The sequence below is a fragment of the Nycticebus coucang genome, chromosome 18 (assembly GCF_027406575.1).
Source record: "Nycticebus coucang isolate mNycCou1 chromosome 18, mNycCou1.pri, whole genome shotgun sequence".
NCBI classification, from domain to species: domain Eukaryota; kingdom Metazoa; phylum Chordata; class Mammalia; order Primates; family Lorisidae; genus Nycticebus; species Nycticebus coucang.
Genome location: NC_069797.1, coordinates 48,113,296 through 48,185,384, shown reverse-complemented (window position 1 = coordinate 48,185,384; position 72,089 = coordinate 48,113,296). Strand labels below are relative to the sequence as shown.

At 37.0% G+C, this 72,089-nt stretch overlaps 1 non-coding gene and 1 pseudogene across 1 annotated transcript; one reads left to right on the top strand and one right to left on the bottom strand.

The window, feature by feature from the left end:
- Nucleotides 1–10,515: 10,515 nt before the first annotated feature.
- On the bottom strand, nucleotides 10,516–10,641 carry LOC128571484 (U4atac minor spliceosomal RNA). The gene has a single exon (XR_008375890.1). It is a non-coding gene; the product is annotated as a U4atac minor spliceosomal RNA (small nuclear RNA).
- Nucleotides 10,642–16,435: 5,794 nt separating this feature from the next.
- LOC128571101 (metastasis-associated protein MTA3-like) lies at nucleotides 16,436–47,481 on the top strand (annotated as a pseudogene).
- The last annotated feature ends 24,608 nt before the right edge of the window (nucleotides 47,482–72,089 follow it).

Genomic DNA, 72,089 nt, shown 5'->3' with positions numbered 1-72,089 from the left:
GGAAAATTTGAAGCAGGACTCTGGTTTTAAAATCTTAGTAGAATTAGTTCAATGACTAGTCAACATAAGTACAGAAAACTTTGAAAAAGAAAAGACATGAAGTCTTACTAAATGTCATACAGAAAAATACAAATATACACGTGTTGCCAAATTATGTTGCTAATGATACAAAGTCTCCCTCATTCGGGGCTGGACAAAGACCCCCATTTTCCAGGTCTAAGCAGATTTTTTTCTGCAAACTGTACTCTGTGAATACAAGCAAGACAGGAGGAAAGTAGTTTTTCTAGTATGTCATGTAAGATGTGTCTCTTCAGGAGGAGACCTTCTGCTGCCTTTTCCCAGAACTGGAGGAATTGCAATCATTTGTTAATACACTCATTCACTCACTAATCAACATTGAAGTCTGTTAAGCCCTGGCCAGGTGTAAAACAGTATAAAACCAAACAGTATAAAACCCTTAGACAAAAAACTTGCCTGGGGGATTCCCACTTGGGTCTTCTGTCTTCTGTCAAAGGCTCTAATGCCTTTCTTTCCTTCTCTATTCCTTTCTATTTAATAAATTCTATCTTACCACTGATCTCTGTGGTCTGTGGGTTCATTCTTTGAATCTCTAAGACCAAGGACCTACTGCAGAAAGAAATTCCATCAACACTAGCAAAACCAAACACTGTTCAAATAAAATCACAAGAAAAGTATTACTGGTCAAGGAAGAAAAAAATGTCTAATCTGCTTGTACTAATCACAGTCAAAGCCACCTGACATTAAAGAGATGATTTTGACCAAATGAACTGCGTAACCATTTGGAATGAGGCTGGAATCTCCATGTTTTGAGTTTACTGAAGAAATACAGTGATTGGATGTCAGAGTGTAAATTTTGGTAAATGAGCAAATATATTAGTTTGCCATATAGATCCAGTGTAGGTGGTATATGTTTTTTATCTTGTTTCTCATTTTCCCTCAAATTTAGCAAACAAAATACATCTAGTTTACAAAATATTTGTTTGATGGTGATATTGGAATTTTGTTTTCACTAGGTTCTTGGTCTCGGTGATTTGAAGAATAAATCCGCATACCACAGATAAGTGGTAAGACAGGATTTATTTACAGAAAAGAATACAAAAACACCAAAGCTCCTGGAGGGAGAGAAAACCAAGTCGGGAGAGAAAAGCTCTCCCTCTCTCTGTCTCTCTCTGTCTTCCTCCCTGGGGGTATATATAGGCACATGGGTTCCTTGTATATGAGGCCCAGGAAATGAATGGGTACAGTCCCTTCCTCTGGGGCAAGGGGAATGAATGTATCAGTCAATGGACACAGTCTCTTCCGCTGGGGCAGGGGTGAACGAATGTATTAATGAATGGACACAGTCTCTTCCTCTGGGGGAAGGGGAATGAATGTATTAGTGAATGGACACATTTCCTTCTTCTGGTGCAAGGTGAATGAATGTATTAGTGAATGGACACAGTCCTTTCCATTGGGGCAAGGTGAATGAATGTACTAATGAATGGACACAGTCCCTTCCTCTGGAGCAAAGTGAATTAATGTATTAATGAAGGCACACAGTCTTCCACTAAGGCAAAGTGAATGAATGTATTAATGAAGGGACACAGTCTTCCACTAGGGCAAGGTGAATGAATGTATTAGTGAATGGACACAGTCCTTTCCATTGGGGCAAGGTGAATGAATGTATTAATGAATAGACATAGTCTTCCACTAAGGCAAGGTGAATGAATGTATTAGTGAGTGGACACAGTCCATTCATAGAATTGAGGCCTAGGAAATTTACATGAATTTGACCTAGGCATAGGAAATGGGGGTTCCATATTCAGTCATAAGTGCAAAGGGAAGGAGACACCAAGGCTCCAGTATCTCCTCAGCAGTTGCCCGGCCCCTTTGGCTATTGGAGGCTCTGGTGGGGGTGGAGGTGGGGCTGGGAATCCCACCCCTCTTGCCTACCCTCCAAGCAGCTGGTTCCTCCCCCGGCTACTGCTGCACCAACACCGCCAAGGTGGAGGCAGCAGGTCCTTCAGCTCAGCTCAGCTGAGCTGGCTGGGCCGCCCCCTGTCCTGTATCAAAGGTTCTTAGAAATCAAAAGAGAAACTGAAAGGTTAAGACTCTAATCCTTACTCAGTGCCCAACACATTCAGCCTCAGGCAAGTCATATGAGAATTCTAATTACCAAAACAGAGTTAATTGTTTTTACCACCTTTGCTAAAAATATTTAATTTTTTTCATTAAAAATTATATAAGCAATCCAGTTGTAACCTTGTTTCCTTTGATGCATAGAGTATTATTTTCATTAAAAATATTATTTACCAGGGGTTGCCTTGACTAAGATTTATATAAGAGGTTAAAGAGCTAACTCTTAGGTATATAAAATTCTTCCTTCTTTTCTAGTATGCTTTCCCCTAATGTGCAAAGGCAGAGATATTCTTAATTATTGAACAAACTTGGACTAAACACATCTAATGTGATAGGTTGTTTGCTAACTGCTGGGGAAAGTCCTTGAAAGAACTTTCAAGTTATTAGGTAAATAGTGTATAGAATAGATAAGCCTAAAAATGTATAAATTGAGGTAGTATTGACCAAATGTCACAAAAAATACACACACAAATGTAGAAAAAAGACTCTTAAGGATATTATGGACTGAAATCTTGAAAAATGAAGAGTATCTCACAGGACAGAGATATTGGTAAAGGTAGGAGGATGGAGGGAGGTTATTAAATGGTAGAAGTTATTTCTGGCAGAGGGAATAGCCTTAGGAAAGGGAATATTTTAAGTAATTTGCAAGAATTTACATAGTTACTTGAAGATGTAGGATGCAAAGAGGGTTAGTATGGGATAAAACTAAAAAAGTACAGTGAGAAGAAATCATTTGGTGGCAACAGAAACCTCTGAATTTTTAAAAATTGTGTGTTGTAAACACTACTCTAAAAAGTTGGATGCGGTTGTTAAACACACAAAGGTAGTGAGAAAGAAGGTTGGCATTTTAGTAACATGGGGGGAAATGCAAAGGATTTATTGGCATGTGCCTTTCATAGTCCCTTGATGGAGGTAACATCAGGGAAATAGGAGAGAACACCAAGGCGCGATTTAAATTTCAAACACTGACTTTGAACTTTAAAGTTTACAAATCGTAAAAGCTGGATGCCCTCCTCAACATACAAAACAGGAAAGTACCTCCCGTAATGCTATGTCTCTCTAAAATCTCTCGAAATCCTCTTGGCCTCCTTCAGCAGCAGAAAGCTTCCATTGAGGTGCTTCATGCCGAAGATGTATGATTTTTTGCATTTGTTTATCCAATTTTCCATGAGCTTCATCTGAATAGCGATCTAATTTATTCTCTGAGGAGAGAGTAAAACAGCTTGTCTCTTTTCAGAAAATATGTGGACTGAATTATTTATTTCTAACTTCTTAAGAAGCTTATAAAATGCAGGATGAAAGGTCAGGATTAATTAAGAAAAACAGTGTGAATTTCAACAGAAGAAATGTAAGTTAATTGGCAAAAAACCTGCCGCAGCTATTACCCTATTGATATTCAGCAAAACTTGACTGGGCTGAAAAAAAAAATGCCTTACTTGTAAAGAGTTGTATGTTGTGATAATGTTGATTTTAGTGTTGAAGTGTATATGCTTTTCGAATAATATTTTTCCTCAGGAGTGGCTCTCACTGACAGTTGTTTCCCTTTGCTGTCAGAGGCAATGGAAAGCCACTCAAGGTGCTGACAGAACCATTAAGACAGAAGGTCTGGGTTGTAAAGAGAAAAGCAAGATTAGGGAAGTTGTAGCCATTCCTCATAAATCCCCGTGCTCTCTAAATAATGCAACTTTAATGGTTATACCTTTTATGCTAATGAGCATTCAGTGCGGCTTCCAAGACATTTAGAAGTAAGCATCCATGCTGACGGGGACGCTCATTGGGTTAATGCACATGATAAAGACTGAGTGTAATCTGGGAAGCAGAAAATATGGGCTCTGCCTCTTAATTAGAGTCGATACTCTCTTCTCCATCTACGCTTGTCCAGAGGGCATTTTGACTTGGATGTATTATATTACAGCTTCAAACAACATATCCCGAGTGAACCTCATAATCTTCCATGCTAAGATGAATTTGCCTCTCTAGTTTCCCAACCATTCATTTTATTTTAATAAATATTTTCCAGGTATTGTCTGAGAGTTGGCGCAATAAAGACAAATATGCAAGTGAACTGTGTCCTCAGGGAGCTTGCCACCAAATAGAAAGAGGCAGGCAGGTAAATAAATGCTATTCAGTACATTTTAACCTGCTATGTGATATGATAGAAATGGTTAAGGAGGGTTTGACTCTCACAGTAACTTTATCCCCTATATCCAGTCTGTCACCTACTTTTGGTAATTCTCCCTGTATGTATTAATTTCTCCTTACTGAAATGAATACAGGCTCTAAAAACCAGGAATGGTGCTTGAACACAGTAGGTATTTCATAAATATTGAATAAACGTGTTGACTGCCTGGAATACTTGATTAGAACACTGTAGGTACTGAATAAATATTTAAGTGAATAAAAATACCCACACCCCCTTTCAGTCAGTTATGATGAAAGTAAGCTATCATTATCTTCTGCTCAGACTATTGAAGCAGTTATTCCCAGTTTCTCTGTTTTCCCACATCTGAGAACAAAATCACCAAATACATTGCCCCTATAAGGCTGGCATGTAACACAGGTGATGACACACTGTTTTTATAAAGAGCCATGTATCAATGTTATGGCCCACGTGGTCTCTTTTGCTACTCGGCACTCAACATTGTAATGTGAAAGTAGCTATAACCTACATGGAAAGGGATAAATAGCTGAGATTGTACTCTAATAAAACTATTTACTAAAACAGGCAGTGTGTCTCATTGGGATATAGTTTGCTGACTCTTCATAGCTATTCTGAAGTTCACAAAGCCCTTTCACAAGCTTTATTTTACTAGATTCGTATGACAGTGTTATAGTGCTTTTGTCCACTTGTTCAACCAATAATAGTTGCTGTTCTTATATGTGTAAGGAATTATGTACTAAGGACGTGAAAGTAATAAAGTAAAATCCCAGTTTTAGTAGAACTCATCAGCAAATCTAACCAGTTTCTAGCCTGTAAACATACATGTAGGTAAGGACCTTATTAATGGTACATATTGAATTCCAAGAGAACAGAGAGTAAATGCTAATTCTCTTTTCCTTATTTTGTGATACATAGTATTTAGGTCTTCCATAAACTCATCACTGAATTTATACAAAATCTCCATAAAAAATACTTCCAACATAAAATTCTACTTCTCCCAAGATGCTAATTATAATCTCAATTATATTTCTAGCACTAGGATAACTCTTTCAGACTGGTAGTGTGTGGAAGTAGCTGGCCTCCACTTTCTCTACTTGAACACCTATAGGATAAAACATACCCAGAACATGTTCTTTGGCAGGGAACCTATACCTTTCTCCTGAATAATCCAAGTGCAGCATCAAAAGTATGGACTTGAGAATCAGAGAATGCAAACTCAAATTCAGTCACCTGGCCAGGTGTGGCAACTCACCACTGTAATTGCAGCTCTCTAAGAGGCCAAGGTAGAGGTGAGAGGGTCTCTTGATCTCAGAAGTTCAAGACCAACCTGAGCAAATTTTTCAACTAAAAATAGAAAAATACATCTCTACTAAAAAAAAAAAAGAAAAAGAAAAAAAAGAAAGAACGAGAGAGAAGAAAAAAGGAAGGAAGGAAGGAAGGGTGGCACCTGTGGCTCAGTGAGTAGGGCACCAGCCCCATTTACGAAGGGTGGCGGGTTCGAACCCAGCCCTGGCCAACCGCAACAAAAAAATAGCCAGGCAGGTGCCTGTAGTCCCAGCTACTCAGAAGGCTCAGGCAAGAGAATTGCCTAAGCCCAAGAACTGGAGGTTGCTGTGAGCTGTGATGCCACAGCACTCTACCAAGGTTGACAAAGTGAGATTCTGTCTCAAAAAAAAAAAAATTAAAGAAGGAAGAAAGGAAAGAAAGAAGGAAGGAAGGAAGAGGAGGAAGAGAGAAAGAAAGAAAAGAAAAGTATAGGGAAGAAAAGAAAAGAAAAAAAGAAAAGATAGTTAACCAGGCTTTGTGATGAGTGCCTGTCCTCCCAGCTACTTGGGAGTCTGAGGCAGGAGGATGGCTTGAGCCTAGGAGTCTGAGGTTGCTAACCGCTAGGATGACACCATGGCACTCTAGCCAGGGGCCAAAGAAAAAGAAAAAGAAATCAGTCTCCTATCAACTACAAACATAGTGATGCCTTAAGAAACATCACTTATCCTCAGATTCTTCACCTATAAAATAAGCATGATAATATTTAATATAGAGAAATTTGTGGAAATTTAATGAAATACACTTATCAAACACCTGCCATTTTTGTGGTGCTAGCTTTCCTCACTGCTACCTATTGCATAAGCAAGTGCTTCCTTCTGATCTCATTCCAAACCCTGCTCCTGAATGCCGCTGCCTTCTGCCAACTAGCGAGCCAGGGCCTGAGCAGCTCCTGAGTGTTGCTTATATTCCAGGCATTGTGATAAATGGTCTATTCCTTAGCTCATTCAATCATCACAGTAATGGCATAAAAAGTTACTATTAATCCTAGTATTCTTTCAGATCTATAGATAAAGAATTTGAAATTATTTAAATTTAAACAGATTAAACAATTTGATTCCACCAAGTAGTGGATGCTCTAGGCAGCCACCTTGTTTCAAGGTCACCTCCCAAACAATCTGCAAGCTCATCTGCCATTCTATCATTAAAAGCCTTTACACAACTAACTTAAAATAGTACGTTCGTCATTATCCATTTCTATCTATCGATATTTTATCTATAAAATTTAATATATCTACTTATATATCCATATATAAAGGTAAGTTTTATCTTTCTATTGTAGCTATCTGTATCTGCATAGCTATCACTTATATACTATATTTTTATAAAAGAGTTTATGGAAAACTTGTTTGTTTTTTTTCTTTAATTTGTGGAATTGTCTGGTGAAATTATCTGGGCCTGGAGATGTCTTTTTTGTGAATTTTTAAATTATGAATTCAATTTCTTAATAGTTATAGGGATGTTCTAATTATCATTACTTATTGGATATGTCATGATAGTTCATTTTTGCCTTTCTTTTGTTCTTTTTCTAAGTTATTGAGGTAAGTACTTACTTGATTTGAAATGCTTCCTCTTTTCTAATTTGTATTAATTGATATAAATTTCCCTCTCAGCACTGCTTTAGACATGTCTCACCAATTCTGTTATATTTTACTATTGTTTTCATTCTGTTCTATGTTTTCATTCAGTTCCTCTTTCTTGAGCCTTTCTTCTTGCCCTGTGGATGATTTACATGCATGTTATTTAGTTTGCAAGTGTTGTGAGATTTTCAATTTAGAAATGCATTATGGTATGTTTTAATCCAGAGAAGATCTGTCTTGGTAAAAATTCCTTGGACTCTAGAGAAAGATGTCAAATCTGATGTTTCTTTCTTTTTTTTTTATTGTTGGGGATTCATTGAGGGTACAATAAGCCAGGTTACACTGATTGCATTTCTATTATATCCTGTTGATTGATGGTGCTGCTCAGTTTTATATTCTTACTGATTCTTACATAGGAGAGTTGGATAATGTTTTTTAAACTCAATTTGCTCATGTTTTTAGACATTTATTTTGAGGTCTTTGGGTTTGGGATATAAGTAATTTTTTTCTGAAATCTTTATATTTTTATATTATGTTAGTAGACTCTAGATCCTAATTACATCATCGGGTTTAGCTGACTCTCTATGACACTCTTCAGGCAGGGAAATATTCTGTGTCTGCACAAGGGTTTCACTCACAATATCCCAGTGGAGAAGATGAGGAGCATCTTCCAAGGTGAGGTAGAAGTCCAGGTTCCCATACAAGTTCTTCATCGATACTGTCTGAGTTAATGTGAATTTGTTACCATCTCACAGGGGCAAAAGTTCCTGCTCTAGGCTTGTTCCTTCTCTGACATCTTCCCAACAGTATTATTGGGCTGCCTCATCATAGTCTTACAAAGGTGAAAATGTAGGTTTCCCCTTAGCCTTTTGCTGATGGGGGTGAAGGAAGGGACACACCCACATCAGACTATGTTGGTTGGGTAGACCAGTCACTACCTAAAAGCTTACTATCTTGATAGGTTACTGTTTTCCTGATCCTTAGGCTTGAGAAAGAAGGGTTTTATTGGGGCTTTTTGTCTATGTGCCTGTTGGCATTTGCAGACTGCCATTGTCATTAGCTCTAATTCTTGGATAATGTGAAGCAACATGAAAATCCAGGGAACTTATCACTGTGCTGCTTCTTGGGTCCCAAACTCCCTAGCCTCTCTGCCTCTTGCTCATCACCTTTTAGAGACTTGTACTTTGTTTTGTATATTATATCTGGGGGGAGGGGGGTTCTATGTTCATGGAAGAGGAGGTTATAAGAAGCTTTAAAAATGTGGATCCTTCAGTCCCATCCCTAGAGATCCCACTTAATTATTCAGGGGTATGACTCAGAGATCCACGTTTTCAAATAGCCTAGGATGTTTCTTACATGCAGCCACGGTTGAGAAACACTCAGATCTGATCTTTTATCCTCTGTCTAAAATGAGGCCATGAAATTCAACTGTAGCTAATTGTTTCATAGAGGATATAAGTCCTAGAACTTCAATCTTATCCCCCTCCCCAAGAGAAGTCAGAAAATCATATTCATAAAATGCATTGAATTTTCTCGATTTTTATGTTGGCAATATATTTTTTTAAATCCCTGCTTGAGACAGTTTGTATGTTTATCAAAATCAGCCTGAGGATTGGTTGAGGCTTACTATCATCAATTTGAAGCTTCAGAGCTCACTAGCTTCATGCATTCTCATAGGCTGACAGCCTATTATTTCTCTCATGGTCCCACATCCACTGTCCAGCTTTAGAAACTTGCACCTGGTCAACATCATGCTTCTCAACTGGCAGCCACTCCTATTTTCTCTGCCTTTTTATCAGCCTGTATACTGGCTCAAGATAGTTACTTACAAAATACAACTTTTTATATAAAACAAGAAAACAGGAAAATGTCAATAGCTGCCATTTGCTTATTATACAAAGTCCAATTTCTTATTCATTGACACTAAAATTATCATTATTTAACACAATCCAACTCCTCTCAGTTCTACCTTAACCCCCCAAACAATAGTCTAATCCTGATAAAATTGGACATACCTTACATTTTTCCACTTCTTCATCATCTGTCTGGATGTTTTCTTTTTTAGCATGTCCTTACAGGAATTCCACTTTGAAGTAAAGCTTAAGTAATATCTCCTTATGGATGAATTACTTCATGAGCCCTAAAAAAAGGTTTATATCTCTGCTCAGGAATATAAAAAGGACTTTATAAAAAATTACTTGAATGGTAGTTATAATATACTATCCTATAATTAGTTCATGCTTTTCTCACTATTATCCTTTGCATTTCTTGACAGAAAAGATCATATTTCGTAATGCTAGCTGTATAATTACACATAATAGATACTTTTGCTGTTATTTAAATATACACAAATATACATATTTATGTACAATAAGTATGTTCCTTAAGGAAATGCTGAGTTTTAGACTTAATCTTCAAGTAACACACACAGATACGCACTAAGTTTATACTCGTGTGTAAATATATATACATACATATATATATATATCCATACACACACACAACATGTCCTCAGTAGAAAACTAAATCCACTTGACAAATACAAATTATAAATCTTGCAACTCTTTCAGGTGGATCTTACTTTCTAAAGTCATATTCTTATCAAGAAAAGCTGAATTGTTCCACTGAAAAGGACAAATTTGTACCTTCATATCATGGAAGAATTTATTTGCTTCAAGCTGGATGTATGCTACTTTGCTTAAGGGTTTCAAAACATAAAAAAATTTGTTTTCTTCATGGGCTAAAACTCTCATGAGGATGGTAAGCAACCTATCTCTTTTATTGATTTTATGATAAGCAGTCCCATTACTATGCTTTCTACAAATACCTCGGGTTCTCCCTTGAGGCACTGCACTTTCCAATTGTTAAGACTGCTGACCTTATTTGACACATTTCAGAGGCCCATGGGAGTTCTTAAACTATGCCATTATAATAAATAGTTAAAATAACTAACCTACTTATGCCAGAGAACAAAAAACTAGAAAAGTTGCATTGATTTTATATAAAAGCCAAGCGCATAAACTGGTATAATCTGTATGTAATAAACTAGAAGACTTCCGTAGCTACTAATTTAATTCTCAACATGTATATTTTTTCAGAGTTATCACTGATTTTAGAGATGGTAACTTAACCTGAACATAATAACATTTTCTTATTATAATAAAATTGTTCACATCAAGTTCCTCATAAAGATCAATTTCATATTTATTTTTTTGTGTGAAAGAGACCCAATAATAGAGTCCTATATTACCTAATCAGTGTTATTTGGGCTTTCTTCTTCTTTTTTTTAATCAAGAAAAAGAGATTTTTCTTTTTTCCAAAAATTGAATCAATATAAAGCAAAACGCCAGTTGATGTGAGCGTGTTATGTAGGTGTTAGCATTACTGCTCTCACTATGCATTCACTGGACAGTAGCGCAACCCCAAGAAAAGGATGGTTATTTGGTCTCTATTCTTAAATAAAACAACTTCTCTGGACATTTACTCTGATCAGTGGCTTCAGTGTCCCCTAATTGGTCAATTGACTCATTCATTGTCTTAAAACATTTTTAAGAGATTATTTTACAAAGTGGGCACTGTAAGGATGATAACACAGAAATACTTACCTCTGAAGCCTTAGAGACTACCATAAGAGATAAGACAAAGCAATATTGGAGAAAGGTGCAAAGAAAGATTTTAGAATTCTATTGACAATTAAAATCTTACCTTTGCTTTCATAAAGTATCTATTAAAATTACAGGAAAACATAAAAAAGAAACAAATGCATCCATAATCATATGTGAAAACATAAAGGGACAGGTGAATATGTGAGAAATCCCAGAAAGACATTTAAAGATTTAGGAAACTAGAAATGGAAGGGGCAATTGTACAGAGGATTGCAAGTAAGCAAGGTGGCTGGATATAAGATCAATATAGAAAATAGTTTTACTAGACAGCAGCAATAATTAAGCTTTTAAAAGGTAATAAAATAATAATATCTCTTTGCAAAACCACCACCCATCAAAACATTGAAAAAAGATCAAATATCTAGGAAGAAACACAACAAGAGATGGAAAAGAAATTTATGGAAAAAATTCTAATACTCTATTAAAGGGCAAACAAGGAGATTTGTGTAAATAGAAAATTTGCAGTGTTTGTACTTGGGGAAATTTACTATTATAAATATATTTTTCCACAAAAGTAACCAGTAAATCAATTGCAATCTCCATTCAAATCCCAGTAGAATTTTTCATAAAACGTGACAAACTGGGCGGCGCCTGTTGCTCAGTTGGTAAGGCGCCGGCCCCATATACCGAGGATGGTGGGTTCAAACCCGGCCCCGGCTGAACTGCAACCAAAAAATAGCCGGGCGTTGTGGCGGGCGCCTGTAGTCCCAGCTACTCGGGAGGCTGAGGCAAGAGAATCGCTTAAGCCCAGGAGTTGGAGGTTGCTGTGAGCTGTGTGATGCCACGGCACTCTACCGAGGGCGATAAAGTGAAACTCTGTCTCTACCAAAAAAAAAAAAAAAAAAAGTGACAAACTAGTTAAAAATTAAATGTTAAAGAATAAGCACGCAAGAAAAGTCAAAACACTTTTGTAATAAAGAACAAATAAGAGAGATTTCTCCTCTATCCTCAGTTGTCAACACATGTTTATTAGACATAGTAGCTTCAACAGTAATGATACTGATTCAGAAGCAGACATATATATCACTGGTACAAAAGAAAGGGCCCAGAAGATGTATGAACATATGCAAATTTGGCATTTGAGAAGCATAACACTTATAATCAACAGGGAAAGGAAAAATATTCCAATAATATGGAAATAATTGACTACATAAGATAACAAAATCAAGTTTGACTCACGTCTAGGCAGTTATTTCTTGAGCAATACTTTCTTCATTTCCGTCTTTCTTACTATCTTTTTAAGACTGTACAGCAGTTACCTTTTCTCAATTTCAAACTCACCTTTCTCTGTTTGGGTATTTGTTGCTATAGATGGTAACTGTAAAACATTTTTCCTCTGCCAGTTGGTCACATATTTTGCTTTGTCCGAAAGAGGTAGTAGAAGGGAGGAGGGTGGTTCCATAGAGGGAGGGTTCATGGTAGGACCACACCTATGGAGCATATTGCAAGGGTACAAGTCAAGTCTATCATGTATTGAACACAAATGTCTTAATACTGTGATTAAGTAAATGAGGTGAAAGCTATATTAATTAGTAGGATGTAAGCACTCCAATTTGTACAAATAACCAGCACATTGAATCCCACAAATGCATAAATGTATTCATGATTTGTGTATATATGACTTAATAAAAAAAAAAAAAAGAAAGAAAGAAAGTAAGAAGCACTAGAGGGAAACTCTAAAGCTGTAAGAAACAAAAGGAACCACTCCTTCTTCTTTTCCCCCTATTTCTAGAATCACCACTTAACCCTTGTTCTTCATTATGGCAGCAACAATTCTTTGCAAAACGACATTTTAATCCAGATTAAAATTTCTCTAAATCTTATAGCACTAAGTCTCCTTAGCACCTAATATAAGCAAATAAAACTCCAACTTAAAAGATTAAAATGAAGGATTTTTTTCCTGAAAGTTTGGGCATTTCCTGAAAGTTCCCAGGTGAACTAACTTCAGCTGGGACCCTCCTCCTCAGAGATCTGGGTCCGATTCAGAGGCTCGAGCATCAACTCTTCAAAACCTTCTCCTCAGTTGTCTGAGTTTCACTCTGTTGAACCTTTCCTCCTCCAAGCTGCTAAGTTTTAACACTTCCAATCATTTTCTTTTGATTCTGCAGCCCTGTGAATGGTGGCTGCTCCCTGACAATGTTGCACGGTGCTACCTCAGCATTCTCTTTTTATCTTTTTTCTTACGTAGTTAATAATTTTATACTTGCTCTAATCATTAATATGGTTTCTGTCCCCTGGTAGAACTCTGATTAATACAACAATACTTGAGATCCAATTTTTTTCTTCTGAGTCTTTTCCAAAATCCTTCCTTTCTAAACAAGGCCAAGAAAACATTTACATTATTCATTCAGCAATTCATTTATTCAACATTCATTGAGTGCCTATAATGTGTCAGGAACTGTGCAAAATGCTAGAGACACAAAAAACAATGAGACCCAACTTCTCTCTCCAAAGTGCTCACAAGGGAAAATAGGGGGAAAAAAAAAAAAAAGTATAATTGCAATCACAGGATTGCAAGTGTCATTACAAAAAATACAAAGATAGCACAAATTATGGAGTGGTAAATATTCAGGTGGCTGAGAAGTAGTTCTATCTGAGTATGAAGAATATGCAGATGTTTAACAGGCAGCTGGAAGGCATGGGGTTGCTCAAGGAAACGGAATTGTCTGGAACTCTCTGGTATCAGCACATGATATTGTTTCCCTGAAAAATAATTTGTGAAGATGGCAGTGAAAGAGGAAACAGGAAGAGGTATACTGGATCATAGAAGTCCTTGTTAGCATGCCAAAGAGCTTTAATTTTATATTTTAGACTAAACACATCTAAAAAATTATTCTTTCCCATCATTTAAAAATCGACAGACTTCATGAATTTCTGGCTTCTCTTGAAATAATCCGACCATCTGGTTACACTGGGCCCACTTTCCATACTTTGAAAATGGCTAGAACTGAGTAATTACTGTCCACTTTAGATAAAATCCATGCTTCTGGGGTGGCCAAAGTCTGCTTGACTTTAAACTATTTACCTGGATGACCTCTGTATGCATTTTCTACCCCGTTTTTGTAAATGAGGAACATTTAACTGAAGGAATTCTATAATTAAATATATAGTTTAGAAAAATCACTGGAGGTGATATAGTACTAGCAGGGGTGTCCATTTTTTTCTTCTTCTTTGCCACATATTTGAAAAAAAAAGAGTTGTCTTATGCTACATATTAAATACACAAACATCAACAAAATCTGATGAGAAAAAAAGTTTTGTGTGTACTTTTTGCAAAATCCAGCACCCCAAATAAACAAAACAGTCCTCATATAATTCATATGTGGCTTGTAGACTGCACATTGGACACCCTTGTAAAAGGGTCTAGAAAAGGAATGCGTCAGAAGGTTGGATGATAATGTTATACAATGATGCCTAATCCTTTTAAGGAAACAATACATGGGATAAAAACCAGTGGGCCAGATTTGAGAAATATAAAAAAGCAAATGAATTGACAAGATTTGGGAAAGTGCCAGGCAAAAGGATTGAGGGAGAGGTGAGGAATAACGCAGCTACTATTTCCAGAGTTTTGTTGGTATCCAGAACAAACTTGTCAAAAGTATATAAGGAATAATAGAGGAAAGGAACCGTTCTTTGGGCAAGTTTAGATTTGAGTGTGTTCAATTGGAAGTATCTGTGGAATTTCTAGGTGGAATGTCCCATGGGCAGTGGAATCTAGGCAGGAGATTTGGTCTGAGGACATGGATTTCTGAGTCATCAACTTATAGTTGGTCTTATAAACTATTACCTAGGAATAAAGTGCATTATTTCTGTTGAAGCATACTGTTCTATAATTTTTTTTCTATACTTGTTATTTTTTTATTGTTAACTCATAGCTGTGTATATTAGTGCAATCAAGGGGTACAATGTGCTGGTTTCTTATACTATCTGAAATATTCTTATCAAACTATTCAATGTAGCCTTCATGGCACGTTGCCCAAGTGCCCATCGACCCACGAATGAACTAGCAAATTGTGGTACATGTATACCATGGAATACTATGCAGCCTTAAAGAAAGATGGAGACTTTACCTCTTTCATATTTACATGGATGGAGCTGAACATACTCTTCTTAGCAAAGTATCTCAGGAATGGAAGAAAAATTATCCAATGTACTCAGCCCTACTATGAAGCTAAATTATAGCTTTCACATGAAGGCTATAACCCAACTATAACACGAGACTATGGGGAAAGGGCCAAGGAAGGGGAAGGGAGGGGGGAGGTTAGGGTGGAGGGAAGGTAATGGGTGGGGCCACACCTATGGTGCATCTTAGAATGGGTACAGGCGAAACTTACAAAAGGCAGAATACAAATGTCTGCATACTGTTCTATAATTAAGGATACTTACCTCCTCCCAAAATAAGTGGAAACAGTTGAGACAGGATACTAAGAGATGTTAGTGGTAGAGATGGAGGGCAGGAGGAAGTACAAAATAGAAGGGGAAGACAGAAAAAGAGATCCAATAGAGAAGACAAGGTTATGCCCAAACAAATTGGAGCCTATTGCTGGTGTAGTTTTTCTGATATGGAATTACCATATTTTGCCCACACACAATTCATAACCATGTTTTTGGCCCAAACTTTCAGTACAAAAATCCTTCATTTTAATTTTTTAATTTAGATTTTTATTTGCTTATATTTTGGCACTAGCTTTTTGTGCAATAAAGGAATTTTAGGATTTATTCTAAAATATGGTATACTTTTAACACATAAGCACAAATAAAAGAATGAAAAACATTTATGTAGATATGGAATTCGTATTACCTAGGTATAATGTGCATCCCTATTTTTCTCTCAAAAATTTGGGCAAAATCAGCTCATTATACACAGCAAAATATGGTAACTGCTAAAATATCCTCTTCCATAGTTTTCTAGGACATGAAATAAATGTTTTCTTTTTTTTTTTTTTTTTTTTTTTTTTTGTAGAGACAGAGTCTCACTTTATGGCCCTCGGTAGAGTGCCGTGGCCTCACACAGCTCACAGCAACCTCCAACTCCTGGGCTTAAGCGATTCTCTTGCCTCAGCCTCCCGAGTAGCTGGGACTACAGGCGCTCGCCACAACGCCCGGCTATTTTTTGGTTGCAGTTTGGCCGGGGCCGGGCCTGAACCCGCCACCCTCGGTATATGGGGCCGGCGCCCTACCGACTGAGCCACAGGTGCCACCCAATAAATGTTTTCTTAATAAACTTGAAAGTACTGAGGTCAGACAATTGATCAGAAATTGACTTCATTTTGAAACTTCTATATTTTTAAATTTGTATTCATAAATCTAATATTTCCACTAGTGCTTTTTATTAAGAGAGGATACAGACTGTGGGCCACTGTTTAATGGTCTGTGATTATCACTCTGGTCATATATGTTGTGCTATATTTATTTCCTAAAAAATCTTAGATTTAAATTTAAGGGCTTCATTAATTCTCTCATAATTACAAAGCATAGACTATTTACAGAGATAGCATTTTAGCATCTAGAGGAGTCACAGAATGTCTGTGGAACCCGGAGACCCGAGTGTACAACCTGCTTGCACAATGGGTAAGTAGCAGAATAGAACCAGAAAACATACATCATGTAAATGGTTAAGTAATAGAAATATCACTATGCCCTTTGCTGAAATTCATGGCTATATAATAAGTTGGTTTTAATTACATAATTGGCTCCTCTAATTATTATCCATTATATTTTTTACTAAATACATTTTCCTTTACAGTGTTCTGACAATAACCAATGATGATTATTTAATTGTACATGCATGTGTCTCAGTCATAAGGTTGTAAATGTTTTACATTTCTCATCCTCTTCCTGGATGTATTAATTTTTTTTTTATTATTATTTTTTTTTGTAGAGACAGAGTCTTACGGTACCGCCCTCGGGTAGAGTGCCGTGGCCTCACACGGCTCACAGCAACCTCTAACTCTTGGGCTTACGCGATTCTCTTGCCTCAGCCTCCCGAGCAGCTGGGACTACAGGTGCCCACCACAACACCCGGCTAGGATGTATTAATTTTTTTAAACATAGGTCCAAAAATTAAAAAAAAAACAAGAGTACATTTCTTCCGATGATAGCTAACCAGATACTAAGTAGTCATTAACTAGTGTAAATAAATATAAATTATGAGTGAATAGATTCTTAAAAGACTTATAAATCCCCCAAAAGATAATTCACAGTAAGTTTCTACAACGAGAGCCATAAGATCCTCTGTACAAATTTCATATAACTAGGTTGCTTGTCGTCTGTATCTTGGTGGGCTATTTATAATTTAAATTACACAAACAGCCATATTTAAGAGAAAAAAATACTAAAGTACTCAGGCAATGATTTAATGGAATAGGATAAATTTTTGAAGGCTCTAGTAAGTGTAGCATATTTAAACATCAAATTTACAGTTCAAAGCTAAAACAGAACCGAAAAAGATTGGAAAACATGAATACCCAGATGGTTTCTATGAATTAAACTAAAGAGATTAGAAGTTTTAAATTCTTAGGGACATCTAGACAAGCCTCAACGATGAATGTAATTGCCATCTAACATGTCTAGGAAAAATTATTACTAGATATTATAAAGGCCTTTTTAGATTGTGACATTAATTACAACCATTGTTATTACAACTAAGATGCAAAGTTTTGAAAAGCCTGGATAATCAAGTTGGCTACTGAACCACATTCACTGTCAGGGATTAAGAAATTACTTACATGGGTCTTCACCAAGTAGGGTTATGCTAGAAGATTATACCCACTTTGTTGCCCCGGTAGAGTGCCATGGTGTCATAGGTCACAGCAACCTCAGACCGTTGGCCTCAAGTGATTCTCTTGTCTCAGCCTCCTAAGTAGCTGGGACCACAGGTGCCTGCCACAATGCCCAGCTATTTTTAGAGATAGGGTCTCGCTCTAAAGACAGGCTGGTCTTGAACTCATGAGTTTAGGTGACCCACCCATCTTGGCCTCCCAGATGCTGAGATTACAGTTGTGAGCCACCACACGTGGCCCTAAGCAATAAATTCTTAATGCCAATACTAATTGTACTCAAGTTACCAAAACTTTTCCCTAGAGGTTTCTTCCAATTGTCTTGAAGATAATGTTTTCAATGATAGGTTGGCCAGATTCTCTCTTATTCTTCTTCTGTTCAGAAGAAGAGATTTAGTAAAGAAGGGGCACTGTAGGGTGGCGCCTGTGGCTCAGGGGTGCTGGCCCCATATGCCAGAGGTGACGGGTTCAAATCCAGCCCCGGCCAAAAACTGCAAAAAAAAAAAAAAAAAAAGAAAGTAAGTATTACTTATTACTTAATTATTCAGCAAACAAAGATTAAACATGTTTGAGCTGTGCAGTGATCCCTTTGCACTTGAGAACCTTGCTAGAAAAGAAAATGTCACAACTTTTTCTTATTAACGTACTTGTAAAACATTCAGAAGAAGGAAAAATAATGAAACACCTCAAAGCTTTCACAGGAGCCCTTAAACTCCTAGACAGGCGCAAACATGCATGTACTTGCACAAGTTTTTTTTTCACAAATCATGACTTCAGGAGATTTCCTATCATCAGGAGACTCCCCGTGCTGTTGTCTGCCAAGAACTGCCAAGCGCAGCGCATCAGGCTGTAATGATGAAGCTGTTCATTAGCTGGCAGGTGGCTAAGCTAATTGATTTGGGAGACAGTGTGGTCTAGTCAGAATGGAAGATCAAACTTTGGAGTCAGTTCTTTTATCTGTACCCAACCTAAAAGCTGAACTGTCTGTAACTTATTTTATAACTTTGGACGTCAATTTCACCAATGTCAAATGTCACTATAAAATTCACTCCTACTGGTTGGAGTTTCCTCAAGAGTTGTTTTCTGTTTTCCTTTTCTCTACTTACTGATATTCTTAAAAGGTTGGAATGAGCCCAGAAATGAATTATCTCTCTGCTCTCTCTCTCTCTCTATCTCCATCTCCATCTCTACCTCTATCTCCATAACCATGTAGCAAAGTCACTAATCAGGAAAGAAGCTAGTAGGTCATCGTTAGTTTGAGCTAGTTTGGTAAGAAAGGTTAACTAACCGTTGGCCTCACACCCAGGAAGAATTGCGTTTGATGGCAGAGCTCCTCCGGCAGACTATTCGGATGAATCTCCTAACAAGGAGCAGTGTGTTTCTGCCTCTCCTAATCCATCTGGAAAAATCCTGCATGATCACCTTAGGTATCTTCAGGATTTGGGAGTCGTGAAGTCTAAAGCAGCTGCCATGTGGATCAATGTTGGTTTTTCCTGTAATGTTGTGGTGGCAGAGCCCTGCCCTCAAAGAGGTCACCGAATCATGGAAAGATTGACGTACAGTGATTTGTTGGGTACAACATAGATTCCTCTAGAGTACCTAGAAGGGCAAGGCCCAGCTGTTGGTATCAAGGGAAGCTTCCTGTAAAGATAAGATACTTGGAAATGACAAATCAAATAAAGAATGACAAATCAAATAAAGGGAAGCTTCTCAGCAAAACCTATACTAAGAGTGAAGTTCCTCCCAAAGTATATATTCAGGCTGTCCCTTTTTCTGAAGAAAATCTCACAGCAAATTTAGGGCTGTTAACATATTTTTTAATGCTGCCCTAGGAACTGTTTTGTAATTTCTCTCTTCACCCCATCTTTCTAGAAATCTCACCACCCATCACTCCTCTCTTCCTCTTGTTATTACTCCCTCATCCTTAGATTGCAGGTTAAATGGCCAAGTACTCAAATGTCCTTCATTCACAAAGCATTCCCTGACCACCCAAGTCTAAAGTCTGGTCTCTGTGCTTTTATAGCAGCCCCTATTTTCCGCATAGCGTTTATTATAGTACATTATACCTGCCTCTTCACTCTTCTTGCCATTCTCTGTTTAAGTTCCACAGGAAATGGGGCCTCTTTTATCTTGTTTATCCTCATATTTTTATATTTATTATACATAAAATATAGTCAATAAGTATGTCAGACAACCTGATGAATAAATGCATGGATATAAAATTGCATGGATATATGTGTATACTCTGTATCTCTCTACACATGTACTTACACACATCTACCGTGAATTTCTTATTCCTTTCATTTTTAGTATCTCTTGTATTTCTGGCATGTACTTCATGTAGCATGTAGGAAACTAAAGTAGGCACAAAGGAAGAAGTGAAAACTTCAGAAAATTATTGGAGGTTTATACTAGATAGGTTCCCGGTCATGGGAACAAGTCACATGTTTAGACATTGAAACTGTAATATCACTGCTATTCTATTTTAAAGATTAAACTGCACAAAATTGGGATTGGTACATTCCTGATTGAGCTGTGCATTGGCCATGTCCAGGAAGTCATGGGATTTAAAGAACTCTATCAATTAGAGTGATGGATTTAGGCATAGGGATGCAAACACATGATATGTCTTCTTTTCTGCCCTCCCAGCACCATAGCCTTAACCAATTGAAATTATATTCACTTGAAAGTTAATTACATTTTTATTTTCTGTTTTCTATTTCATTGCTTTGATCTTGTCAGAAGATAAAGGTCTCATTCCAAGGAGCTCGAATAATTGAAATATCTGGAAAAAAGTAGCTGCCTTGATTATAGTATTGTACAAGAGGGGTGTCTTGCTTAATAAGTTTCCCTTTCTCTGGAAACTGACAGACACCTGGGTTACCAGGCAACTGCCCATTTCTCATGATCAATAAGTATCAGATTGCACATCATGAATTGAAGAGGTATCAATATGCTGCCCTCCATGAGGATAAACAAAGATTTACAAGTGATGAGTGTAAGAAATGGTTGAGAATCTCACCTTACTCAAACCGAGGGGCTGTAAACAGTATTTGGTCAACCCACTCTAGGGCTCAGCTCTTCACTCGGTGACAGTGACTGCTGCCAGTTGATGAACAACACACCATCTGAACAGCTGTAGGGAGTTTTCCTGTTAGCCTTGAAATTGTGATTGGCATCTGATGACAGTATTGCTAAGTAGCAAGGCCTTCTGCTCCTCTCTCCTAGGGGCTATAGCCTGAGGATTAAGCAAAATGGGGCAAAGGTCTTGTATCACAGCTGGTTTGTCTAGGTGCTATGTTCTATTCACTTTGTTAATTGAATAATTAAGAGGAGAAAAGCTGCCCTACCCTAATACTCATAAAGCTCTTTAACTCAGAGGTAGTTCATTTTCTCTGCCTAAAGCTCTACAAAGGATGTGTGAAACAATGTTCTATGTAGTTTTGAGTAGCCAAAGAATTGTCGAGCCTCAGGAAATAAGTCTCTGGACGTGATGGGGAGGCCCAAAGCAGACGCTGGGTAATATTTTTATATGTAGTAAGTTCTTCTCTACATTTGATTTAAAAGGGGAAGAATCCACATAAAAGCAACAGCATGACCTCGGCAAGAGCACTGAAATTTAAAGTCGGAGCCAATAGTTTGGGGTCTTGTCCTGCTCTCTTCAAAGTGAAAATCATGGCAATGAATGTAGACTCATCCACTCTGTTTCCTTGCTTGCCAGAGTCTGATAATAATGCCATAATTTAATACTTCTTTTAGCCACATCCAGAGAGTTATGTTGGATTCCTAAATTAAGAGATAGAGATAGTCCCAGCTAATTGGGAGGCTGAGGCAGGAGAATCGCTTAAGCCCAAGAGCTGGAGGATGCTGTGAGCTGTAACACCACGGCACTCTACTGAGGGTGACAAAATGATTCTCTGTCTCTAAAAAGGAAAAAAAAAAAAGAGGTAGAGAGCTAACAAGAACCTATAGTTATTCAATTATAGCTGAATAATTACAATAGTATCATTGACAATGCAAATAAAAGGTTCGTTGAGCTCTTGTTATTATCAAGCACCATAATGTGCTTTAAATATATAATTTTATTTAGTTTTCACAACTGCTCCTAAGAGGTAAGCACTAGTATATCTCCATTTTATGTATGAAGAAACTAAGGCCAAGATTTCAGACTTTCCTAAGGTCTACATATGAGTGAATGGCAGAGAGTTAAACCCAGGCATTCTGCCTTCATTTTGGAACATATTTTTTGTTTTCCAAATCCTTCATAATCCATCTTCAAACTCCATTACTTTATTAATAAACATGGGGATAAATTACATTCTTGTTATAGTTCTTCACTTTCACTTTTCTCATGGCTAACATATTGTTTTTATATGATTTTTAAATTTTTGCTTAGAAATATTCTTGGGTAGCACCTGTGGCTCAAAAGGAGTAGGGCGCTAGCCCCATGTGCCAGAGGTGGTGGCTTCAAATCCAGCCTCCGCCAAAATTGCAAAAAATAAATAAATAAATAAATAGAAATATTCTTAAGCTTGGGTGGTGCCTGTGGCTCAAAGGAGTAGGGTGCTGGCCCCATTTGCCAGAGGTGGCGAGTTCAAGCCTAGCCCCAGCCAAAAAATGCAAAAAATAAATAAAGAAAGAAAATAAAGAAATATTCTTAAGTTTACAGAAGGGTACAAAGATACTAGAATTTTTTTTTGTATTCTCTTCACTGGCTCCCTAAATATTAATGTCTTATATTACCATGGCACACTTGTCAAAACCAATAAATTAGCATAGATATGATAATTTTAAGTATTTAAAACTTTTTTTAAATATTTTTTTGATCTATTGACAGAGGAGAACTCAAGCAATTCCACTGTGCCAAAAGATGAACTTAGACCAGGTATATCTATCTGGAAACGTCTCTCTAGTGTAGAAATCCTGGTCAGTTAGGAGTTTGGATCTTCCCATTTCAACTGAGGTAATCTTCGTTGATTCATAAAATGTGGATTATTAATGATAATGAGAGGAAGTTGGCTGTATGTTTGTGGCTCCTGTAAACTTAGTTCTGGATGTGCTTTTTTGAGCATGGGTTTTAGGGCATAGTAAGCAGCTATTCCATCAAACGAGTCTCCTGAGAGTCCAATCACAAACTAGGCTGTGTATTCTCTGTATTGCCCAGTCACTTAAAAGGGATGTAGCACCTGAAAAAGGAGGGGGATTATCTTCTGGTTCTTCCCCTTCTGACCCACGATGAAGGGATCATCTACAGATGATATTGACTGGACTCCAGCTTCTGGTTGGAGTCCACCAAGGAAGAGACAAGCAAGAGAAGAGAAGGCAAGTGAGAGAGACTCAAGTATGCTCCATGTGTTCTCCAAATCCTACTCTTTTTAAAATATATATATTTTTAATTATTATGACCCCATATTAGTATATCTTTATAGGGTACATGTAATGTTTTAACAAGGACATACAATGTGAATTAAGTTAAATTTATTAAACCATATTGTAGTGCTGCTGCCTGATAATAATAAGAGCTCAATAATCTACTATTTTCATTATCAATGATGTTATCCCACTCTTCTGTGCTGTGGTTTTGGCAGGAGTTGCATCCTTAGAATGCAGCTTCTCTGTGGCAGCCACAGCTCTGAATTGGGCTCAGGTAATGTGGTTTCTTCTCTCTGAACCTGTTGTCTTGTATTTTAATGGGTGCTACCCTTTCTAGTGTCTTGAGACTTTCTCTGGTCTTGCTGGTTCCCTCACCTAACCTCTGGAGATAGTCACTTGACTGAAATCATTTTGATAAGTTCTCTGAATGTTTAATGGTTCCTTCTATGATTATGGTTAATGTGTTATATATTCAAAATACCTTTGAACTCTGTAAACTTTGCTGTGAAGAATGCATACATTTTTCATTGACTGAAAGCAAGAATCTGAAGTTCGAGCACATATCTTCTTTAGAAAGCAGATTTGGGGGTTAGTAGCATATCCAAAATTCTGGAAACCTCAAATAAAAGTGAAGCATTTGAAATCCCTGTGTTTCTTCCTCCCTGGCCAGAGCCAGGGAACCACTATGCTAGCAATGTCCTTCCTGCCTTATTTATCTAGCAGACTCTGCTTATCTTAGCCAAACTCAACTGATCTTTCTTTCACACAGCTTCATCTTTTTTAAAACCTGTTATTTGTATTATGTGATAATTTTTATACAAAACACAAGACTCTTATATTAACGGTCTTAAAACGATTTGTCCTATATTAGAGCAGGAGAGCACACATACAAAAGATGTAAAAACACTTCACCTCAGTGCAGCTTCTGTCTTTAACTTGCCCACTGTCCTCCCTCAAAGTGTACTTTTGCTTTCAATAAACACTTCCAATTTCTTGATTGACATGGTATGTCCTGAAATTCTTATCACAATGAACAGCAAGAACTTCGAAAAACCTCCCCTCAGAGGCTGGTACCACTAAGATACCCATTGCTAAGAATTTATCCCAAGATATCCATTGCTAATTATTTACCACTCAGAGGCTGCTACCACTAACATATCCATTGCTAAGAATTTATCCCAAATGAAACTCTGTACTGACATACAAGGATATTATTTCAAAACTTTAACAAAAATTAATCCAGAAAAAAATGCCTTATGAAAGGAAATGATTGACTAAAATATGGCGCATCTATATAATGAAATATTAAGTAGCCATTTACAGTGATCTTTTCAATCCACATTGATAGAGGTAAAAGACATTTTACACACACAGGGAGAAATAGAAAAATAAAGACAGAATCATACACACATGAAAATGTTCATAATAATCATCTATGTACTATTGACAGTGGTTCCTCTTTATATATAACTCTATTTTTTATATTTAACATGCGCTACTTTTAAAATAAAATCTAGAATTCAGTGCACTAACTAAAAATAAGAATGCCTCCTTTAAATATATACATTTAAAGCAGCCCACATGCTACCAGCACACATCCTGAAGATAAGTTCTAAAACCCACTCCAGTGGGTGTTGCAAAAGCAGAGTGTGAAAAAAATGTGTATTGTAGAAATTGTATAAATGAAAAGCCTGCAGGTGGGAACAATAGTAATTTGTCTGAAATTTACCCTTCTTTATTTCATGTGAACTACTCTTGAAGCTTTCTCTTGCTTTGTAATCCAGCTGTTTTTCCCAAGGTTGATGCAGTATTCAGGTCAGAAATGCATCAAGTGCTCTATGCTGTATATTTCATGTTTTATTTATGGTTATTGTTTTAGATGCTATTTCTCCTATCTTTGAGATGAATTCCTGCCAGAATGACTCTTTAAAAATAACAAAATAGTGTGAACAATAGCAATTGTAGTTAGACTATTTTCCTCTGCATAACTGACACTGCTGACAGGAAGTGAGAATTTTGGTTTGGCCTGAAGGCTTAATGTAAATAAGAATCTAAATAACTCAGCTTTTGGTTTTTTTTATTACTAACCTGTGCCTGTGATAGAATTCTTTGTCACTCTAGCCTCCATAGGAAGAAGCCCACACAAGTGCCAGCCTGTGCCAAAATATTCAATTAACTAAGTATCAAGGTGACCCTTTTGTCCAGTGGGTGCCAAGGCTGAAACAAGAAGATTCCATTATGTTTCCTTGTGAATGTACTAGACAACCTTGAGTCTGACACCAAGTCCTTTATGATTTTATAATTGATGATTTATAATTTTTGCAAGGCCCCTCACCCTGGTCTATGAATTATAGCTATAAAATACGATGATACTAAATATTTATATTTTGCTTTAGAATTCACAAAACGTAATTTTACATATCTTGCTTCTCACAATTTACAGTACTTTAAGATAAATATTATTGTCTCCATTTTACAGATAAGGAAATTGAGATCCAATTTAGTTGATGAACTCACCCAAATTTACTAAACTATTGATGAGGCTGGTATTCAAACTAGTCTGTTAGCTTTTCGGTTTACGGATTTTTTACTATCTCATGTTGTGACATAACATACCATTTGTAAATTCCTGTGGTTCACATTATTTTACAGCTGTTAACTAATGAAAATCAATAAACCACATAATTCTCTCCAATTGCTGAAAATTGAGATCCTGATTCTATTAACTTTGTAATTCCAGAACCATTTCATAACTTAGAAGAAACTCAAAGTTTCACATGTTTTCAATATCTATCACAAATGTCTATCACATTTTTCATACCATATATCACAGATGTGTTTGTGGAAAAAAACATTGTCAAAGATATGTAATTGTATGCCATTTTAGTAGGAAAATTGACTTTGGTAAGAAAATATTGCAGTAACTTTTTTTTTTATAATGGGGATATGTATAATAGTCTCCTAATACATATGTTTTGTGAGTTTAAATTTTTTTGCCACAAAGAAGAAATCTGAGCACTTATTCTTTCTAAACTTGGGAATGTGAGGGGATAAAAATTGAAAGGCACATTTTGCTGCCCAACACCTTACTGCATTTGAGCCATGCTGAAAGGCCAGCCAAGGAAGTTCATATCACAGATGAGGGCTGTGCTGGTATCATGTCAACTTGAAGAGTTTATGATACTTTATGTGAGAGAGAGCATTTTCCTCCTGTCCTTTTCCTTTTAGTTCTAATTCTCAGATCAAATGTAAAAATCTACAGCTTTTACATTCCCAATACTCTAGTCCTTTCCTGTTAGATCTATATCACAGGATGTATTACTGTATTTTTGATCACCACAACTCTCCTCCAGCCGTGGCCCACATTATCCCATCATCCCTGGTATCACGTTGTGTCCTATCCCATTCTCTTCACCTCCTACACATCACTAAGGAAACAGTGGGGATGTTTTAAATTTATAATCAAAACTCCCTTAACTTGCTAAATTCTATCTCCCCATCTACAAACTAAATGACATTATGATCTCTCCTTCTTTCTTAGTTCCATGAGGTAGTCAGCTATCTTGCTAAAACGATTTCTCAGCACTGCCATACTGTGAAGATTATCTTCTCCAGACTTGTCTGGACTCTTTCCTTAACTTCAACTATTTCTCTATCTAGACCTACTCCTATTAAATCAATGTATAATACCTCTGTCTCAATCATATCTATGTCTCTTTTTAGGAATAGCACTAACCCTACTCCTAGAGCATTGAGTTTTCATGTGGTGTCTTCAATTTCTCATGATCCATTCATACTTCAACCCAGGTATGGCTTCCCACCTCCTATGCCTAATCTTATTCCTATGAAAGTATTCTTTTTAGTAACCTTAATGATTTCAGATTTTATAAAACCAAGTGGCTATATTTTCCTATTGAAAGATAATCTTCATTTTTCTGATGAAAAAAATCAAGCAATATATGCTAATTATAGAATATTGACATATCTACTCTTTATCATTTTTAATCATATTCTCACCTCATTTCACTCCCCCCATTTTTAATTAGATTTACTGACATTGTCCTAGCAAGAATCAGATTTTTAATTATTCTACTTCTTATTTTGTTTCATTGAATAACGTCTTCTCTTGACACCTTCTTTGTTTCACTAGAATTGCTCTTTTGATTGTTAAGGTCTGAATGGAAAGCTCAATTATGTTATGATAAAAATTAAAAATATGGATATACCTTTAGGAAGAGTTAAAAGGAATCCATGTATTAGTAAGTATGATTTGATGTATTATAAATATTCTGAAACTATCTTTTTATTTGGGTTTAATAGTTATTTAGGGGGCGGCACCTGTGGCTCAGTTGGTAAGGCGCCGGCCCCATATACCGAGGGTGGCAGGTTCAAAACTCTGCCCCGGCCGAACTGCAACAACAACAACAACAAAAAAAATAGCTGGGTGCTGTGGTGGGTGCCTGTAGTCCCAGCTACTTGGGAGGCTGAGGCAAGAAAATCGCTTAAGCCCAGGAGTTGGAGATTGCTATGAGCTGTGTGATGCCATGGTACTCTACGGAGGGCCATAAAGTGAAACTCTGTCTCTACAAAAAAAAAAAAAAAATAGTTATTTAGAAGAATATTCTCTTTCTTCCGTTAATAGTTCAATGTTAATCTGTTTGCTTGATAAGACACTTCCAATTCACTCATATTAAGATATTCTAAACAGAGAATGTGAATAAAACAATGCCTTCTTTTCCAAAGCTAAGGTTTTTTTGTTGTTGTTTTTTGTTTCTTTTTAGAGTTGTTCTTATTGAATTTTATAGTTAATGTATAAACGTTAACAGAAAAGTATAATTTTTGTACTTGTAGGAAGTAATCTTTAATATCTACCTTTTATTTCATCTTTATTGATGTTACTATTCAAATCCTTTATAATCTTTTAACATTTTTATTGTCATAGGACAATAGTGGTAGGTTAAACAGTCCTATAACTATTGTTCATATTTCTGTCAAAATGTTGACAGGTCTTAATACCTATGTTGATGCTATACCATTAAATGCCTAATGATGCAGGCTATGGAGTAGATCTTATAGCAATATAAACATTTCAAATTTCAATTGACTTTATCTTACATCAATTTTACAAGCCTTTTTAAAGCATTTTTTTTGGGGGGGTCATATTATGTTTTATGGATGTCAACACCTCTTAGCCTCTGGTTGCAGTCTTTTGGGATTCAGTAATAACTATGACAAAGACCTGTGTTGCTCAGAGTAACCACCGTACGTGTTATTGATTTTGTATTGTCTGACAAGACTATATATTATCTATTATTATGGATATTGCTGTCTTAGATATGCATAGTATTTGACAACACTAATACAATATAATTGTGAACAATTTTATAGTGCAGATATAAATGTTTTGCTCTGCTTGAAAAATCAAAAGATTTGAGAAATTAGATCTATTTTTTCTTTTGTTAATAAGCTGAAACAGGATCAGAGCTATCCCTTTTAGATGGGACATGTGCTGTCAAGCTGGTGTCATGGTTGGTTATCTATCTGGTCTTATAGTCATTTTTGTCTTTAACCTTTGTTTATACATATGGTTTAGAGACACTGCTACTGCATAATCCCAATCTCTTAGTCCTGATCAGGCTTTCTTTCTGTCCTTGTCTATAAATACACATTTATAATCTTTTTCCTGTCTTTGCACAAGACAGAAGCATGGAAACCCACGTAGAACAACCTCTGCCCTTGGATCAGAAAACAAAGCCTGTTTACCGACTACTCCGCTACTAATTTGACAAATACTTGAAGTGTGGATTGGATTCTAACCTTCATGTCTCTAACATTTTGGATTTCCTAGGCTTTTAATTTAGTTTGTCTTCTTGAACTTGTGCTATTGCCTTTTCTAAATTAGCATTGACAGACTGGATTTTGGTCTCTATTCATCAACCTAGCTCTTCCTTATCTACCAACAAAGGAACTTCTTCAACCTTAAAATTGACTTATGACCAACGTGAACCCACTGTTTATTGCAAGAGTGGTATTTACCCCAACTCTGGTGTAAAACTTGACTCCCTGCCTTATCTTCTGCTTCTGAATTAGATGAGACACTGGCTCAGGAAAGGGGCGATATCTTATCTACATGAACAAAGATTAAGTATTATTATTGTTCAATAAACATGTTCTCCTTCCATTGACGTTTCTAAATAGACACCCCCCCCAAAAAAAAAAAAAAGAATTATTGTAAAAGTAAGATCCCTGAAATGTTTAGGCCATGGAAGTTTAACCATATAATAAAAATTCAAGCACAGTACTAAATTCAGTGCTGTTTCTTGAATCTCTGTCCTAGATGCTGATGTTTTGGTGGTTTATTTTATAAGGCTGCCATGTTTAAATTTATTCTGCCAAGCAATCATGTCCTCTTCCACCATACAGTTCTATATATCTAACTACATATTTCTATCTTCATCTCTTTTTTTACCTAGTCACCCTCCCACCATTTATTTATACTCCCAATATAACATATATTTTGATTGTTCCCTTTATATTTCTGTTTCTTACCTTGAGGTTGACTTATGACCTCCACATATGTGTTAAAGACTTAGGATGTCATTAAAAATAGCACCAGATGGATCTCCCAATTATCACTATCTTCTTACCCAAGCTCTTTCCATCTTGACATATCAAATTATTTTGCAGTAAAATGCACATTTCTCTTTAATGATAGTAATTTATTCCGGCTTCATTGGATTTTATAATCTGAGAGGGTAACATACTTGAAAATAAATGTGTAGATGATTAATAAATTTTGTATCTAGACATGTTTAAATGTACATAGCGCATACGTTGTATATAAGTGAATATTTCTGGGGTTTTGATTTCATATGTGCACTGTGCATTTTGAATGTGTTTCACTTGTCTTAGGGCTATTGCACCTGTCCCTTGCTGTTTCTCACTGGCTGTATGTACTATTGCTGCCTATGAACAACCTAGACCTCCTTGTTTCAAGCTCAGTAATTGCTAAATGGTGTTAATCAGAAGTGGTAATGGTTTATTAGCACCTAATTGGCACTTCTCCCAGAAGAACTAAAAGATCATAGAGAAAAGCAGAACATTGTTGAGAAACGTGAGCAGCCTTTGAGAACAAATACTTGCTGATGTAGACTGTTTATGGATTTCCATACTTCCATAAACTGACAGCATGTTAGTTACTTAGTCAACTTCCATATTCTTTAGTAAGCTAATATTTCTGGAGAAAAAAATGAACTTTAATTTGAATTGAACAGGGTGACTTTTCTTGGTGGATATAAATTTTTATTCTAGATGTTTTGAAAGCTGATTCCAGAGCTTATAAGCAGTGAAAAGATGACTTGTGTGGTGGACACTTGTTGGTTTTTAACTACTTAGTACCCTTATTCCCTTTCAAATGATACCCTTATTTTCTTTTGGAAAATTATCTTACCAAATATATCTCACCAAGTATACGGTTTTGGTGAGTGATAAATCTAGGTACTTGCCTCTCTCAATGTTTCTCACTGCCTGACATATACTGAGAGTAGGCATCTGACCTAGGATCAGTGAGGTGCTGCTTTCTGTTAGGTGTGGAATCATGAGCAAACAATATAGGAAAAGAGGCGATGGATAAGGGTCTGTCACTCTACTAGTAATATCCTTACCTAAGGATTCTTTTTTAAAATAATGTTGTAATTTCTGTATTCTAAACCTTTTAACTGAACTGCAAGGCTGCAATCTTTCCAATGTAAAGCACTGCCTCTTAGAAATGAGCACAAAGTACACATGAATATGCTAATGTAGAACTTAACGCCATCAGCATTAAAATCAGATTGAATTGATTCAGTGCTGGCTTTGCAATTAATTAAATGGTTTTTGTTATGGTGTTTGGTACCCTCAGTTTTCCAAATCTTCCCCATGAAATAAGTATAATAATGCTGTTTTCCCATGGGATAATATGCATATAAGGCACTTAGAATAGAGCCTGAAATAGTATCTATTCTCAAGACTTAACTATCATCAAATTTTTACTTAATTCTCTTGATACTCTTTCTCTGTGTCTATTACTCTCTCCCCTTCACCACTCACATGCACAATTATCTCAGCTGATCTATTTGCAGATTGCTACAGCATCCTGCTTATAATCATATAACACATATCCTTAAAATACCCAAGTTTATTCTCAGTAAAAATAGACAGTCAAGATAGTCAAGTTTCATATTCAGTGGTCAAGATAGAACCACTATTTTATAAAATATGCACATTGAATATTATTCTGTCAGAAGTTGTACTGCGGTGAATTTGGGTCTAATTTCTATTCCTCACGGGCCACATTTCAAAGACATTTCTGCTGTCCTAATTGTAAGGACACCTTATCAGGAACTTCCTCCTGACTGCATCTTAGAGATCTCACCATGAAGAAACATTGCAGTCTGTATCGCTGCTCCTCCATCCCCAAATCACTAGCTGTTGGGGATGTGTTGCTATTGTTAGATGTTTGATTGAGTTGCAAAACATTGGACTCAGAATTAAGCCACAGATACGGAAAACAATTGAAACTTTCTGAGGCTTTTATGACATTAGGTGTTTCTGTATTCAAGGTTAACTCTCACTGCTCAAGGATAAAGTCAAAAGAAAAATTGCAGTGATCTGGAAACCTATATCAACTCTTTAGAAGTCATAATACTTAAAGGGTTATTTGGCCATTCACTTTGTTTTTATTTTTTTATTACACTTTAGGTTTTAAAAAAAAACACATATCTTGAAATGCTCTGGGAGAGCAAAGAGAAAGGCCCTGAATGATAACTAGTTGGAAACAATTTGAGTAGCTGGCCAGCTCTGGTATCTGTCAGCAAATAACGCTAATAGCATGCTATTCACTCAGAGTCTATTTGTAAGATTAATGGTACTAGACAGGGTATTTTATGTCCTTCCTCTGTTTACCAGCATGATATCAGTCAGGATGAAAATGGCTTTAAAAGTATAGAAATTTCATTCTATACTTTACCAAGAATATTTTTTCAAGACATTTCTAAAATATTAATATGATTTTGACACATTTTGCTATTTTAAGAAGATTTTAATACCACAAAATAAGTAAATGGCCCCAAGGATAAAATGAAGGGTTCAGAAGGGGAGGGGACTCAAGTCACTTTCATGTAGGCTCTTTTGATCAAGATGGAATTTGCAAATTCCTTTCTTTGTCTGCAATATAGACCATGGATCCCATAGTCACTTTGCTTTACTTAGAACTAATCTCCATATAGCATAGCCAAGTTAGGGAAATAAAATATTAAAAAATGACAATCCAGTATTTTTCATGACTAAAATCAATACAAAACTGATTTTGAAAATCATAATTCTCATGTTACTGATTAAAAAATTATAATGTCGATTATAATATTTTGATGCCCAAAGAATTAGATGGATTTTTCTAACTCAATATTCTCATTTCTCATTTCTTAAAAAATATTCCAGCAGAGACCTTTTCTAAAAATTAATATTTAATAGTTTCATTAATACAAATGGCATTTCCAATAGGTCCTTTAATTATATTGTTTCAATAAAAAGGAACAATAGAGATTAATACTATACTTTAATAAATACGTTTTATGAGGCAGCTATTATAAGTAAAGGTTGAGACAATACAGGGTAAGGGACATGCTATTAAATGGCATTTTAACAAGTCTTCAATTACATTCAGAGAGATACTGAACCAAAGTTAACACATTTAGAAGTTCGTAATGCAGAGAAATCTCTTAATGAAGAGTTTGTAAGAATATAAAGATGTGCTGAGTCAAAAGTTGCAATATATGCATGTATGACAAGACTTTTTTGTCGGATTGGTACATCTGTACTCTTAATGCACTCTACACCTCCTCTTTTCATAGACCATCCTGCATTTAATTATTTTCCTCTCAATCTATTTCAAATTATGTCACCAAAATCTTTTGAATTTCTCAAGTGGTTCGCCCATCCTCACAACCAATGATGTTACAATGATATGTTTTTCCCACATCACTATAGCAGGCAGCAATGTGTGTTAGACAAGGGTTAGAATCTATGAGAATACCTCCCTGATGGGCTGGTGAAGTGAATGGAAATTATCACTCCATTAGCCACTGACATGGCTGAGCAGGGGACTCATAGGAGACAAGCACGTGTCAAGCCAATATTGGCAAGTCTAAGCTGTGCAGGGTGTATATGCAAGTGTGTGTGTGTGTTGGAGAAAATTACAGTTCAAACAGGTGAGTTAATGCTGAGAAATTTTGCAAATTTTTTTCCAACTCTGTATAGATTTTTATTGGATCTTTATAAGGCAGTAGACTCTGAAGCATTGGTAAAACAATGTGTACAGGACCGCCTATAGGAGGCAATGAGAACAGAAAAGTATACACTCAAGAACATACTTTGGAAGTACTAAAATTTGGATAAATACAAGGGACTATAGGAACACAGTGGAGAGACACTTAATACATCTCTGTGGCAGAAACAAAAGTCTTCCTGGAAGAAGTGATGCATAATCTGAGACCTAAGGAATATGTGAAAGTAAACCAGTGCGGGAGGAAGTGGGAGGGCCTGTAGTGTGACACCGGCTTTCTAAACAGAAAGAGCAAGGTATGCCAGTGTGAGTGTTGAGATCATCAAAATATTTAGAAAGCTGCATGTAGGTCAGTTAGTAGAGTGAAGATTGGGGTGCTAGAGGGTTGATGATGTGAAACTCTTCTCCATTGGAATTAGTTTGGGATCTCCAGTAGGGCAGCACTTAGACATATTCCAGGAAAGAAAGGAAAACACTGGAGAACGGACATGCAGGGTCCGAGTGACCGATGAGAAGGAAAAAGTGGCTTTTCATTGTCTCCAACCTGCTTCAACCAGTCTCTCAATTCCCTACTAGAAATTATAGCCCTTTAAGGTTGCTTCTTTGGTTCTAAGCTAATTCTAGCTGCCTTAAAACAAAAAGATATTTCATCTAAAGAATATTGGTGGCCTATAAAAGAAAAACAAAAAGCATAGCAAAGTAACATGAGGGAGTAAGCAGGAAAGGAGCCCATTCTATATTGACTTGGGGCTCAATTTCAAGTCAAGAAAAGCAAGCCTAACTACCACCTGCTATGTATTAACCAGAGCATGAGGCCGGAACTGAGGAAAGATAACTGAATAAACTAGCTACATGCCTGTTTTATTGAGCTCAGAATCCAGCCGGATTAGGGGTGCAGAGAGAGAACATGAAATAATCCCAGAATACAATTACGCAGGTAGGAAATATGGAAAGTGTGAACAGGGTGCTATGAGAGAGAGTTAACAGAATTTTAAATTACGGTATAATTTAGGGTGAAATTAGGGTGTAAAAGATTCAGCTGAGGAAGTGAATTTTAAATTTAGATGTGAAGGAAGAATTCAGGTGAGAAGTATGTGTGAATTCTCTGAGCTGTGAAGGAAGTCAGTGTACTGGAAAGTGAACAGACACAAAGTTGAAGTCAATGGGGTGGAATGTGAGGGGAAAGGAAAGTGCAGGGGGGATATTGAGGCGGGGTCATAGAGATTGAGTAGATGATCCAAAATTATGGCGTCCTATCCTAGGAGCAGTGTGAGGGGTTTCAAGCTGAAGCATATAATCAGGTTTGCATTTTTAAGATTAATCTCTATAAAGACTGAAGAATAGGGGAAAATAATGGAAGGGAAAATGTCAGCGCAGAGGTGCTCGTAGCAATCTGGACACAGATTAGATGGTCATGTTACAGATTAGATGGTCATGTTACAGTTTAGTCTGCCCACTGTGCTTTCATGTTCCTCTTCTTCTAATTCTTTTGGGGAATCTCTTCCCCCAACACCTGTCATGGATGGGGTTATTAGTATTAGTGCCCAAAGGTTGGTTGCTTAGTTTTCATTCCTCAAGCCAAAGTGTGTGGTTCACAAAGGAACGAAGACCAAAGTAGAATCGGGCAGTATGTTTGGGGGGATTCATATGCATTTTGCCAGAAAAGAGAAGCTCTTTTTAAAGGCAGTGGTTAAGCTGGTGATGTGCTGGCAGAGGGCTGTATTTTCCAAAATACAGAGAACTAGGGTGATATTACCCCAGCTCAGAGCTGGGACTATAGTGATGTGAGCAAGGCGTGAAGGTAGAATCATAGTACCGACATCTCCCATGGCCTTGGCTTTGATAAGGCTCGCGTGGCACTGCTAGTTATGCTTTATCTCTTGCATTACTTTGTTTTTTTGTTTTTTTTTTTTTTTTTTGCAGTTTTTGGCTGGGGCTGCGCTTGAACCCGCCACCTCTGGCATATGGGGCCGGCGCCCCACTCCTTTGAGCCACAGGCGCCGCCTGCGTTACTTTGTTTTGTAATGTGACATTAAAATAATACTCATCTAGATTTTGGTTGGTGCTTTCTTAACTCTTCTACCCTAGGTAAGTGCATCACTCCTTTGACACTCATGAGCATTCATCCTTTTGGATCTACCTAGCATTTGAATCTTATTTCCTGTGTTCAGGAAATACTGTACTTCATGTCTTAATGGGAGACACCTTTGATGGTGAACTTAAAAGTCACAGCTACGTCTATGGTGGACACTGTATTTTGTTTTGCTCCACACTCACTTTAAGGGGCTTATGTATTGTCTTCCTCTATTTTAGAAGCTGGAAAACTAAAAAATGAGGATCTAGTATCACTAAAACAAGTTGTCTATTTTAAATTGCACAGGAATTTTTTGGACACCCCGTACATATATTTCCCATACTTTCTTGTAAGTACTGGTCTGGGTATAACCCAGGTTCTACCTATCTTACAGTTTCACATAAGTCTGGACTACATAAGAGGTGAAGTGATCAGAAACTTGATCAAATACAAATACAAGTAGTGATCAAATACTTAATCCTGTTGGCTGAAGTATATATGTGTTTGTGTAGATATATATGTGTGTGTGTGCACGCACAAAAGTGTACATATAAACACACACACACACACTTTTACTGGATGGGCAGCTGAAACAGAGCAACTTGTTTCCAATGCTGAGCAAGAGAATGCTAAGTAGTGATACCTATCAGTGCTTCACTAGAATAATCTTGCAGTGCCAAAGTGTATTGATTTTTTTTTTTTTTTAATTTCTGGCCACCTAACATTCACTTCTGATTCATTTGGCCTTCCTCAAGATACTAAAAGTTTATATATATATATTTCAAGTGAAAAAAAATGTGTATGTATTTGCAGCAAAGGCATGGGTGCACAAATTAAACTCAGCAGATTCATTTGCTTTTCACATTGAATCAGGAGCTAGGGACACAGGATAAAAAAAAAGAAGCAATGAAGTATCTCTGTTTAAAGGAAATGTCAGTAGAAACAATATCTAGTGTAAACACAGCAGTGGCCAATACCAGGGGCGGCACTTGGGTATCTCAATCTCAGCCTCATGAGATCCTGAGCAAAGGACTTAGCCCACCCGTCTCAAGACTCCTGACCCATGGATACTGGGAGATAAGTATTTTAAGCTGTTTTAAGCCCTCTAGGTTTGTGATAATTTGTGATGTGGCAATGGAAAATTAAAACAATGCGTCGGTTTTTAATTTGAACCGTTTTTCTTTTCTTTCTTTAGTTCTTAGCAGTACATAAATCAACAAGGAGTCTCAGAATTGATAACAGGATTGACTTAAGAATATATTGTCTATAGCAATTTAAATCGTCCTTGTTTTCATCCGCAGTTCAGCTTTCAAATGCTGAATTCAGTAAATCAACTCATTGGGTTGATCCAGTTGTTGCGCAGTGAAAAAAAGAATGAAATGAGTTGAGAGCATTTGCAAGATATTGTTTATGAGAATGAACTACCTTATTTAAGAGAAGGATGAAAATAAAGGGAAAAAATAAGTGGCACTGCCACTTCCTATATATGAAATTTTAGATAAACTGTATTTTAAGTCTTTTTTTCTTCTGCAAGATAGAGCTAATTATACTACCTCCGGGCCATCATAATAAATGTAACATATTTATATGATATATTCCCATGTCCAACATACTGTAAATAACTATATTTTGCCATCAAACCCTGCTTAAGAGAATCTTTCTCTACTTTATTCCTTTAGAAATTATTTTGGAGTTTTATTCCATTCCAGCTCTCATTCACTGCTCTACAGTGTCTTAAACTTTTAAATTTTATTTATTTATTTATTTATTTATTTTAGAGCAGAGTCTCACTATGTCTCCCTTGGTAGAGTGCTGTGACATCACAGCTCACAGCAACCTCAAACTCTTGGGTTCAAGCGATCCTCTTGCCTCAGCCTCCCAAGTAGCTCTTTGTTGTAGTTGTCATTGTTCTTTGGCAGGCCCAGCCTGGGTTCAAACCCACCAGCCCCAGTGTATGTGGCTGGTGCCCTAGCCGCTGAGCTACAGGCACCGAGCCTGTCTTAAAAATTTTAAGCCGCATGGTCCAAAAATAAACAATTTCTTAATTACATTCTATAGGCTACAATAAAGTTGTAATTAAATCCACAAGATGGTAAAAAAAATGTAACTATAGTTACTCAGGACCAAGACAAATTTACAAATCTCACACATGTGCACACACACACACACACACACACCCACACACTCGCACAGAGACTACTTTATTTCATCATGTTTGTAATTATTCTTGAAATTCAAAGTATTTTACCGATAATTTCAAAGAGGCTAAAATATATCATCAGGTAATTGAACAAACCTTTATAATGTTAAATTACATTCTTTGAACGCTCACACTATGTCTGTGCTTACCTTTCAAACTACAGATTGGAAATCTTTCCTTCCTGAAGTCAAGGAGGGCATTCTTCCTCAGTATTTCAATCTTATGTCTTCCATGTCCTATAAGACTTGTAAAGAAATTCTAGTAAATCATAGCTCATGGTATGACTTGTATTGACAGGGTTAACCAATTAAAACAGCTATTTAGAGATGCACTTTGAATTAACTGGCTGAAAACTCACAGCCACTGCAAATAGAAGATCAATCTTTAATAAAGACTTAACCAATTTGTAGAAGTTAATATAAAATTTGCTTTTGTACAGAAATTCATACTATAAATCTATACACATGCATTCACATTTATATGTATATATTTATACACACAAAATTATTTTTACAGTTCTTTGCTGATTACAAGAGGCCTCTCACATTTTCTATCATCTCATTTGCTTCTCTCAATCTACATTTTTTAGAATGTCTGGTTGCAACTGACTTAATTTATAATAATCTAACTTACAATAACTTCCACATCTTTATATTGAAGGTGAGCATCATTCAATTACTTCTAAATAAGCACTGGTATGTATAACAAGAAGGAAATTCCCTATAAGAAAATTGGTATTAAAAGTACTCAATGCTCCATGTGACCTGCAAACTCAACACTTAGAATGGGCTTTAGCAAAACAACAATGCAATAATGTGTGCTACACATCAGCACTGATCTATAGTAGTTTTGAATTGTCGACTATTTAACATACTTCTGCAGGACATACACTTTTTAAAAATGTTTTTTTATGCATTTAGTTTTATACCAATTCCATCATTATCAGCCATTTCACAGACAAGAGAACTGAGAATTGTACATACAAATTATACCCAGCATAACATATTGAGAACTGAGAATTATATATATAAATTATACCCAGCATCACATATACAACTGATAGAGAGGACCAGATTCAAACTTAACGTTCCTGATTCTAACTTTAGGCCTATTTCCTTATAACATATTTTCCAGGCATGGTGAAGGCAATATAGATAAAAAATATTTTTTTCTTATTGTTTTGCCTGAGTACCAAGAAAAAAACTAACTTTATCAACTGAAAATATGCTAAGTTTCTCTACTTCTCGTGGTATTTGGGATGTTTTTCAAACTTGATTATTACTTACTTTGCTTTGCTTGTATACACAAAATACTTTTCACATGAGAAGTGAGCCTATGAATGAATAAAAATAGAAACATGCCTGCTATTATCTTCTCCAGCTTCAAAGAAATACATTACATTACACACATGTAGAGCAACAAGCCCTAATGAATCTATCTTCAAACTATTGGGTACACTATCAGGGTCAGGTCACACTATCTGGGTCAAGGATACACTTATGTGTATAACTTTGACGACATCTATACAAAAATGAAGTGTGTTAAAAAAAAAACACTCCTTAACATTCTGAAAATTATAAAAAATAATAATTAAATGAAATGAAATGATACTTAATCCCACCCTGGGAAAAATAAAACATGCCTCAAGAGTTTCGTACATCATTTGACTCTCTAGACAAGAGGCCAGGGGTAGAGAAGCTCATTCCTCTGATGAGAAGGGACAATTCTGAGCATCAAGTTTTTTCTATGATCAACACTGGACCCGTGTTTTCTTAAATTAAAAGATTGACATATAAAGCATCTTGGTTTTGGAGAAATATGGGATTTTCTTTTTCTTGGTGTAGTCCACTTATCAGAACTCCCCACCCATTTGTGGGGGAAAAAAAAAAAACTTCATCTTAACAGAACATTTCTATATATTGACCTTAGTCAACCTGCAAAATATAAGCTGTTTTAATCTTTTCTTCTCTAAATAAAGACCCTTGACAGATATAATTCTTATATATATATATAAAATATATATATGCCAACATGATATATATTACACATATAATAGATATATTCTTCCATACATGTATTTTTTTATTTTGAAACTCATTAGGAAATATCCTGGTCCCCAAAAGGCGACTTCACTTGACAACTTCTAATATCTCAACGCCCTGTCTGAAAGTATCCCTATAAACTAGATGACATTCAGCCTAGACCAAATCCAACAATTCCTCTTTTTCAAGGTATGTTTACTGGACTCTGTCCTGTGTGCTACATACTGTGCTCAATACAAGGACATGAGAATGTATGTACACGGCTTCAACAACCCACCTCTTTAGGGTCTATTAGGAAAACCAACTACAAAAATACAATATAATGTGCCTTGTGTTATGAGATAAAATGTCAGCATAAAGCAAATCATAATCAATACTGCTTGGGTGCATTTAAAAAGTGTCCATCTGGGAAGATATTACAGAGGAGGAGTAAAAATTAAGCTAAGACTACAAGGAGAAACATGCATTCATTAGGAGACAAGAGAAAAATGAAATTCTAAGCTAAGGGGATTTTATATGAAAAGATACGAGAGGTGCAGAAAGAAGCAGCTGGGGAGCTTTAAATACTTAAATTTTCTCAGCATGTCTTATAGAGGGGGGAGAAAAGTGGGAGATACATCTTGAAAGGTAAATAGGAGCTACATCCTGGAGGACCCTAGATGCCATGAATTTAAAAAAAAAATGATAAGAATGTGTATTACTTGCCAAATCCATTGAAGAGTTTTATCAAAAGGTTACATAAAATCACGTTGGTGTTATACTTTATAAATCCACTCAAGAAATACAATGGAGGGACAGAGGAAAGAACTAGGGACAAGAAAATGTGGTGGTCTTAAGATCCTGTTTCAAATACTTAGTCACTATGGACAGACACACACGTTGTCTTACAGGCACATCAAAGCTCAGTGTGTTAAAACAAACTGGAAGACAGGGAGGTTGCTCCTCAACAGTGTCTGCGGAGCCCACTCTAAGCCGAAACCCACCTCTATTTGACCTGAAAGGTTGTTCTCTTTTTATAAAAGGTCCTTTAATTAAAAGTAATAAATCTCCTTATGCTTAAGTGACACTTTCATAAAGAGGAAAAAAAAATCGACCTACTTTATAAAGAGAAAGGTTATATAGTGAGGCATCTCAAGGATTCAGGAAGCCACTTCACCAACTATTGCAATATTGTGGTAGGAAGTCATCAGAATACGAACCAAACAGAGGGATACAGAGAGTGAAATGGCTTGAGGGATGTTTGGGAGAACTGGATATGATCAGATATAAAGGTGAAAAAAAACAGGAGAAATTAGTGACGACACTTAATGTTTCTTACTTGAGTGATAGAGTATGTAGCAGAGTCCTTTTACGAAGGTTAGAAATACTGGTTATCTTTTAGAAATTTTCTGGATGGTGTGACATTTTAAGCCAAATCAACAAACATTTGATTTAATATTGCTGCTCTAAATCAGATATTTAGTGTCAGGAAAACATACTTTGTATCATAAATTGGAAAACTAGCAATTTCTACAAGTCTGCAATTGAACTACATAATAACAGACCATAGTAACACCTGGTTTAGCTATACAGCCAAAGTAACGGTTTTGGTCATTGACACTTTATAATGCAGAATTTTGCATAAATAGTTATAATTAAGCAATTAGTTCTGTTAGTCATGGCATAGAGTCAGAAGCACAGTGCTTCAAAATAAGTAATCAATACTACTACATGTAATCAGCTGAATTTAGACTGTAGATAAACACAGGGCTAAAATGAATGAAATCAACTACAAATATCCTTACGTCATTAAATAGAGCCATAGAGATGTATAAAATGTTAGAACACAAGTATTCATTGCTTCCATGATAAACTAATCTTGCCTGTAAAACACTACACATTTATCCATTTAATATGCAGTTGTTGGGCAACTATTAAGAGCAAGACACTAGTAACAGTGTCTACTACTTAGTGATGAGGATACAATGGTGAATACCATGAAGGGGGATCTGACCTTGGTAGCTTAAAGGAATGGACAATTATTCATTACTCATAACACAAAACACCTGTGAAGAGGGTTGGGCACGGTGGCTTATACCTGTAATCTCAGCATTTTGGGAGGTCAAGGCAGGAGGATTGTTTGAAGCCAGGAGTTTGAGATTAGCATGGGAAACAGCAAAATCCTGTCCCTAAAAATAAAAAAAAAAAAAAGCAGCCAGACATAAAAAATAGCCTTAGATAAAAAATTTCAGCTTATTCCTATACTGATTGAGTGAGAACACCAATTAGATAGGAAGAGGTAGGCAACACAAGAAAAAATAATCTACACTATAAATTTCTTGAGAAGGTAGAAAGTCATGAGATCCAAGGTAGAAGAACAGAAGGGTTGGTTTTAAACTGAAGAGGATGACATTTCTCTAGGTATTGCTTTTGGTTTTTCTGTTTGTTTGTTTGTTTATTTTATCCCCCTTTTCCTCATCTTCACCGCCTTAATTTTGAAATGCCTCATCTTAGCCCTAGGACCTCTTACATTTTCACTTTAGATTGTTTTCTCTTTAGTTGATCTCATTCATGGCAGTTTGGTGGGAAAGGGAACTACGAAGGGAACTGGGAGGGACAGGCTATCTAACTATGCAAGCTAAGGGCTTGGCTTTCAGGGGCCACTGGGGACAAACAAACACACACCACAAAACAAAAAACAGAGCTTTACCTCCTGAGAAGAAGGATGTTAAAGTGAACATTAAGGTCCTAATCTACCCAACACAAGCATAAAACTTTCCCTGAGAAATAAAGAATTGAATTCATTATAAGAGAAAAAATCAGGAGGCACAAGACTAATAAAATGAAAGTAAAATACAACTGAACTTAGAGCAAAGGATTAGAGTCCCTAGTTACTGAAGAATAGAATTCTCAAAGAGACTATACCAATGTGTGTATATATTGATTAAAGGATTAAGGAAACTATAAAAGATTATAGGTATAAATGGGCTAAATTAAAAGACCACACACATATAAATTCTAGAAATTATGTCTTCTCTATGCATTGACTTTAGCGAATCATTATGAAACATTACTCTCTGTCTCTGATACTATGCTTTATAGTGAAGTCCTCTTGGCGTACTAGCTTTGACATGCTTAATATTTTCATAGCATGCCTTTTCCCATCATTTACTTTCACATATCTGTCTCTCCATATGAAATGGGTATGTCCTATAAACATCATATAACTGAGTCTTGCGTTTTTATCAAGACTGACAGTACCTAGCTTTTAATTAGTGTTCAGTCGATTTATATTTAATGAAAATATTGATATGTTGAAGTTTCTGATCTTGCCATTGGTTTTCTATATGTTCCATCTGTTTTTAGGTACCTAGTTCTTCTGGTCCTGCTCTCTACCAGGTGAATTGCATTTTTAAAAAATTTTCTCAAGGTAATTAAGGTAAACATTTTGCATTTGTTCATTCATGGCAGGGCTCCTAGAGCTAAATAAATTAGTTTGGAATACAGTGAACGCCATATGCATCAATGGGGATGGAAAAGGCAGACGTGGAATGACTCGGAAAGTCACTGATCAGTTCCTAAGTCGCTCAGAAAACCGAAAGGTTTAAAAAAGTTTCAGATGGTAAACAAGGATTTTTGATGACTATCTCTGCAATCTTTCTGATGAAAATAGATTACCGCTAATAAAATATTGCTAAAAAGAAAAGAATAAGTCTGTTGGAAACATTAAGGATAGGCTCTTTAACAACTACAGACAACATTCAGGAGTAGATCCTGAAGCAAATGTGAAAACAGTTTTTTTCTCACTTTTATTTATTTATTTATTTTTTGTGAACAGCCATAACCAGAAATAGGCGGGTTAATAAGCAAGCAAAACTCAAACAAGACATGTCAGATCTTATACTCACTGAATATTTTGATGGAGCCTTACAACAAAAATAGGATAAGATTTAGAATAAATTGAAGTCCTTAAAAATAAAACCAAATGTTGTCATCCCACTTATTAAGCATTATAGAAAGAAGTCTTTTCTTGGGTGGTGCCTGTGGCTCAGTGAGTAGGGCACCGGCCCCATAGACAGAGGGTGGCATTTGAACCTGGCCCCGACCAAACTACAACAACAACGACAACAACAAAAAAGTATTTTTTTAAAGATACCAAGGCCAACCACATGCAAAAAATAAAATTGACCAACGTTAATTAAGAACTTAAATGAAAAAAATGTAGGTAATCAATAAAGGCAACCCAAGGGGAAATAAAATGCTCAATTTTCTCTTTGATTTTGAAAACTTATAAGAAAAAAATGATCTAAATATCAAAGGACAACCTTGCATATTTTTGATAGAAATGAACACTAACTGTAAAGTTTTACATGTTATTCAACTTCTGATTTAAAGACAACAAACTATTCAGGTGGATGGAAGCTATCTATTAACCCTCACTCACTCAGGCTCACATGTGTAATTGATAACATTCTTTCCTCCTTGGTGACTGCATAGCATCTAGCTTTATGGAGAGGAATATAAAACCGGAGAGCCAGACTTAATGTTCTGTCGTTCTCTTTTTCAAAATCCTCAGGACTCCTTTATTTATGATAACATCGTAGCTAATTTGGACGTTGATTTACTGATATTCTTGTGTCAACATCCACCCTAAATTGAATTTCTTTACAAACAACTGAAAGCTCTACGTGCTAAAATGTCGACAAATATTGACAGAATTATAGAGACTGAATCCATGAAGGTTCAGATAGACCCATCCGAATTTCCCCCAAAGCTTTCACAACACTCTCTAAAACTACAACTAAAGGAAAACCAAAGCAATGAAAGACACATTATACCTGTCCTGGTCTCTGTAATATTTTTTTTCTTGAAGTCAAGAAACCTGACAGACAAGGATATAGATATTTTTGAGGGTACTAGTTATTAAAATAGTTACTCTGAACTTATATATAACCTTACATAGCTGTAAATAAAATAGTTAATTCACCACGGTACCAAAACCAAATAATTTTACATTTGTGCCCCATGAAGATATATGATTTATAATTCTAGATTTGTGTTTTACATTTGTACCCCAGGAGGCTATATGATGCATAATTCCAGATTTGTGTTCTACTTTTTTTATTGTCCCTTCAGATTAGCAAAGTTCATACTTCTCTGCCATCTCCTGGCAAGGTGAACAAGATATCTGAGCAGCCATACTTGACAATTTACTAAGGCATCTCCTTCTCACAAGTGCTTTCCGGGAGCTTTAACAACTTTACAGGTACTTTGGTTCTATTGCTATTCCATACCTGAGTGACTTTTGTCCACATACTGAAGAATGATCTGAATTAAAAGATCTGTTCCTTCCATTTATGTGCAGATTTGCTCAAAAATAATGTAATTATTTTCTAAAATAAGTTTTAATTTGATCATCAAATGTGCATTAACTAAGACGTGATCTATGTATGACGAGAGGTAATAAATAAATAAAAATATCAAGAATAAGTAACTCTTGATAGACTAAAAAACATATGATGCTTTCAGAAGCCTGTCACCAGGAGAAAATTAAGAGAATTCCCAAGTCTCATTGGCAACTTGGGACTGGGTTTCTAACTTTCTGAAATTGCCACACTTCTTTATGACTTAGCAAGGACTCAGCAAACCAACCTTCTTTCTTGGGAATAAATATCACTGCCCATTTTTTTTTTTTTTAAATAGAGACAGTCTTACTTTATTGCCCTCAGTAGAGTGCCGTGGTGTCACACAGCTAACAGCAACCTAGGCTTACGTGATTCTCTTGCCTCAGCCTCCCAAGTAGCTGGGACTACAGGCACCCACCACAACACCTGGATATTTTTTGTTGCCGTTTTGCCAGGGCAGGGTTTGAACCCGCCACCCTCGGTATATGGGGCTGGTGTCCTACTCACTGAGCCACAAGCACTGCCCATATCACTGCACATTTTATGATTTAAAATTAGCTTTATATCATTTTCACTCAAAGATATGGAGAGCGGTAGAGAATGTTGTTTTTCATAGTTAACTCAGGAAAACATACAAACAACTGGACAAACAAGCTCATAATTTTTCCTAAACTCATCAGAGAGCTGAAGGAGTAGATGGATAAAGTAGACAATTGAAAAAAAGACAGGTGCTTGAAGGAAAGATGACTCATGAGTTAATTCATCAAGATACAGGAACAACTGGAAGAAGAGTTCAATAAGGGGGATTGGTATATTACTGGAGTCTGAGTGAACACTAGCAAGGCAAAGAGACACCTCCAGTAGCCACAAATCTAGGAGGATCTTGCACTCCTCCAGGCTTTTCTCCATTAAGCCAACTCAATAAAAGAATTAGAAAAGTTCAAAGAAAGTTTTGTTAATGGTGCAGGCCTCGCGGAGGGGAAGAGTGGCCAATGGGGGAAAACTTGAAATGCTCCTTCTTTGACTCTTCTCTGAATCACCTACAAAACAAAAGTTGTAATATGTGACGGGAGAAGAAACAAACATAGTAAGGGTTATGGCAATGGTGAAGACATTGCATCCAGGAGAAGGGAACAAGGGCAAGAAAAAACATCCTTTACTCTGGCAGAGGGTCAGGAATCTTGTGTTGGTATTAGAAATAAATTAATATACGTAAAATCCTTGTAATAGTGTTTGGAATGTATTATATGGGCAAGAAATTGGATAAGGGTTGGATAACTGAGAAGGCTAACACCCTTGAGAACCTAAGACATGATACCAAAGACTGAGGCTTAATCAAAATCACAAGGAACACTCTCTACTTCAAGCAACTAACAATCATACCAACCAGTTAATGGTAAGAGATAGACTCTCGTCTGAGACACAGCGCAAAGTGCTGCTCTTCTGAATGAGACAGAATCAGTATTATCCTATCTTGATAAAGAGGATACCTTTTTCTACTCCTTGGTCTATGACCCCTCATTGAAAACACTGTTAGCTGACAAAGATGAAATCAGAGTAGGACCTAGATATCAAGCAGACATTCCAGAAATGCTCGTAGAACGAGAATGATGAGAGGGAACAGTCAAAATTAGAAGTGAAAGTTTGGGACTCAAATAGCCCACTTATGGACCGACAGATTGACCAGTTTTAATTGTAGCATATGCTGTTGGAACATTCGCTAGAGCCCTTGACTGCAGCAGTTCTAGTTTGCATATGAGTGCCGCTGCCACTTCCTGGGACATCACTTTGTTTCATGCTATGATGCATTGTATAGACACAGCCATGATTTGAGCAGTGCCATCAGTGTCTTAGTACCACTTGGAGAACCTGTTTTATGCAGAGATGAAATGGAAGAATGGTCAGCTTCTGAAGATAGTTTATTTGAAAAGGCACTGGAAAAATATGGCAAAGACTTCAATGACGTACGTCAAGACTTTCTCCCTTGGAAATCACTGACTAGCATCATTGAATATTATTACATCTGGAAAACTACTGACAGATATGTGCAGCAGAAACGTCTAAAAGCAGCAGAAGCTGAGAGTAAACTGAAACAAGTATATATCCCAACTTATAGCAAACCAAATCCCAACCAAATATCCACCAGCAACAGCAAGCCTGGTGCTTTGAATGGAGCCGTGGGGGCCGCGTTCCAGCCTCAGAATCCCCTTTGAGGGCGAGCCTGTGAGAGCTGCTATGCTACACAGTTGCACCAGTGGCATTCTTGGGGCCCATCTAATATGCAGTGTGGATTATGTGCAATTTGTTGGCTTTAATGGAAAAAATATGGAGGTCTGAAAATGCCCAGTCAGAAGAAGAGAAGTTGTCTCCCAGCCCAACTACAGAGGTAGATTACTGCCTCTCCCCGCCTCCCTTCTCCCCCCTGGTTGATATCCACTGAGTTTGACTTCCCTCTGTGCACCTGCCTGCTCATCGGATCCCCGAGTTAGAAGTCATGTGTCCCACCAGGCTAGGAACTATTTTATAGTAACTATTTTATAAAAGTAAGCATAAAACATGCTTGGAAGGAAGAACATCAATGTTTATGTTAGGGTTACAGAGGGGAGGGGGGAAGAAGGTAGGTGAAAAGGAATGTGGGGTTGATAAGTGGGAGGGCCATATTTATGTCAATACATTATTAGAAATAAAGGAGGCCAGGCATGGTGGCTCACAATGGTAAATCCTGGCACTCTGGGAGGTTGAGGCAGGTGGGTTGCCTGAGCTCAGGAGCTGGAGACCAGCCCGATCAAGAGTGAGAACCCATTTCTACTAAAAATAGAAAAACTAGCCATGCATGGTAACACATACCTCTATCTCAGTGGTTCTCAACCTTCCTAATGCCCTGACCCTTTAATACAATTCCTCATGTTGTGGTGACCCCAACCATAAAATTATTTTCGTTGCTACTTCATAACTGTAATTTTGCTACTGTTATGGATCGTAATATAAATATCTGATGTGCAGGAGACCCCCCACAGGTGTTGCCACCCACAGGTTGAGAACTGCTGCTCTATCCCATCTACTCAGGAGGCTGAGGTGAGAGGATTTCTTAGCCCAGGAGTTTGAAGTTGCTGTGAGCTATAATGCCATGGCATTCTAGCCAGAGGCAACAGAGTGTGACTGTGTCTCAAAAAATTAATTAATTATTTACTTAATTAAACAAAAGGAAAAAACACAAGGAAAGTGAGAGATCTGAAGTAAACATTATAAAATGTTATAATCTATTTTATGTCTTGCCAGCTCATCGTCATCTTTTTATTATATTTTTCTTAATGTTTGAAATGTTCTCTTTTTTTTATTTCTAAAAGAAAGACACTCCAACTTTTTGTGCATCACTCCTCCATAATTTCCTACTCTCTTTCTCCTCCAGTGGATAAGTTTTTAAGTGATCTTCAAAGTCCTTCCTAACAGCCCTTGATAATAAGAACAAACACTTATATGCCAGAGAAGTATGTGTAAGAAGTAAAAAGAAAAAAAGACTTAAAAAAAGAAGAGCTTTTTCTCCTCCAAACATATATTCCATTTCTTTTTTTTCTATTTTTTTATTAATTTATCTATTTTTATTGTTAAATCATAGCTGTGTACATTAGTGCAATCAAGGAGTACAATGTGCTGGTTTCATACACAATCAAATATTCTCATCAAACTGTTCAACGTAGCCTTTGTGGCATTTTCTTACTCACTGTATGTAGGCATTTGTATTCTGCATTTAGTAAGTTTCACCTGTACCCATTCTAAGATGCACGGTAGGTGTCATATATTCGATTTCTGAAAATACTTTGGGAGTTGCTCAAGAAATATTTTAGAGTTCCAAAAATCATAGAAATATTTAGCTGAGTATGAAAGATAATTTCTCTTTGAAATTCTCTGGCTGAAAAGCAGTAGAAGCTAATTGAAAGCTCAGAGAACTAAATATAGAGACATAATCAATTCAAACAATGAAAATATTTTAGCAAAGAAACATTTCCTAATTGAAGAAAGATCATAGTAGATATCCTTCCTAGTTCATATTTTTCCTAGTTAATTTTTTTAATTGTCAATCTGCCCAAGGCTCACAGGACAAAGACAGAGAGGCATAGTTGATGTTCCTCCCTGTAAATGTGTGTGTGTGTGTGTGTGTGTGTGTTTTAGACAGAGTCCACTTTGTCACCCTCAGTAGAGTGCCATGGTGTCATAGCTCACAGGACCCTCAAACTCTTATGCTTATGCAATTCTCTCCCTCAGCCTCCCAAGTAGCTGGGACTACAGGCGTGCGCCACAACACCCAGCTATTTTTAGAGACAAGGTCTCTCACTCTTACTCTCACTCTGTCTCAAAAGTGAGCTCAAGCAATCCACCTGCCTCAGCATCTCAGAGTGCTGGGATTACAGGCATGAATCAAAGTGTGAATAAGCTGAAGGGCTATAGGACAAAGACCTTTTTTAGCCACATGATTGTTGTTGGAATTTTAAATGTGTTAAGGACAGTGGTTAAAGACATGAGCTTCTCTGGAAGTGTAATGGCCATTAGGACAATTTTCCTTCAATGCAGTTTTGAAAAGGAAGCTACTTGATACCTCTATTATTTTATGTTTAACCCTAACCCAAACTGGGTAAGCTTCAATTTCTCCCTTATGACTCTTTTCATGATAGGATAAATTAAGACCTATGACTGATTTCCTGACTTGAGAAGGTCTTGGAGAGATGGTTCCAGTCACTGGGAAAATGTTTGAGCCCTTGCTTCTCATTATAATAGTTATCTACATTAATTGCTATTAGGCTCGTGTCAACTTACTTCACTGAAGGCCTTAGTGTTAGAGATAGAAATAGAGTAGAACCTCCATAGTTGGTCACCTCCCTCCATTGACCACCTCCTTAAGGGGACCTAATTTTCATAGATCAGACGTGCACCACATGTGCACATCAGTGAAACTGGCCTAGTTCCTTACGTTGATCAGTTTGTTATAGTCTTTTTAATGGTCAACTTATAGAAGTTCTACTATATTCTGATTGTTTTAAGACTGTCATTGATTCTTTTGTGTGAAACCGAATTAAGAAATAGGTGCCTGGCACCAAGGCTGACCTTGTTTGTGGGTGAAGTCAAACAAATTCATCCATTTGGGGTCAGAATGTGAATTGGAAGCAATTACCACCGCGCTTTCACTAGTGAAACAAACTTTAATGCTAAAGCCTGAATCTGGCCCTTATAATACTTATGATAGTTTCAAATATTTAAATACACATTTCAAGCAAGAAAAACAATGTATTAAAATTGTAATACTCAATATATATTGATATCAAAAGATGAATGCAAGACATGTTTGGACCCCTCTTGCAATCGCACAAATCAAACGTGACTTGAGTATAAGAATTTTAATATAGATTTTTCCTGTTTTAAAATGTGTATACTTTTTTGACACCCTCTGTGTACACAGGGTATTCATAAAGCTCATGTGCAATTTACAACATAAAACTATTTTAAATTGTACGTGAACTTTATGGACACCGTGTTTTTTTAAGTATGTATTTATGTATTTACGTATTAAATACATATATATATGTACACACACATACACAGTGGAACCTCCATAGTAGACCACCTCCCTACATTGACCACTTCCTTATGTTGACCTGGTTTTCATAGACTGGTCATGTGCCACATGTACTGAATAAAGACTGACCTCTATATGTTGACCACCTTTGTAAGTTGTATCTTGACCACTTCAAGCAACAGTCCTCAACCTGTGGGTAGCAACCCCTTTGGGGGTCAAACAACCCTTTCTCAGAGGTCACCTAAGACCATCCTGCATATCAGATATTTACATTGTGATTCATAACAGTAGCAAAATTATAGTTATGAAGTAGCAATGAAAATAATTTTATGGTTGGGGGTCACCACAACATGAGGAACTGTATTAAAGGGTCACAGCATTAGGAAGGTTGAGAATCACTGACTTAGAGTATGACACCAAATATTAATTTACCCTCTATACCTTGACCAGTTGAGTCCATCCTACACTAAAAGGTAGAAGGTGTAAGCATTGCCCCTTAGTTGTATTACTTTTTCTTTAGTATAAGTTCTTTTTTCATGTTTCATTATCACCATGTGTTTGATTGGGCCTAACCTACCATGGTTGTGCAAGATTTTCTTCAACATGAAGGACTGATCTGAATTGTCGGTACATCCCACAATTACAGAAAGTTTCACAGTTAATAGAGACATGGTGGCCCAAAGGCTTAAAGAGCTGATATTGAAGGAAAAGGTTGATCTTCTACATTTTCCAGAAAGCAGCAGCCAAGGAAAGACAGGGGAACATTTTGATGTTGGCAAGACCACAGTTAGCAACACCCCAAAACATAAACATGAGTACTTAGAGAGTGTAATAAAAGTAGAGACCTACAGCAGAAAAGGAGGAAAATTTGCCTGAATGAAGTTATTAAGGAAACATTAAGCTGGTTTAAAAAAACGAGGGCAGTTAACACCCAAATCTCTGGGCCAATGATCCAAGAAGTTGCAAAAAAACAAACAAACAAAAAAAAAAATAGTCACAGAGAAACTCCGGACAGCAGGTTTCCAAATACCAAGCGGTTGTTTCAAAAACCTTAATTGTGACATGAGATCTCCCAGAAAGCTTTGTGTGGTGAAGGCAATAAAATTCCAGTCAAAGTTGTGAAAAAATTCATCAAAAAGTTCCCGGACTGCACCAGAGGCTTCCAACATCTTCAACACTGATGAGTGAGGTCTCTTTTTCAAGCAATACCGGACAGGCATCATCCTGGAGGGTTAAAAAAATATAAGAGTAGAAAACTTTCCAAAGAATGTTTCACAGTTCTGCTTTGCACTAGCTCAACTGGAGAGAAGCAAACGCCCTTGACAATTGGTAATTTAGCAAAGCCATGTGCAGTGAAGAACCTGAAGTTTGAAAAACTCCCTGTCACTTGGAGATCAACCCAATCAGTGTGGATGGCTGGTGTCCAATTTGAGGAATGAGTAAAGGGTATCAGCTGTCTCTTCTACTAATAGGAAAAAACCGTCCTGGCCACCTGCAAGTGAATCATCTCAAAACTGTGACACTGAAATTTCTGTGACCTCAAAAATTTAACCTCTTGACCAAGCCATTATCAAAACACTTAAAAGCTCCTGTGGTGGGTCATCACTAAACACAAACCTGTGGTCTTCCTGTGAAAGCAACTTTATTCATTGTATCAGTCAATGCTCTACTGTCCTCTGGATCATTTCTGCTTGGAATAAAGTTCATCCAGAAACAATACAGAATTTGTTTCATGCAAGTTTGATTTTCCACATCCCAAAAGCACAATGTTTTGGCCCCATCATGTGGTCCATCTCCTTTGGCAGAATTCAAAGGAGTATATTTTAAAGGTTTAGTTACAATGGATGATGAGGTGGCAACCTATAATGAACCTGACCCAAAACCAATTTTCCAAGAGATAGTGACCAAAATGTGGACCAGCATAAAAGTGCATGAAACACCTGATAAAATGGAAGAAGCAAGAGAGGATGATAGCGAAATTGCAGACTCCAAATGAACTGGATGCCAGGCATCTGATAATGCATTTGAAGTCATTTGCTCTGGAAAAATGTCCAGGTACGCTGAATGGTGTAGCCACTGTTAAGAGTGGTTTCTCCTAATAAGAATAAGAAACATGCCGAGATTGACTTTTTCATCAGAAAGAATGATTAAACCATATAGTCTCTGTTATTTTAGTAAAACAGTTATTTGGGGTCTTCAATCAGTGTAGGCATCTTTGTATTATATAGCCTAATTTTTTAAATTTTTTTTTAACTACCACCCACAGTAAGAAACACATGTCACATTATAATTATAGAATATATGTGTCTATACATATATATGCCTATATGTGCATATGTGGGTATAAACAGTATATCTCCTATACGTACACATGTACCGATACGAAACAAAGCTTCAAGAAGTCATGTGTACTTTGGTATGTCTTATGCACTCTAAATTCACATGGTTTGAAAATATGGGACTAGATCAAATCTTACGACCAGAATTTAGTTCCCTAGCAGCCTAGAGAAGTCCGGAGAGGGTCAGGCATGGTAGCACAACCCAGTAATGCTAGCACTCTGGGAGGCTAAAATAGGAAGATTGCTTGAGCTCAGGAGTTCAAGATCAGTCCAGCAAGAGTGAGGCCTCATCTCTACTAATAATAGAAGAAGTAGCCAGGTGTCATGGGGCAGGAGGTATAAAGTCTTAGATACTCAGGAGGCTGAGGTAAGAGGGTTACTTGAGCCCAAGAGCTTGACGTTGCTGTGAGCTATGACACCACAGTACTGTACCCAGGGTGACAAAGTAAGATTATGTCTCAAAAAAAAAAAAAAAAAGAAAGAAAGAAAGAAAAGAAAAGAAGAAAGTCCAGAAAGGATGCCTAGGCTTTGGAATATAGACCTCCTTATAAGCCTTTGGAGGAGTACATTTTAGACAAGGGCCAAACAAAACGAGAAACAACCTTCCTTACTTTTTGGCTCCACATTCAATAACTTTTAGAGCAGCTTGGATGTAGGGTAATTGAGTACAACACAGGGTTCTGTAGAAACACAAAAACAATGGGGAAAGTCTTTCACTGTGAACACAGCTGGTAACAAGCAGAGCTGTCACTTGGTGCATGGTTGAGTCATGCAGAGCAAAAGGCTCAGCGTTAGAGGAGATGTGAGTGTTGAATGTTTACAGCTCACTTAAAAATGAGCAAGTTTCTTCACTTTATGCTGCTTGTTCTAATTACTCTGCATATATTCAGAGTATTTTATATTGCAAAATATAATATTATGTAACATGGATTATTAGGATACATATTTAAATGAAACAATAAGTTGGTGGAAGAACTTGAAAAAATAATTAAGTGTAACTAGTTCTCTACTCATACACGAAGCTACACATGCATTTGAAAGGTGGGCATATTTGTTTAAAGGTTTTATATGCACCTTCTCCTCTCTATTCCACTTAAGGTGAGTTTGGTATTTTTGTGTATATGTGATTTTATTGAAAGATGCTATGGTGTCACACGTACATTTCTCTGAAAATACCCAGATGAATCAAGTGAAGGAGTGTTTTCAATGGAATGTTATCAAAATTGAAAGAAAATCTCAGCCTGGTATATTTATTCCCTGGTGAGCTAAGGGTCCAAATAATGTGCTGAAGAATCACTAACATCTCCAAATGGGCTTTACCTTATCTACGAGGAGTGTCTGTTGGAGTAGGGCATCGTACCCACAAGACACCACGGTAATGTCTTTCCAAGCTGAAGTGAATATATTAGCAGTTGATTAGCCTCATAAAGTTCCCTCCTGCCAATTTACCCGGCAATCTTTTACAGTTAAGTTTTTATACATCCTGGCTAACTGAGCTGATATTGTCTTAGCCTTTGTCCGTGAAAAAGAAAACTCACTTGTTTTCTTACCAGACACATTTTCTGGATATTTTTTTCATTAATTCTGTCTATAGTCACTATGTTTCCAATAGTAACAGAACCAGTAATCACTGTGCATTCTCCTATGTTACTCCCTAAGCTAGTCCCATAGAATACAGTAAAGAAAATACAACCTCAGGTCTGGTTGCTTACCCTTTAAGGAGTAAAATGGAAGAGTAATCTGATAAAGTGCCATTCTGTGATACACAGAGGGTGTGACCAAGACCCAGAGAGCTGGAGAGGTCTGGGGACTGATTATAACATCACTCAGATGTGATAGTCCATGGTATCGATTCAACTGTGACATCAGATGTCCCACTTTGCAGTTCAGTCAAGTACACTCTGCTTTAAGCCTAAGAGAACAGAAGAATCTGGCTCAGGAATATTGTGTTGGATTTTAAAAGGGCTTAGTATCTCTGTACTGCTATGGCTATCGCTATAGCTGCATTTAATGGTTTAGACCATCTGTCCACTTATTTCTCAATGAACAGCTTGCTTCATGAAAACAATCTTTTTAAAAATATCTTAACCATTAAATAACACATACATAAAAGCAAGTACAGAAGAAAAAAACTGAAGTGTGCAAAATATAGGCTAGTATTTAATAATAGTACCATGGAAATATTTTGACAAGTAGCTTGAAAGTGATTGTCTTATATGGATAATAAGAAATCTGCAAAATCGTCTTCCAGATTGAAATGAAGGTGCTGAGATGGAGGTCAAATAACGCACTTGCATCACAGAGAGATACGTTTGGAGTGGTAGCCACTGGTGAGTGACTGACAAGCAGAGAGAGAGAGAGATAAATATGTATGGAAGGATTTCAATTATTCATGTTTCTTAGGCAGCAGCTCTGGTTTAACCTAATGACATCTCATTTACTGTCTGTTACACTTGGAACTGGCCTAGCAAACGTGGGGAAGAGTGTCTTTTCCAAGACAATCTCTTTGCAATCCAGCGTACTGGGAAAGAACAGCTCCATAATGGTTCCTAGGAGAGAAGGAGAGGCTGACAAATCCATGTAGCTTTAAATAAAGAATATTTGAGTACATTTAAATCACTTATCTAAATTTATTATGATAAAATCATGAATTATGTTCACTCCACATTTGCAATTAGATGATACAACAGATGGTGAAGATTTACAGAAACATTAATACTCTGGATAAGACAAGTTTAATAAATTTGTCAATGGGAGTCTCTGGGGCTATGAGAAAATGTTTATATACCAAATAACTTAGGGTTGTAGGAAGACACAGACCAAGAAAGGGAGGTTTTCACATTCCCACTATGAAATTCTGGATCTTGTATTAGCAAAGGTGTTTGTTGTTGGGAGGACTCTAGACAATTCCAAAATTTGTTTCATTGAAGCACACACATTTTGCTAAGAACAGGTCTGCCAAAAAAAGATGTCTATGGAAAAAACTGTGAATCATCTGTCTTTGAAAAGCTCCTACACATTGTAGCATCAAGTCATCTGGAGTTTAAATTCTTTTTGAACCAATGGAAACATACTCAAATCAGAATTGTCTCCAGTCCCAGATTTCACAAACTTTTCTGTTCATATAAATTAGCCACCTCAGAAAGTCATTCATTTATTAATTCATTTAACCAATCAAACAGAAAAAACATTTATTCATTATTCTCTACCCCAATAGCATAGCAGTAAATGTCACATCCTTTACACTGTGAAATGTTTATTCCCTAAGAATTGTATTAACACAGTAATAATCTAGAATATTCTTTAGAATGGCTTTTGCTTCATCAATAAAATTATTTATTTATTTTTTTTTTGGTAAAATTCTTTCTTAAAGCACTTTTTATTATAATTTTCTCATTTGCAGTGAAAAAAACACTCATAAGACCGTTATAAATATATTTTGGACATAGTCAAACTATCATTCCATCATCTCAAACAAACAAAAACCAAAACAATCTTTTCAATAAATGTTTCTGGGACAACTGGATATCTACATGCAAAAAATAAAAAGCAAAAAAGAAGAATTTAATCAGACTTTACATTCTTACACCAAAGAAATTAACTCAAAATGGGTTATAAACCTACATGTAAAACATAAAATTATAAAATTCTAGAGGTTAACATAGGAGAAAATCTAGATGACTTTTGGTTTGGCAACTGACATTTTAGACAAAATACCGTAAGTATTGCCCTCAAAAAGAGAATTTGCAAACTAGACTCCATTACAATTTAAATTTTCCTCTTCTGTGAAAGACACTGTCAAAGAAGAGAAAGAAAAGCCATAGACTGGGAGAAAATATTTGCAAATGACATATCTGATAAATAACTGTTATCCAAAATATGCAAAGAACTCTTAAAAATCAAACTCAAGAAATTGAATCATATAATTAAAAAATGGGTGAAAGACCCAAACAAATCCCTCACCGATGAAGATACACAGATGGCATATGAAAAGATGAGTAACTCATATATCCGTAGGGAAATATAAATGAAAACAGTGAGCTACCACCCTACACAACAAATAGAATTACCAAAATCGAAAACATGGACAACACGAAATGCTTGTGAAAATGTGGAGGAACAGAAACTCTGATTTATTATTGGTGGCAATGACAAATAGAGCACCCTGTTTTGAAGTTAGTTTGGCCATTTCAAGAAAAACTAAACATATTCTCACTCTGTGACTGATGAACTGCTCTGCTTAGTATTTATCTAAATGAGTTGAAAACTTGTGTCCATGCAAAGACCTGCACAAGGATGTCTATAGTAGCTATATTCATAATTACCTAAACTTGGAAGCAACCGATATGTTCTTTAGTAGGTGAATGGATATACCATGGTATATCCAGACAAAAGGAATATTATTCACTATTTAAAGTAAATGAGGTATCTAGTCACCAAAAGACATACATACATATTACTAATTGAAAAAGCCAACCTGAGAAGGCTACATAGGTACCATTAGAACTATATGACATTCTGGGAAAGGACGTGATAAGACCAAAAAGCTCAGTGGTTTCTAGGAGCTGGGAAAGGAAGGGATGAGTAGGAAGAGCACCGAGGAGTTTTAGAGCAGTGCCGCTATTGTACAAGATGGTGGACACATGTCATTATCCTTCCGTCAGAAACTTACTGAATGCACAACACCAAGAGTGAACTCTAACGTTAACTTAGACGTTGAGTGACAATGGTGTATTACTGCAGATTTATCTATTAAGAAACGTGCCACTCTGGTGGGAGATGTTAGTAATGAGAGAGGCTATGCATGTTGGAGTCTTGCCAGCAGGGTACATGAGAAATCTCTGTAACTTCCGCTCAATTTTGCTACTAAACTGCTCTAAAAAATAAAGTGTATTAGAAAACAATTTTAGAAAAAAAAATGTTCAATGAGTCTTCTTATAATAGTAGACTCAAAAGTGTACATCGAATACTAAAAAATAAGAATCATTTCATGTGTTTATCAAAAAAGGGGAGGCTACATATAATGTCTTTTAAAAGAAATTCAGGGGGGGTAGGTCAGAATTCTAACCTCATGGCTTCGTAACTCGCTAATATAAAACACTAGGTTAATAAAACCTCTACTGATTTAACACTTACGCACCAATAGCATTTTGATAATTATTTTACATCCATTATCTAGCACCTCACTAGAGGCCAGCAAGGTAGATATTAGTAAAATCTGTAAACTGGAGTTAGATAATGCCTAGAGTTACCCAATTAGCAAAAGATGGGGATGGATTGCTATCAAGCTCTGTCTACCAGAAAGTCTCATGCTAAACAACATTACCTGCTCTCCCTTACTTGCTTATGGGTGGGCAAGCACTTTCTACTCAATTACTTCACTTTCAGTAACGACATCTACAAAACTGCAGCTTCTGCTGAGATGCTGGAATATGTTCTGACTTTTCCCCTCTCTGTTGAATATTAATACTCTACTTGTCTTAACCTTAGCACCATGGCAAAACAAAAGCTTGAAGTTATGTTTTCTCCGATATTGATCTGACTATAGGATTAGCACCACCACAACACTGCCATTCCTGTTTTGGTCCGTGATGTTCCCACTAATAGATTTTCCATCTGTTATTCTGTCATTTTATGACTGTATAACTGTATTACCTTATGTAGCAGTGGACTGAGTCAATGGACGTGAGGGTCTCCAGCAACATTTTGACAGTATAATGTAGTTAGAGATCTGCCAAATTCAATATCTGATATGCTGTGTGTTTGCTTCAGCAATAAACTAAAAATACAATAAAAATAAGGGTCCTATTCTTAAGACCACATAAAGCATGCTGGTGCTGGTTGGTAGCATTTTTTTTCATTGCCAGGTAGTAGTAATTGCACAAAGTTAACATAACTTGTTTACTGAGTCTCCTGTTAATGGACATCTGGGTTCTTTTCAATTTTTGGCTAACATGAATAGAAATGTGATGAGCAGTCTTCCCAGTTATCTTGTGGACACAGGCACTAATTTGTCTTGGAAATATGCCTGGGAGTGATACTGTTGGACCACAGGAGAGGCCTCTACTTAACTTTGTGAGAATCTACTAAACCAGTTTTCTGAGGTGGTACACGATTTTATAATAACATTCTGTGAAAGTTCCTTCTACTTCACCATTTTGTTGGTATTCTGAAGGTTTATGGCTTTAATTTTTATTTTCTAAAAAAAACAGTGCTGAACACTTTCTTATACGCTTATTAGCAATTTGAATATTTTCTTTGGTGATGTGTCTGTTCAGATTTTTTAACAGTCTTCTTTTTATTTGGGGAATGAGTGCTACAGTTTATCTTTTTCTTATTGATTTGCAATTGTTGTTTTATTCTGGGTGCAAAAACACAAACAAATCCTTAAAATATGGATCTCGGTTTCAGATGAGGGTGATGTTAATTTGTTTTCCCCCAGTAACCATTTGACTATATCTATATTGATATGTACACATTATTTGTATGTGTCTTATAACATCCTGGTGTATACCTTACATATGCATAATAACATTTATTTAAAAAAAATTAAAATATAAGGAAACAATTCACAAAAATCAGATATGGAATTAGAAACACAGACACACCATTAGAAACACAGCATCGTGTGATCACAGAGCAGCTCCATTTTTTTTTCTTGCCTTCATGTCTTTTGCTATATAATTTTGCCACGCTCTCCCATATGGGCAGAGGTGTCTGCACTCATACCCCCAGGCTCCTGCCTTTGTTTCTAGGCTTTGCTGTATAATTTGCTGTGGTCAATGGGATATTAGCAAACATACTTTGAGGCTTGACATAGTTAGAGGCTTGAAAATTGCTTAAAACGTTCTCTTTTGTTTCTCTGCTTATGTCATGAAAACATACCCGAAAAGCCTTTTGTAGGATGACATAGGAGGAGGGTAGATGGGTCAGCCTAGTCGTCACAGCCAATGATTTTTTTTTTTTTTTTTTTTTTCAGTTTTTGGCTGGGGCCGGATTTGAACCCAACCACCTCTGGTATATGGGGCCGGCATCCAACTCCTTTGAGCCACAGGTGCCGCCCAACCAGTGATGTTTTTAATCAGGAGACAGACAACCACCCCTCAAACATGTTAAGACAACTCAGGAAAGATTAGCAAAGTCTCTTCAGCTGACCACAAATGCAGGTGTAAATCTAGAGAAAAGCGCTCAGCCAACCCAGTACTGTGAGCTAAACACATAATTCTTCTTTTAAGCCACTAGGTTTTGTGGTGGTTTGTTGGACAGTATGAATATTGCAATAGATAACTAATACATGTGGGCAAATTATTACATAAAAGAAATTTATGCAAATAATGCAAAAGGTATTTAAATCTATTAATAATTAAGACAATTAAATGCAATCAATTATGATAAAATGTTCATTTATGGGTTTAGCATTTATTTTAAGTTTCACAACATGCAAGATAGGAAAAATTGAATAAAATAGTGGGACTATATGCATCTTGTTTCATCTTTTCTGGAAAGCAATTAGGCAATAGATAACAATATTTAAAATGTGTGTTCTGAGGCACCCTGCTCCACTGTCAGCTTAGAGCCTGGAGAGGAAAAAGCCAGTTAGTGGGCCCCAGCCCCAGTGCAGGTTCCTACAATCCTAACCCTGGGAGAGGCCCTTGACTCACATAGGCCCTAAGACAAAAGTAGAGAGCTGTCCAGAGACCATTTAATTACAATGGCTATGCTCCAGAGAAAGAGCTAATTTTTGTGTACTGTGGACCCCAGAATCCTAAGCAGCTCCAGTTAGGCACCATTTTGAGAGCCCAGCTTTCACCAGACTGCATCCTACCCAGGGAACCAACAGCCCTGCATTTCGATCTTCTTAAATTTCCACTGGCCTCCTCCACCGACAGCCAGGCATCACTGCTGTCTGCTGTCACTGGAGTTGAAGTGTGAGCCATTGGCAGTGCCTCTCCCACCTCCAATGGCAAGGCTGCTGTGCATTTACAATTGCCCTGATCCCACATGCAGCTGTCAGCTGAAACCAAGTATACACTTCTTAGCCACCCACTTACTGTTGCTGGCACTGAAAGTAAGTGCCCCTTCCCCAGAAAAGGGCACAGTGCAGCTGCTGTAACTTTCACCCAAATGTTCCAGGAGAGACCTGAGAATCACTCTGCCCCTGCCTATCATGACTTTGCCTGCACACAACACTGGGGTGCCTGAGGAAGGCCTGCCCAGCTTGGTTCCACTGCTTTCCAGTGCCTGATCTGTATTTCCTGGGGGTTTCCCTGCCCTATACACAACTGTTAGCATTCTACCAGAGACCTGAAGACAAGTCCACTCATCTTTCCAACGACCACAGATAGCACCCACCCACATGTACCACCTGGGGGCTTGTGGACTGGCCAGTCAAGTTCATTGCAGCTATTATCAAGAATAGCATGAACCACTTTGGAGCCAAGGATTGCCCAGCCACTGCTGGTGCCATTGGCCACAGCACACTATCTTCCCAGAAGTCTGAGGATATGCCCCCACATACACACAGCTCACTGCTACCACTGACACCCAAGCTGACTGGAGGCTCAAGAATTGGCCTACCTGGACCCACTAACACTGACTGCAGAACAGGCATGCGTTGCCCACTGCTGCCACCACTGGGGCCCAGGGGCTGGCCCACAGGATGTCCCATTCTTAGCAAAACTTCACCATAGCTTCCACTAACAATTATATATTAAGCCATTGAGGAAATTATGGATAATACTGATGCAGTTTACAGCCAAAGAAATCATACAGAGACTACACTACTGTATGCACCCAGAGCCAAAGCCCAGGTGACCTACCCAATCAACAGCACAGGTACATCTTCAGGAGGAAGTCCTCTCCTATGGAAAAGAAATATTAAAAATTGGAAGAAGTAATTATTACATACAATGTAAACATAAGGACACAAAAAAACATTAAAAGAGAAGGAAATGATTGCATTATTGTACACAGATATGATTTAATAAAAAAGTTTAAAAAATAGTAAAAAAATAAAAGGAAACATACACACAAAAGAACCCAAACCCAAAGCTCAATATTTTGTAATTTCTCTATTTGTTCTTTCCTATTTTGAACAAATTCATTGATATTTGAAAAAAAAAGAATAAAATATGCTACTTCTAAAGTAATGCAATAATATTCCAACAACAGATTTTAATAAAAAAGAGATTTATACAATCTAACAAAAAGAATTCAAAATGATATTAAAGCAGCTCCATGAGATAAAAGAGAATACCAATAAACAACAAAGAAATCAGAAAAATTATTCAAGATGTGAATGAGAAAGTGATATAGACATCATAAAAAAAGAACCAAACAAATTCTGGGCTGAACAATTCATAGAATAACATAAAAAATATATTTGAAAGCTTCAACAATAGACTAGATCAAACAGAAGGGAAAATAAAAAGTTCAGAAAAAAAAGAATATGTGACTGAGAGTGGATATTTCTTTGGGGGAACAGATTGATCTCAATTTATAGAATATTTTATGTCTCACAGTTGTTTCAATCTATTTTCTGTGTCTTCACGATAGGACTTTCATTGTTTTATGTGTAGGAGTTTCCAGTTCTGTGTTTGGTTAATTTTTAACGATACTAATACAGAGAAACTATTTCTATTCTTCATCCCAGATTTTTTCTTCTATTAATGTCATATCCTGGCCTTTCAAATATAATTTCAAGAGCTCAAAGAAGTTACCTTTCTATATGTAATAAATGTTTGTATGTCTTAAATAATTTTTGCTTTTTATTTTAAGATATATCCTTTGATATTAGCTGATTTGCTCCTCCTTTTCCTGCATGCTGCCTACAGAAATCTTACTTTAATTACACCACTGTTGAAACTTCAAAAGAAAGCCTCAGCACAATAGGTTTATTCTCAGTTGGTCTAATTTTACTTATTAAAACAAGTTTTCTTTGCCTATCATGTTTAAAAAACAATAGAATAGAATTTTACCAAAGCTTGTCCTACACCAACGTCTTGGTTCAACCTTTCTGAACCAGCTCTGGTATGACGGATCAGTCACTACTTTTTAATGACACACATCCACAATCATTCTCCCAATTTTTGCTTATTCTTCCATTGAAGATTTTTCTGTTAAAGGGGAGAGATTTTCTACTCTTATATAATATCCAATAGTGTTCTAAAATACATTAAATAGGATAAAACAAATATAGTAGCTTAAATAAAAATTACCATGGACAGAGAATTAGTCTTTTATATGATATTCAGAAAATAGAAAAAAATGTATCCTTAGTACACTGTTTGATCAAGGGCAACAGAAAATATGAACTCTAGACCTCTGAATAATTACAGAACCTTTCTTCTTATTTTTAACTTTCATACACTAACCATCCCACTCCTAGCAATATTCTATAAAGCTAAGATGTGCTAAGATGTGTCTTCCTAACTTCATCGGATGCCATATTACCTCCCTGCCATGCTGGCTGTTTTATATAATAGTTCCTAGAGTGCACAATGTCTTCCAGGTTCAAAGACTTTGAACTTGCAGTTCCCTGTATTAGGAATGTTTTTGTTCCCTTTTCATATAGGCGATGTCTTTTCATCTTTCTTTTTTTTTTTTTTTTTTAATGTCAGCATGAGACAGGGAAAGTTTCTTTTTTTTTTTTTTTTTTTTTTCTTTTTTTTTTATTGTTGGGGATTCATTGAGGGTACAATAAGCCAGTTACACTGATTGCAATTGTTAGGTAAAGTCCCTCTTGCAATCATGTCTTGCCCCCATAAAGTGTGACACACACTAAGGCCCCACCCCACTCCCTCCCTCTCTCTTTCTGCTTCCCCCCCCCCATAACCTTAATTGTCATTAATTGTCCTCATATCAAGATTGAGTACATAGGATTCATGCTTCTCCATTCTTGTGATGCTTTACTAAGAATAATGTCTTCCACTTCCATCCAGGTTAATACGAAGGATGTAAAGTCTCCATTTTTTTTTAATGGCTGAATAGTATTCCATGGTATACATATACCACAGCTTGTTAATCCATTCCTGGGTTGGTGGGCATTTAGGCTGTTTCCACATTTTGGCGATTGTAAATTGAGCTGCAATAAACAGTCTAGTACAAGTGTCCTTATGATAAAAGGATTTTTTTCCTTCTGGGTAGATGCCCAGTAATGGGATTGCAGGATCGAATGGGAGGTCTAGGTTGAGTGCTTTGAGGTTTCTCCATACTTCCTTCCAGAAAGGTTGTACTAGTTTGCAGTCCCACCAGCAGTGTAAAAGTGTTCCCTTCTCTCCACATCCACGCCAGCATCTGCAGTTTTGAGATTTTGTGATGTGGGCCATTCTCTCTGGGGTTAGATGATATCTCAGGGATGTTTTGATTTGCATTTCTCTAATATATAGAGATGATGAACATTTTTTCATGTGTTTGTTAGCCATTCGTCTGTCGTCTTTAGAGAAAGTTCTATTCATGTCTCTTGCCCATTGATATAAGGGATTGTTGGCTTTTTTCATGTGGATTAATTTGAGTTCTCTATAGATCCTGGTTATCAAGCTTTTGTCTGATTGACAATATGCAAATATCCTTTCCCATTGTGTGGGTTGTCTCTTTGCTTTGGTTATCGTCACCTTAGCTGTACAGAAGCTTTTCAGTTTAATGAAGTCCCATTTGTTTATTTTTGTTGTTGTTGCAATTGCCATGGCAGTCTTCTTCATGAAGTCTTCCCCCAGGCCAATATCTTCCAGTGTTTTTCCTATGCTTTCTTTGAGGATTTTTATTGTTTCGTGCCTTAAATTTAAGTCCTTTATCCATCTTGAATCAATTTTTGTGAGTGGGGAAAGGTGTGGGTCCAGTTTCAGTCTTTTACATGCAGACATCCAATTCTCCCAACACCATTTATTGAATAGGGAGTCTTTCCCCCAAGGTAAGTTCTTGTTTGGTTTATCGAAGATTAGGTGGTTGTAAGATGTTAGTTTCATTTCTTGGTGTTCAATTCGATTCCAAGTGTCTATGTCTCTGTTTTTGTGCCAGTACCATGCTGTCTTGAGCACTATGGCTTTGTAGTACAGACTAAAATCTGGTATGCTGATGCCCCCAGCTTTATTTTTGTTACTGAGAACTGCCTTAGCTATACGGGGTTTTTTCCGGTTCCATACAAAACGCAGAATCATTTTTTCCAAATCTTGAAAGTACGATGTAGGTACTTTGATAGGAATGGCATTGAATAGGTAGATTGCTTTGGGAAGTATAGACATTTTAACAATGTTGATTCTTCCAATCCATGAGCATGGTATGTTCTTCCATTTGTTAATATCCTCTGCTATTTCCTTTCTGAGGAGTTCATAGTTTTCTTTATAGAGGTCCTTCACCTCCTTCGTTAGGTATATTCCTAGGTATTTCATTTTCTTTGAAACTATGGTGAAGGGAGTTGTGTCCTTAATTAGCTTCTCATCTTGACTGTTATTGGTGTATACAAAGGCTACTGACTTGTGGACATTGATTTTATATCCTGAAACATTACTGTATTTTTTGATGACTTCTAGGAGTCTTGTGGTTGAGTCTTTGGGGTTCTCTAAGTATAAGATCATGTCGTCAGCAAAGAGGGAGAGTTTGACCTCCTCTGCTCCCATTTGGATTCCCTTTATTTCCTTGTCTTGCCTAATTGTATTGGCTAGAACTTCCAGCACTATGTTGAATAGTAAAGGTGACAGAGGACAACCTTGTCTGGTTCCAGTTCTAAGAGGAAAAGCTTTCAGTTTTACTCCATTCAGTAAAATATTGGCTGTGGGTTTGTCATAGATAGCTTCAATCAGTTTTAGAAATGTGCCACCTATGCCTATACTCTTCAGTGTTCTAATTAGAAAAGGATGCTGGATTTTATCAAATGCTTTTTCTGCATCTATTGAGAGGATCATGTGATCTTTATTTTTGCCTCTGTTAATATGGTGGATAACGTTTATGGACTTGCGTATGTTGAACCAGCCTTGCATCCCTGGGATGAAGCCTGCTTGATCATGATGAATGACTTTTTTGATGATAAGCTGTAATCTATTGGCTAGGATTTTGTTGAGAATTTTTCCATCTATATTCATGAGTGAGATTGGTCTGAAATTCTCCTTTTTGTTTGGGTCTTTTCCTGGTTTTGGTATCAGGGTGATGTTTGCTTCATAGAATGTGTTGGGGAAGATTCCTTCTTCCTCAATTTTTTGGAATAATTTCTGCAGTACAGGAATAAGCTCTTCCTTGAAGGTTTGATAGAAATCTGGAGTGAAGCCATCTGGACCAGGGCATTTTTTAGTTGGAAGCTTTTTTATTGTTTCTTTGATCTCAGTGCTTGAAATTGGTCTGTTCAGGAGGTCTATTTCTTCCTGGCCAAGTCTAGGGAGAGGGTGTGATTCCAAATATTGATCCATTTCCTTCACATTGTCAAATTTCTGGGCATACAGTTTCTGGTAGTATTCAGAGATGATCTCTTGTATCTCTGTGGGATCAGTTGTTATTTCCCCTTTATCATTTCTGATTGAGGTTACTAGAGATTTTACTTTTCTATTTCTAGTTAGTCTGGCCAATGGTTTATCTATTTTATTTATTTTTTCAAAAAACCAACTCCTTGTTTCATTAATTTTCTGAATGATTCTTTTGTTTTCAATTTCATTGATCTCTGATTTGATTTTGGAGATTTCTTTTCTTCTACTGAGTTTAGGCTTAGATTGTTCTTCTTTTTCCAATTCCATAAGGTCTCTTGTGAGATTGTTGATGTGCTCTCTGTCTGTTTTTCGAATGTAGGCATCTAAAGCGATGAATTTTCCTCTCAAAACTGCTTTTGCAGTATCCCACAGGTTTTGGTAGCTTGTGTCTTCATTGTTGTTATGCTTAAGGAAGTTAATGATTTCCTGTTTGATTTCTTCCTGCACCCATCTGTTATTCAACAGAAGATTGTTTAATTTCCATGCCTTTGGATGGGGTCGAGCATTTTTGTTAGAGTTGAGTTCCACCTTTAGTGCCTTATGGTCTGAAAAGATACAAGGTAAAATTTCAATTCTTTTGATTCTGTTGATATTTGTTTTGTGTCCCAGGATATGATCAATTTTGGAGAATGTTCCATGGGGTGATGAGAAGAATGTATATTCTTTATCTTTGGGGTGGAGTGTTCTATATGCGTCTATCAAGCATAATTGTTCTAGGGTCTCATTTAAATCTCTTATATCTTTGTTTAATTTCTGTTTAGAGGATCTGTCCAGCTCTGTAAGAGGAGTGTTAAAGTCCCCTGTTATGATGGTATTATCAGATATCATATTGCTCAGACTGAGTAAGGTCTGTTTCAAGAATCTGGGAGCATTTAAATTTGGTGCATAGATATTTAGAATTGAAATGTCTTCTTGTTGTAGTTTTCCCTTGACCAATATAAAGTGACCATCTTTGTCTTTTTTGACTTTAGTTGCTTTAAATCCACATGTATCTGAAAAGAAGATTGCAACTCCTCTTTTCTTCTGAATTCCATTTGCCTGAAAAATTGTCTTCCAACCCTTGACTCGGAGCTTTAATTTGTCTTTTGAAGCCAGGTGTGTTTCTTGCAGACAGCAAATGGATGGCTTGTGTTTTTTAATCCAGTCAGCCAATCTATGTCTCTTCAGTGGGGAATTCAAGCCATTAACATTTATGGAGATAATTGATAAGTGTGGTAGTATTCTATTCGTCTTATTTGGTGAGAGTCCATTGCTTAGTTTTATCTTTTGCATCAGTGTGGAGGTTAGGTTCTGTCCTTTGATTTCTGAGTCCTTACTTTGCTGCTGATCCATTGTGGTGGTCAGTGTGCAGAACAGGTTGAAGTATTCCCTGTAGAGCTGGTCTTGTTGTGGTGAATTTCCTCAATGTTTGTATATCCGTAAATGATTTGATTTCTCCATCAATTTTGAAGCTTAGCTTAGCAGGGTACAGAATTCTGGGCTGAAAATTGTTCTGTTTAAGTAGATTAAAGGTAGATGACCATTGTCTTCTTGCTTGGAAAGTTTCATTAGAGAGGTCTGAGGTCACTCTGATGGATTTGCCCCTGTAGGTCAACTGGCGCTTACTCCTGGCAGCTTGCAGAATCTTTTCTTTTGTCTTGACTTTGGACAGGTTCATCACAATGTGTCTTGGAGAAGCTCGGTTAGAGTTGAGGCGACCTGGGGTCCGATAGCCCTCTGAAAGCAGTGTGTCAGACTCTTTGGTGATGTTTGGGAAATTTTCTTTTATAATATTCTCTAGTATGGCTTCCATTCCTCTGGGGCATTCTTCTTCCCCTTCTGGAATTCCTATAACTCGTATGTTGGAACGTTTCATAAAGTCCCATAATTCTGACAGTGAACGTTCTGCTTTCTCTCTCTTCTTTTCTGCCTCTTTTACTATCTGAGTTATCTCAAAAACTTTGTCTTCTACCTCTGAAATTCTTTCTTCTGCATGGTCTAACCTGTTGCTGATACTTTCCATTGCATCTTTAAGTTCCCTGATTGACTGTTTCATTTCCTTCAGCTCTGCTATATCCTTTTTATATTCTTCATATCGTTCATCTCTGATTTGATTCTGTTTTTGGATTTCCTTTTGGTTATTTTCCACTTTATTAGCAGTTTCCTTCATTGTTTCCATCATTTCTTTCATTGTTTTCAACATGTGTATTCTAAATTCCCTTTCTGTCATTCCTAACATTTCTGTATAGGTGGAATCCTCTGCAGTAGCTACCTCATGGTCCTTTGGCGGGGTTGTTCTGGACTGGTTCTTCATGTTGCCTGGAGTTTTCTGCTGATTCTTCCTCATGAGTGATTTCTTTTATCTGTTTCCTTGCCCTAATTTTCCTTTCACTTCCTCTTGCTCTTTAAGTTCTTGTGTCTGTGGACTAAGGGTTACAGGACCAGAAAGGTGAGAAGGTTGAAGAGCAAAAAAGGGATGAAAGAAAGGAGGACCAAGTGATAAGAAAAAAAAGAAAGATAGAGAAAGGAGAGGGGGTAGGGGTAAGGAATATTGACAAAAAGAAGAGAGGCACAGAAAGAGGGAGACAGGGCAATATAGGTGTACAGTAGGGTACTTTGACACAACCTTAAAAAACCCCACCTTCTGGGCGTTGGGTGCCCAGTTGGGTGGTTCCCTTGAGGTCAGCAGCTCTTTGCTAACCTGGTCAGACACAGTACCCCACCTCCACCAAGTAGAGAGGAAAGACAAAAATGCTATAAATCAAACTAAAACAAGCAAACAGAAAACTTTATGGCGATAAAATTGGGTGAAAAACCAAGTGATAGCGGTAGAAACACTAGCAAAAATGAAGTTGTAGTTATTAAAAAAGGCAGCAATGGGAAATTATAATTAAACTAGAAAAATTGAGAAAGAAAAAGGGATCTGTATGGAAAAGATTGAAATTAAGAAACAAAAGAACATCAACAACGTCAAAATAAACAAACAAAAAAACCCAACCAAACAAAAAAAAAAAGAAAAAAAAATACACAACCAAAAACAAAGCAGTTTGTATATGTTGTTGTATATTGTCTGGGCAACACGTGGTCTTTTGGGGTATGAGATGTTAGTCACAGTTCTGATACGACTGGAGGCTCCTGATTTCTCAAACCCCAGCAGGTAGACACCCTAAATCTCTCTTCAGCCCACTTAAAAGGCACTTTGAACTTGTAAACTTGCTGAGCAGAAGCTTTCCCAGCTTTCTCGCTGGAATCACTGCTGAAGTGGCTATCCACTTACTCAGTGTGCCAAAACCGGTCTCACTCTGCCCCTGAGGGTTAGGGCTGCAAGGCGGCTCAGACCCCACCCTTAGGCTACTTGGTTGCTGGGTTACCAGCTCCCACCCGTTTCTAGCTCTGCTACCCTGAGGGCGGAGCTTGCCGGGGCAGATCACTGACAATGGATCCGTGTGACCCACCGCCAAACACTATTAGCTCCGTCTGGCTCAGCGGCTCAGACTGGGGCCCTAGACAACGGCCAAAGTTCTCCGCACTCCCGCTCAGGCCTTCCCCAAGGCAGTTCAACTCAGTGCCAAGTCCAAGGACATCAAAAGAGTTCACAGGTAAGGCCTTTCTGGTTTGCAGTCTCGCTGCTACTGAACTTACAGTTGTGGGCGGGTTTAGACGGGTTGAACACACGCGACCACTTGCCGGTTTTCCACTGTTTTAGTCCTCCTCTTGGGGTCCAGAAGTCTCTCGCTGACTCCCTGTATCCTCATAGGAGTGATGATAGGCAGTTCCCACCAGCCAGAGATGCCTGGAGTCCTATCTCCCCAGACTCACGGTGCCCAGATGCAAGGAAGCTGTTACTCGGCTGCCATCTTGCTCCGCCCATCTGTCTTTTCATCTTTCAAGGATGAGAATGTTTCCCTTTAATCAATTGTCCTTTTATTACATATCTATTTATCCCTGCACTGCATTTGTTTTTTGTTTTTTTTTTCAACTAAGCACTGATCCCAATTTGCAATCACACATGTATTTACATGGCTTCTGAATGTCTATTTCCTCCTCTAGATGCTAAGAGTCAAGAAAGGAGGAAGAGTGTTCACAGACCACCAAGCGTCTAGTGCAAACTTAGCATGTAGAGCAGAGTCAACCAACATTTGGTAAGTGAATAGCAAAATATAAATAAATAAACAAACAAATGAACCAGCCAACAACTTAAACTAATGAGAGCACATCTCCAGGGCTCTTTGGTAATGAGCCATGACTTCAAAGTTTCTCTAGCAAAATTTTTTTCTCCATCTTGTTTTTGAGTGTGTATCTGAAGCCTAAAGCAATCTGAAATAATTAATGGAGGCTACAAAGGTCACAGAGATACAGCATATGAAGGTAGAAAAGGGCTTGAAATGCCTCCGTCTAACCTTTTGTTCTTTTTAGATCTTAATACAAGGTAGCTCCAGTCAGCATTCAGACTTAAATAAATGTAAGAATAAGGGTGGCAGGCCTAAAAAATAAATACAGAGGAGAAAGATATTGTCTCCCAGAAGGGTGTCAACGGCCAAATGAGAGGTTAGGGACAACAAAAAATAAACTGAAAATTACAAAGTGAATCCTAGTCTGCTTTTTCTAGCCCCTCCCTGCCCTTCTGCCCACAGCGCCCTCTCTCCCTGTCCCTCACTGAATTCCTCCTACAGAAACATCTTCTAAGTCATTTCAGGAGGACAAAATCTTTCTGTCTCAAGTTTATTCATATGGTTGTCACTGCCTAGGATAATTTTCCTTTTATTTATTTGGGTGACTGCCATACTGTTAACCTCACTTTAAAAGCAGACATTCTTGTTTAATTCTGTTGTAGCACCATCATTTTCTTAAATAGAATCTGTAGTGACTTTCATTTCTACCTCCTTACTTGACTTGAGTTCCAGCAGGGCAGACATGTACATCTATTTTCTCACCATTCTGAAGCCTAGAGGTCCAAGGTCAGCATGGCAATAGGGTTAGTTTCTTCTGGGGGGTTTCTCCTTGGTGGTCCTGGTCTGACACAGAGTCTTTCCTCTGTGTTCATCAATCTTATTGGATTAGGTTTTACCCTATTAACCTTGTTTTAACTTTATTATCTCTTTAAGGACCCAACTGCCAAATACAATTGAATTCTGAGTTACTAGAAGCTAGGATTTCAACATATAAATTTGACAGAGGCAGGAAGTGGGACACAATTCAGCTGGTCAAAGCATTATCTCATCAGTGCCTTCTTTGGAATTTGGCACATGGTAGTGCTTTTACAAAAGATATATTTGTTAAAGGAATAAATAATTTAGTGCAACATTTTTTGTTCCCTTAGAAAAAATTAGAAACAAACCACTTTGGATCAACTCCTTTGAAACAGTTTAAATATTAATATAACACAGTCAAGTGTTTTCTGAAAGATTCAGGTGAGTTTCTCTTAAATAAACACCTCAAGAAGGGATAATCTAATAAACTTTTCAGCTGGAGGAGCAAAAGACATAAATCTTGAGGCTAAAATCTACGCACGATTTCAAAGACTGAGATGTTTTGAAGTGCAGTGTTTCGTCTTAGCTGCCTCAGACATGTGAAAAGTTTTTAAATTGCATCTTCCTGGTAAATTAAGTCATTCCTCTTAAATTCTGTGAAGGAGATACATTCGGAGTTGAATCTTGTTAGATCAATAATCAGATAATACCTTCATAGCATTCTGTATGTTTTATAATAA